This window comes from Mytilus trossulus, chromosome 3, assembly GCF_036588685.1.
Source record: "Mytilus trossulus isolate FHL-02 chromosome 3, PNRI_Mtr1.1.1.hap1, whole genome shotgun sequence".
NCBI lineage: Eukaryota > Metazoa > Mollusca > Bivalvia > Mytilida > Mytilidae > Mytilus > Mytilus trossulus.
This window is the reverse complement of record NC_086375.1, coordinates 82608243-82668299: the sequence shown is the minus strand read 5'-3', so window position 1 is coordinate 82668299 and position 60057 is coordinate 82608243. Positions and strand designations below refer to the sequence as shown.

Sequence of the window (60057 nt, the reverse complement as noted above, 5' to 3'; positions counted from 1 at the left end):
AATGTCCAGAACGGGATGACATCCTCCGTTATTGCTTGCAATGACAAATCTAGTTTCCACTGTTGTTGTGACATATACTCACCCATATGTTCCAATTTCGTTATGACATATAACCGAGAATATTTTCCACTGTTGTTGTGACATATACTCACTCATATGTTCCACTGTCGTTGTGGTGGATGATTACGCATTAGTTACATAATGAAAGTTAAATAGTGATATTATATAATTTACTGAATGTGTACCAGTTAAATTTCCAGAAAAGTATTACATACCAATTATTCTTAAAACGTATACCTAGTTTCCGGAACCATAGTATTGGAACTTTGAAAAATTAACGGAAACGCAATAATAAACACCTTAAAGGGTTCAAGATGGGTTTATTGTTTTGAAAACAAATTCTTTCGTAACGTAGATTAATAGGTGTATGCTGCAATCAAACTATGTTTGTTCGGTGCCCCACTTATCGTAAAATGATAAACACAAGCTTTCCAGCACTTGAACTGTAGATATATCTCATTCTTAACAGTGAAAATTGAAGGACGGTTAGTTTGACTTTCTTTAAAGCATAAGTACATGAGTTTATTGTATTGTTATCTCGTCTAGGACAACAATCATGTCATCAAAAGGTACGTACACTATATTAATTGTATTACCTTGTAATGTATCTATATTTTAAAAAACAATAATTATTCATTTTTGAACACTTTCAAATGAACCAACGTAAAATATTCCATATAAAAATAAGGAGATGTTGTATGATTGACAATGAAACAACTATCCATCAAGTTTTAAGAACAACAATAAAACCAAATTGCAGGGTAGCATACACCCTTCAAAAATAAAAAAAACACCTTATAAATTCTAAAAGACCCTGACATGACACAATGTGAAACAGTCCAAAAGAAAATAATAACAACGTCATGGTTTATGCTTATACAATAATACAAAAAAATGACAAGTGCATTAACAATGTAATAGCAAGCACTGGATAACAGGCTCCTGACTAATGACAAAAAAAAAAAAGTTAAATTCATGCGTCCGAAACGCTTCAGAGTTTCTGCATATTCCTATATGAGAAACGCCAACACCTAAACATAATAATTTAGATACCGAAGAATTATAAGACACGAAAACGTGAAGATCTCTATGACCAAAAGGGACGTCAAAATGCCATATTCGGTTAAGGTAAACTTTGCATGAGTTTCTTAATGATAATTTTAACACTTTTGAAAATAAATGTTATATGTTATTTAAATATCAGACATAGTAAAACATTTGAAAAAAAAACTCTGGTAAAACAGAATATTTTCCACGCTGCCTGATCTTTTGTTTAACTATTTAACATATATAATTATATGTAACTACAACTATGTAAAATGCTACCATTCGATTAGAAAGCTGATTAGGGGGGGGGGGGGCAGAAAGAAGTTAAAAAGATGACAATTTATTTTTTAAAAAAAGGCATGACCGAAAAGAGTAATAAATAAAAACATCAAAACTAAATACATGAATTTGGGATAGAAAAGTACCGTGACACGTCTTATAATAATGTGAGTTCACTCTCAAATATAAGAGGAAACAAACGACACAAAAGAAACACCACATTAAAATGTAACACGCACAGAAACGAACTATAATATAACAATGACCATATTCCTGACTTGGTACAGGATACTTTTTAAAAGAACAAAATGGTGGGTTGAAAAAAATCACCCTAGCTCCTTAAGATAACTATATTGATGAAAAATGTTGTGATACCTACAACTACAGTCTTGTATTTAGATATCAGAAGTATTCTACAAAATGGAGGAACAATACTGAATACAGAGGGGTACATGTGGGAGTTCGGTAGACGGGGATATCTTAAATATGGAGCATATACACCGGAAGTTGTTCTCGAACATCCCGATCTTGTGGAGAGTATGTACAGGGAATTTGTTCATGCAGGATCAGATGTTGTGCAAGCATTCACTGTAAGATATTATTCTTTATTGGGAATCATTTGATTATTTATAAAACAGATATCACCAACTTCATTGCGATTGTGTTCTGCGATACATTGTAACTTTCATCAGGAAATGTGGTTCGTGTTGTTTATTCTTTAGTTTTATATGTTGTGTCATGTGTACTATTGTTTGTCTGTTTGTCCTTTTCATTTAAGCTATGGCGTTGTCAGTTTATTTTACTGAGTTTGACCGTCCCTTTGGTATCTTTCGTCCCTCTTTTATGAGCCAAACTTTTGAGAATATAATGCTTAAAATAAGCACAAGTCTAAAATATAAATCAGTTCGCTACGTCACAGACAGAGAATGTTTAGAAAAAATATCATAAAGCTTACATCGTTTACTAGAAGTGTACTTTTTGATATTGAATACACAGACAGGGACTGTATAACAATGAGTTAATTGACTGTTAATTCAAGCTCTGAAGTACATCTATATTTTCTTAATTTAATTTTGCTAAAAAGTTTAAATTGGTATGCAAAAATTTTAGTACACAGAAACAATTTTCGCGGTGTTGTAAGGGTTATAGTGGTCCAAAATCAGAAAAATAGTTATAGAAATAAGACCATTTTAGAAATACAAAATCGCGTATGCCAGACTTTCAAATAGTTATAAAAACCGATACATGTCTACAATATTTCGAAATGTCTACTTGCCATTTTTGTGTTTTGAGGATTGTTGTATAGATGGAATACTTTTCGTCAAGTGATCCATGTTATTACCACTACAAGTTTTCCTAGCTACGTAAATTCATTCTTTTAACAGTATTTTGCACACCGGGAAAAGTTAAAGAGTGTTGGTAGAGAGGAAGATCTAGAAACATTGAACAGGACTGCTTTAAGACTTGCGAGAAAAGTTGCAGACGACACAGACAAAATAATGGCAGCTGGAATATGCAATACTGGAGTTTGGGATCCCGATAACGAATCTACAAAAACACTTGCAAGAAAAATGTTCAAGGTTATATTCGTTTTAGTTATGAAAAAACATTAATTATGATGATTTTAAACAATACCCTTTTCGTATTTTATACCACACGATTTGGATTTTCCTTAATTCAATACGGTATCTAAAAAAAAAAAGATACCACGTTTATTATGTTGTACACCAGATATGCGCATGACCTACAAAAAGACTCATCAGTGACGACCGAACTATAGGTTACTTGAAATGTTTGTCATACATATTGGTCAATAACTAATTATTTTATCCTATTCATTTCTCTGTAATAAATACTGAAATATGTATTTTGTACATAGCAAAGTATAATTTAATGAAATGAACGCAGCCAAAATTAATACTGTCTCTCCAGTGGCAAATATTATAATTTTATGCTTATTCAGCATGAAAATATACTGATATCGATACACTGTGCTGACACACTAAGTAAAACTGGAAAACATATCAGCATACTCTGCCTCATTATTCGGCAAGTTATTGTTTGATATAACATTATAATGTATGGTATAATTTATGGTCCTTTAATGTTTAATCAGACAACTCTCTAACATAGACCAAATGACTTAAAAATAAGCATGTATAGATCAATGTATGGCCTTCAATAATGTGCAACACCCACACTGCAAAGTCACAAATAAAATGCAACAAAACGACAAATGTAAAATACTTCAAACGAGGAAACTAACGGCCTGATTTTTGTAAAATAAATTGAACGGAACACAGATATCATGTACAACAATGAAGAACAACCACTGAAGTATAGGCTCATGACTAGGTACTGGCACATACAGCATGTGGCTGGGTTAAACATATTAACGGGCGCACAACCATCCCTTAACCTGGGACAGTTGTGTAATAATAAAGCATATGAACAAACTATAAAAATCAGTTGTAAAGGGCTTAAACTCATATGACGATTGCCTGACGCAGTATTTACAAATACCAATATACCAATATGTTACTGTGTTTTTTAGGTCCACCCTCACGGCCGAGCATTATACCTCACATGTACACAGCATGATACCATGAAACAACGTTTGAACTACGCCATGTACTAAGCGTGTCTGATTGCACTAAATAATTCCAATAAAATTTAGAAAGTATTATTTTCATTGAAATGCATGTATTAACTTTAAACTATTTTTTTTATGCTATATTTTTATTGGATGAATTTAAGACTACAAACTACAATTGTATAATGTTTTGTCCCATAGTATGTCAAAACTTGAATAGTGTCTTTACTAAACAACAGACCTGTTTGAACGGTATACACACCTGTTCGACTTAATATTTTGTTTTATTTTTTATATGTATTAGGAACAGGTAGAGTGGGCGGTTGAAGAAAAGGCCGACTATATCATTGGTGAAACCTACAATGATTCAGGGGAAGCCATGGCAGCGTTAGAAACAATAAAGGAATATGGGAAAGGTGAAATAAAATATGTTCATGTTAATTTGATTGTTTAAAGAGGTTTGAAAAACTATTACATTTAAATCAAATTCAAATTATAAAAAATATCCCACATGATTTTTCTGTTTAGTAAGTAGATTTTGATATTGTTTTTCAATATTTTATTTATACATATTAGATTTCAGTTATGCTTCAACAATACAAATGGATGATTTTCCTGTTTGAATTGTTTTACACTAGTAATTTTTTGGGCCCTTTATAGCAATGCTCCGTGTTGTAGATTGTACTTTGACATGCAATGGTTTGACTTTTACACAAATTGTGACTTGGATGGAGCGTTGTCTCATTGACACTTATACCACATCTTCTTATATCTATAATCACTTGACCATGTTTTATAGGTTTACCTGCGGTAATAACTATGGCTGCTTATTTCCCGGACACGACTGTAGATGATATACCATTCCCACAAGCTCTGAGAAAACTGGAAGAAGCAGGTGCTGCTGTTGTGGGTCTTAACTGCGCAAGAGGTCCAAAAACCATGTTACCTTTAATCAAAGAGATCAGAAAAGTTGTCAAGGTTAACTTAATATATATTCAAGAGACCAAACAATTCAAATGGTTCTATTTAGTTTGTTTTACTCTTATTGTCAGCATAAAAAACAAGTAAACACACTTGGTTACCAATCAAGGGCCCATACACATGTAAACACGAACTTTTATTAACTAGAAAAAAATTAAAAATGTAACCTGTTTTGAAGATTACAAAAAGATGTTCATTTAGATTAATACTCTAATACATTTGGCGAATTCTTTCTATGTTAATATTAAAACATACTGCATATATTCTGAAAATTTTACATGTTATTTTAAATAGGGTCCTATTGCTGCCATTCCTGTACCATTTCGTTGCACAGACGAATTCCGTACGTTCCAGTCACTTAAAGACCCAGAAACAGGTATGCAATATGTACAGTTAGACTTAAAATAATCCAACGTACAAATTTTAAAAGCTTCAAATTGTAAAATACTCCGGCTTGTATATTTTAAAAGCTTCAAATTGTAAAATACTCCGACTTGCATATGTGTTTAAGCTTGAAATTGTAAAATACTCCAACATACATATTTCTAATGGCATCAAATTTTAAACGCACTGTCACACATATGTGTTTTTGCTTCAAATTGTAAAATACTCCGACATACATATTTCTATTGGCATCAAATTATAAAATGCCCTGACATACATATTTCTATTGGAATCAAATTATAAAATACTCCGACATACATATTTCTATTGGCATCAAACTATTATTAATAAAATGTTCCGAAAAACATATTTCTATTGGCATCAAATTATAAAATGCCTTGAAAAATACCGTTCTGTTCGTGTACGTGATAACAATTGAAAAATAATCATTATCTGGGCGTGGGTGTTTTCATATTATATAAACGATCTAAATACGTTCACGACACTAACAAGTTGGGGAAAAAAACAAAGAAAAAACCCTACTATCATTAGATCAGATGACACTAGATGACACTGATATCATGTTGGCATAGATCTGTTCAACGTTTCATTTATTTTTGCTTTAGAAATGTTTCAACGGTAACAATAACAATATATATACCAATTCGTTTTTTTCAGGTAAACACCTTTACCCAAATAATTTAGAGAGCGTAAGATGTAATTCAGAGGACATACGGGAGTTTGCAGAAGAAGCCAAAAGAATTGGTGTTCAGTATATTGGTCTGTGTTGTGGAAATTGTTCAGCTTTATTCCGAGAGCTGGCTGAAAGTTACGACCGAAAACCACCAGCGTCTAAATATGCTCCTGATATATCACTTAGTAGTGTGTTTGGGGAACCATCTGGCAAGAAATATGGACGTGCTGACAAAATTAGGGCTTTTATGCTAAATTTGAAATATTAAATGGAATCGTCAAAAATCACGTCATAACATTGATTTTGTTTGAAATATGTAAGCAAACTTGATACACAATTCACAAACTTGTATTTCAATTATGTAAACAGAATAACAGAAGCGAATGCAGTATCAATAACCGTGAACTTCATCGTAAATGATCCAACAAGACAAAAGGGTACAATTGTGCACCCAGGCTATGACTTACCTTTGATGATTAAAATACATCTACTACATTTAGACAGATATTTAACATAATTGATTAATGGCGATGATGATTCGTCAGTAACCCTATATTGTAGTCTGTTTTATTTGGATGTTTTCTTTCCTGATTTGCTAGTTAAATATATATATGTTCATATAACCATATAGACAGATCTTTTAGCACAGAAAAATAACAGTATTCAAGGTCGATCAGAAACATGATAATCATTGTTTGCGTTTTATGAATGTTTGAATTACCAAATAAAGGTCAAAACATGACAGAATTATATCACAACATTCAAGATTTCTCAAAACGACAATAGTCAAATGCCAATGTTATTCCACTGTTATTTAAAAAGAGAGGCGAACGATATCAGAGGATCATTCAAACTCTTAATAAGTCGAAAATAGACTGATAACGTCATGGATAAAAAAGAAAAAAAACCCTAACAGACAAACAAAAGTAAAAAAAAAACACCAAATAGAAAACCGAGCAACACGAACCCCACCAAAAACGATGAACGAACAATTAAAAAAATCTTGCACGTCTATTTTGCCGATTTCACGAAACACAGTGAATAACGAACCTTTTTCACGCCTGCACGTGAAATAAAAATGGCAAATCAAAATGCACGAAAATAATTGTTTACCACCCTCTTTTAAATTTACTTCACATTTATGTTCAAATATTAGTTTAAGAGTAAACAATGAATAATCTGTCTCATTGATATGTTTTCAATCATTAATTTCAATTTCGAAGATGTTAAATAAATAAAAAAGGTGAAAGACTCCTAGAATGGTGTGATAAAAAAAACACCACTTAACGTTGAAAAAAGCGTAGCGTCATCGTGTTGGAAGCCATAAATCGATGAATTTCGCCCCTTTTTATGCCCCATTTATGGGCATAATGTTTTCTGGACTGTGCGTCCGTCTGTTCGTTCGTTTGTTCGTCCGTTCATCCGTTCGTCCCGCTTCAGGTTAAAGTTTTGGTTAAAGTTTTTGATGAAGTTGAAGTCCAATCAACTTGAAACTTAGTACACATGTTCCCTATGATATGATTTTTCTAATTTGAATCCCAAACTAGAGATCCCCCCCCCCCCCCATTTTCAAGGTCCACTGATGATAGAAAATGATAGTGTGGATGGTGGCATCCGTGTACTGGGGATACACTCTTCTTTTTACTAGATAACAGATTGGCTAATACACCAAAAACGTATTATTATCTTATATCAATCAAATCTATGTAAACAACATATCAATTTCTAAAAGATCTAATAATTCAAAATCCTGTTTTCCTAGTGGCAAACTAAATTTCTATTTTAATTGCTATCTAAAAATAGCAAATTGTTCTATCAACACTTTACTAATAATTCTGAATCACTTGGTTAAAAAAAGAATTCTTTTCAATATAAAAAAAAAATCCTTGGTATATATAAAATGACAGTGCAAGTAGAGTATTAAACATGTGCTTTTTAGTGAATTTGGTGGAATCACAATCTATTATTCATGGAATTCGATGTTTATGACAGTTTTTATTTATTAAGTACCCAATTTAGGCTAATACATATAGGACGATTAAGACTTAGACGAATTTGATTGACTCGTGTCTAATTTCGAAGATGATTCAGTCACCTGTAGTTGTCTTTTGATTATGTGAGGTTTGGTTACACACCTAAAGAATTGAAAACAGGCTTTAATGTCATATTCCATACTTGGTATAGGTACAGGTTTTTCCTGTTCCAAAAAAAAAGATAATGAATGAAACCTGGTTTTATTTTATAGCCAGCTTAACCTCTTACTTGTATGCCAGTCTCATAAGATAAGTAGAAATCTTTGTAAACGTCAAGTTAAAAGAGGTTCCATTGGAACAACTAAAATGGAGACACTATCGTGTCAACAACAAAATGATCACTAACAAACTCTAGACCAGGGATAAACATCATCACAATCACAACTTCGTTACATGGGGTACAATGAGTGCGTTGGTATTCAATATCTGAGGGGAGGTAATTTATGAAGTGCAAACGTACTTTAATGTGTTACACTAGAAGTTATTAAAGTCGAAAAGGAGTACACAATTCACGAGATAAAACGTTGATAAATCGACATCTAGATAGATTTGCCTTCACCCTTAGTACACAATGTCTTCTACAGGTAAGTACTAAATTATAAATATCTATTTATCTGCAAATTACAGATTAATACATGCGTGCCAAACTGCAACTTCAGCGAAAATATTAAGCTTGGCAAATAACTATTATTTCATCCGACACATGTTTACGTAGACTTGCTACAATTCCCTTTCTATTATTTCTCTCTTACTAATTTATATGTTTACTGATAAGTGCCAGCCTACTGATTGCCCTTCCTCCTGCAGATGTCAGTATAATTGTAATCTCCTAGTTATAGCAGTAAAACTATTAAAGGGGCAAAATTGAAAAAAAGAGAAAAAACATAATTAGGAAGGGACATGTAGCAAGTCTAATGTTTACGTTATCTTCAACTTCATGCTTGAATAAACAATGACTGAACAATTCACCAATAATAAGTTTCATAGGCCGGGTACAGAATATATATGAGAATACACTTAATTATTTCTTTAGCGAAAATAAACATCATATGCGTTTAGAATGACTAATTCGCATAAATAAATCACACGCATTTACAGAAAAGTTGTAAAACTAACACCAAACAATATGATGTAAAAAAAAGAAGACAAAAAGTCAAGTCCACATATTTAAAGCTCTACACTTAATTTAAGATTGACCAACAGCGTACTCGTGCAAATACATAGTGAATTTGTCACTTGAAATTCTTCTATTTGATAACAAATATTGTTTGATGACTAAATTCGTACTTTTTAAAAAAAATTGTATATCAAATTATTAATAAAATAGAAGTAGACATTTGGTTTAAATAATGATTAGTTTTTATACGCAGATATTACCCAACGGTTAAGAAATGGAGAGACAATTCTTGTTGCCGAAGGCTACATGTGGGAATTTGGTCGTAGAGGCTACCTCAAATATGGTGGATTCATACCGGAAGTTGTTTTAGAACATCCAGATTTAGTTGAGAGTATGCACGAAGAGTTTGTTCATGCTGGTACAGATGTAGTAGAGGCTTTTACGGTAAAAAAAATATTACACGCAATCTCTAAAATGTTAAAAGAAACACCAAAAAAACCCTTATAATTCAACTGCAAAATATTCTAACAATGTTTACTACATACTATTGATCTTGTACTGACAAGTTCATCTGACTAATCACGAGAAAGAAGCAAGAATAAAAATAAAAATACTATAGTGCATGAAACCCTAAATGTAACCAAACAGCCACGTGTCTGGCTTTAGCAATTCAAGAAAAAGAATCTCCATGTAATTTGACAAAGCACTGTTCAGGTTTGTGGCGAAAAAAAATAATGGATTGTCGGACGTAGCGCAGTAAGAGGGAAAGTTTCAGACTAAGATGGCATTAGATAACTATTCATTAAACAGCAAAGTACAAAGAGCAACTAATCATTAAACACCAAAGAACAAAGAAAACTATCTATTAAACAACCAAAAAAAAACAAAAAAACTACCCATTAAACACCAAAGAACAAAGAACGATTATTCATTAAATATCAAAGAACAACAAACCGACTATCTATTAAACACTAGAGAAAAAAGAACAACTATCCTTTAAAACCCAAAGAAAAAATATCCATAAAACACTGAAGAAAAAAGAACAACTATCCATAAAACACAAAAGGACAAAGAACAATTATCCATGAAACACAAAAGGACAAAGAACAATTATCCATGAAACACAAAAGAAACAAGAACTACTATCAATTAAACACAAAAGAACAAAGAACAAATATCCATTAAACACAAAAGAACAAAGAACAACTTTCAATTAAACACAAAAGAACAAAGAACAAATATCCATTAAACACAAAAGAACAAAGAACAACTTTCAATTAAACACAAAAGAACAAAGAACCAAAGAACAACTTTCAATTAAACACAAAAGAACAAAGAACAAATATCCATTAAACACAAAAGAACAAAGAACAACTTTCAATTAAACACAAAAGAACAAAGAACAAATATCTATAAAACACAAAAGGACAAAGAACAACTATCCGTTAAACACTAAAGAAAAAAAATATCCATTAAACACAAAAGATCAAAGAAAAACAGACTAACTATCCATTAAACACCAAAGAACAAAGAACAACAATCAATTAAACATTAAAGACCAAATATCCATAAAACACCAAAGAAAAAAGAACAACTATCCATAAAACACAAAAGAAACAATTAAAGAACATGTATCCATTAAATCAAAAAGTAAAAAGCTATAAACAATACTCATCTTGTTTCATAGTGTTTAAAAAATTGTAAAGACTACATCTTACAGCATTTAACATTTATGATATACTAATCAACAAAAGAAACGATACACGACTTTTAAATAAAATGTATCAAAAAGTATTAAATATAAAACAAAATGAGATACACTATTTTAATTTCCAATGTATGCACATGTGATAATGAAAATCAAAACTTGTCGGAAAGTATCTAAATTCCGTGTAAACGATCATAGAGTGCAAATTAGTTTTGCGGAAAGTTGAATAAAAAATCGACACATAATTTTCTAAGTACTGAAAAATATTCAAATTTTTAAAAAAATATTCAATATGCCTATCAAGTTATATTTATTGTGTAACTAATGGGCTGAAAGATTGTTTTTTTCATTTTTTGGGGTAAAAAAGTGTTTTTTGAAATCTAAAAAAATGCCAATTTTTTTTTTATTTTCGTCTCAAAGACAATGGTTTAGATGTGAAAACAACACACTGTAAATTTGGAATCTTTCGGATTAGTTTTAAGATTGTTACCGCTTTTTGAATATCACTTTACACATACTGTCTATGGTAAATCAGTTGATATTGTATACATTTTAACGATTTCTCGTGGGGCCGAACTTTTCTTAAAAAATAAACGAAGAAACTGTATGATTTTTAAAAACAAATTGATGGCAAACACTGTCTTTACCTTCAAATTAGAGGTTTGCATCATTAGTTGGGTTTACATAGCGTCGATGTTATGCACTTGTTGAATTCCCTTTTGAGCATTGGGTATTATTATATGCAATTTACATATTCCATATGTTTGCTTTACACATTTATGTCTCGTGTAATTGTTATTATCAACAATGTTTGTAGTGAAGTATGCGATTTATTCAAAGTTAAACAGTACACTGTTTATATTATTCAATTTACAAATAAAAATAAATGTTTTCAGTATTACGCCAACAGAGAGAAGCTTCGGTCTATAGGAAGGGAGGATGAACTTGAGAAACTGAACCGAACGGCTCTTAAAATAGCAAAAAAAGTGGCAGTCCGGCACAACAAACTAACGGCAGCAGGTCTTTGTAATACACCTTTATATGTTCCAGGCGATGATACATGTACTGCTAAAGTTAAAGAGATGTTCAAGGTGTGTATGCTTTGTAAAAATATGTCAATTATACTCGGTAATGAAGCACATACACACTATACTGTATATTTCTTTTGTAGAGATATGACATTTTTAATCGACAAAAAAAGCATGCACTATTATCATACCATGTATTTCATTTGATAGCGGTTTATATAAACACAGTTGTTTTACTTTCACTATATTGTTTTGAAAAAAAAGAGAAATTGAAGGAAAAATTCTTTTTAATTTAATGAAAGTTTCACTGCTGAAAAGGAATAGAAACAAATGAAAATACAAATAAAAACGGCAATGTTTTAGAATAACATACACCACCATGTCGTAAATAAAAAGTACCAAACTAAAGATTGAGCCACACAAACCTTATCGAATACTGGGTGTAAATTCAAATGATCCGCAAAGGTAAACTGTTTACATTTATTTGTAAGCAAAACACAATAAGTAAAGCGTATGTTACTTCCTTACAGGTTTACATTTGCTATTGTTTTTCATTCCAAACAATTTAATTGTATCATATCCCACATCACCAAGTCATGACAAACTATAGATTGAAATAAGCAATTAATTTCCCACATCACTAAGTCATGACAAACTATAGATTTTTATCAATTTCCCCATAGGCGACAAAGATAGCCTTTTTTGCAGATACAGACTTTAGAAAGTTGATTTTTTGAACGAAACCTTGCTAAAATTACAGAAAAAGTTATTCGGACAGTATTTTTATGTCAAAAAAATATAGGTTCGCGTTGCTTTTCTTTACGTATTTTGTACTCCCATGCCTATTAATTTTGCACTTAAAAAAAACGTGTCTCGTCCTAGCGTTGAAAAGACATCTTATTTCCGTTAGGGCTAAGGATAATATTTTTTTTTGGCCTATGATATAATGAAGATGATATAATGTAATAAAAAAATTATGGGAGCACATATCAACCAATCAGGATTAGCCATACTTTGAATTCTGAATACCATGTTATGTTCATAAAATGGCTGCGTCCATACAATCTAATGGTGTATTGTAACCTACAGTAACAACCACTCAATGATAGTTACTGCATATGTTTTTAGAGGTCTAGTTAGCGCATGATAACATACCATTGATCACAAATTAAGCTAATATTAAAATATCTTTATTTTTAAGATAAGTCTTTTCCAATATCTAGCAATTGGCCCACAGGCACTTGTTCTATCCATTGGAAGACCCGCTATCAACGTATATTTACGAGATACGTTGATAGTTGGTCTTCCAATGGACAGAAACAAGAGCCTGTGAATTTGCCGCTACATTTATGTTTCCTTAATATTGTCAGTAATTCATTTTTATCAAATATTAGATTAGAATAGAAGTACGATGCTCATTTATGTCTGTAGGAACAAATAAAATGGGCAACGGAAGAAAAAGTAGACTATATAATAGCAGAAACGTTCAATGATTTGGGAGAGGCATTGCTGGCTTTAGAATGCATCAAAGAATTTGGAAACGGTAGGAATATGAAAGTATTCTTCACAATTAAATGTCGTTTTTTCCCGGTAAGTTGATACATCATTGTTTTATTTGACTAGACACGGCTGCCTATTCATACATCACTCACATCCAAACGAATGTTCCACTTTATCAAGGGTGTTACTTTCTATACCCCATTTGGACGCATTCTCGTTAGCCTAAACCCCTACTATTATTTAAATGATATATACAACTAGTTGAAATCCTGACAAAGGAAGAAAAAATATGCTTTCTCAAATTTGCTGATTTAACAATGTTGTGCTGAGAACATAATTTTCACTTAAACAAAAAAAAAACCAAACACTTTCTTGGCACACTGCATGTATTCGAACATTATAATTATAGTTATGATTCCTATGACAAATTTGAGAGACAGTGTATTTACAGGTTTATCCGCTGTTATAACACTGACACCCTATGGACCAGATATTACCACAGATGATGTGCCAATACCTGAGGCTTGTAGACGTCTGGAGGAGGCTGGGGCTGCAGTTGTAGGTCTGAATTGTGGGAGGGGTCCTGAAACTATGCTACCTCTTCTCAGAGAAGTCAGGAAAGTTTGTAAGGTAACAACAGCCGTAATGAATCAATTTATAATATATTTGCAATGTACAAAATGAAATTTATTAATATGTATAAATTTATTGATCCGAAAGTATAAAGTAAAATCACAAAATTACTGAACTCCGAGGAGTGGAAATATATAGCAAAATGTACAATGTAGTACAGGTTTTACTCATTCATGAATATGCCAGTTGTTATCAAATAGTCTGTTTCTATGTTTGTTAACGTTTGTTTTGTGGCAGTTCTGTATTTCTGTTGTTTGTTTTTTCCTCTTATAGTTGATGTGTTTCCCTTAGTTTTAGTTTGTTACCCGAAATTGATGGCTATAAACACCGGTATACTACTATTGACTTTACCAAAAGGCTTTACGATGACCTATTGTTGTTAATTTCTGTGTCATGTGGTCTCTTGTGAAGAGTTGGTTCTTTTGCAATCAATATTTCAGCTGTATTCTTTTAAGTTATCATAATTTTCCAAAAGATGTAGTTATTTCTGAAAGTTAAGGAATGTTCTAAAATCTTATTCTCAATAATTACAGGGTCCAATAGCAGCATTACCAGTGGCTTTCCGTTGTACGGAGGATTGTAAGACTTTCCAGTCCATCAAAGATCCAAAAACAGGTACATAGTTCAACGTGTATTGTAATAATTACTGACCTGCAAAACGCGCTTTTATTACTGAATTGTCACCGACTTACTGCAGGCTAAAGGACAATAATCATATACAACTTTTTCTCTATTACGCAACAATAAGAAAAACACTTTTTCTTATATATCATGATCTTTTGAATATTTATGATATGATTATAAATATGATTAACGTAGTAACTCCGTGATTCTTTTTTCTTACAATACCCCATCCAACTTTAAATCTCAGCTGATGACAAAGATACACTATTTTAAACATAAACCATTAAACTTAAAACACAACAACTACTGTGATACATTAAATTGTTATATAGAGGGTTTATACGGTAAAATCATTTTGATATTCAAGACTATGCACGCCTATTCTAAATTCTAACAATATATACACTCCTATTATAAATTATAATCAACTATACACGTTTATATTTGATTCTAATCAACTATACACGCCTATTCTAAATTCTAATCAAATATAACCAAAGTCGTTTGAGTTATCTTTTATATAATAATATATATACATGTACATATAAAAGTCACATTTTGACACTTTTTGTTTTACATCTAGTTTATGGTGTTTTGCTTTTTTTCTCAGGTAACAAACATTTAATGTTTTTTTTTGTTTCTGTTTGAAGGTGAATACCTATACCCAGTTGACTTAGATAGTGTTAGATGTAATTCGTCTGACTTTGAGAAGTTTACAAAGGAAGCATTGGAGATAGGCGTAACATATCTTGGAATCTGCTGTGGAAACTGTGCCACCTATTTCCGTGCGATGGCCGAGGCTTGTGGAAAAACACCACCTAGTTCAAAATATACATATGAGTCTTCACTAAGTCATGTATTTGGGGCACCAGAAGGGCAAAAGTACACAAGAGCAGATAAAATCCGCGAATTTATGTTGGACATTAAGAAGAATTAAAAATTGCTTGTTTAAATTTAAAAAAAATGTTTAAAAGTAGTAAATTACTTTGTATGTGTTTGTCTATTCAATATCCCACTTAATACCGGTTTGTGCAAACACTTGTATGTTCTTTTATTTTTTCATCTACCATCAAAAGTTGGTTGTTTGTTTACTTTTGCATGATCTTGAGTTGTTGCATTACTTTTATGCTCTTGTATATCCCATAACAAACCAAATCCTAGATAATTTACTTACTTGTTGTTTGTTCAATTACTATTATGCCCTTGTTCATTTTAGATTCTATTCTATCTTTTGCTGTTTTTGTATTTCCCCAATCTCCAATGTATATCATGGATTGGTCATTTACCAAGCTGTATGTTATTTTCAATCCTATACATCATCATATCCTAGGTTGTTTAATTATTTGTATGTTCTTCTATGTTTATAGATTATTTATCTTTATACTTAAATCTCATTTCATAACCCACTAAATCGTACAAATTTCTCCCCAAAAATCATAGAGGAACAATCTAATATACATTGACTCGTTATAATATATCAACATTTGTGTGATTTAAGAATATGCGCCATCTAATTGACAATCGAGATGTTCTCTGCAGAATTTGGTAGGTCATAAACTTTTTGATCGACAATATTTTTGTTGAATTTGGAGGATTGGTATTTCAACAGACAGTCAGGTTTCAAGTGGATACTAATTTGGCATTCGTACTAGACGATTTGTTTTTTACTAGTATGAAGCAGAATTTATCCAGAACCCTCTAAAAGAAAAAAAAGAAAACAATCATCTTAGAAACATTTCGGCTGGTGTCACCATACTTGAGGGATTCTGCAGGAAATTGAATACAATGCCATTTAAATAAATAAATAATCACAGGTTCTTGATATAACACTATTGAAGACAATTTTGTGGTTGCATGGAACCTTTTTCATAATGGTACAAAGAGATTATGTTTTGTATATATTTCATCTGCAAAATCTGCTCGCACGAGTAACGATATTTAGTTTACATGCAGTGAAACATATCAACTATTGTGTAGTTTGTTTCCCAAATATTTGTTCTTGATATTATCTGGTGGTATTTTTTTTAAATTGCATTCACTTTGCATCCTCCAATATTGAGTTTTTAGTCTATCTACATTTTACTAAATAAAGTAGTATACCGCTGTTCGAAAGTCATATATCGATTGAGACAAAAACAAATCCGGGTTACAAACTAAAACCGAGGGAATTATCAGAGAAAAACAATGAAACAAGAGAAACAATGAAAAGATAAAAAAAAAAAAACGACAATACAACACACACAGAAATTAACTATTAGATAACAACTGTCATTTACTAAAACTAGTATTTTTATGGCGTTATATACAATTACTTGAGTGTACTGTATACATGCGCTTGATGACTTGTTTTGTTTTACTGTTCGTCCTTTAATTGTTATTTCACCGGTCGAGACCAAAGGGGAGGAAGGTTATACCAAGGCTTCTGACGTTAGTTTGTCTTACAGGTTGCACTTTGTAAATACCGCGCCTATTTCTGGCAGATATAGAATATTCATATATATATAGTTAATTTTCTTTACATACTTGTTCCCAGTTATGATCTCTATGTTACCACTGAGTATACATATGCATATTGTTTATATTCAAATCTGTGGTAATCCTACAGTTAAGGTTGGGGTAGTTAAGAAATTTAGTGTTAGTTTATACTCATAGAAGTTCGGAGTATCAACTTTGAAAATATGCTGCATAGCCCTACCTTTTGACCTTTGAAAAAAATAGTAGTGCGTATGAACTTTCCATTCTAAGATATGATTTTTTTCAAAACTTTTTAGTAAAAGTAGTACAGTTTTAGCCGTAAAAGGAGATTCTATGGGAAATTGCATTGTCAATATTTACAGAAATGCAACGTACTCTTGTTAATTTTATTTACATTACCCTACAACGATATGACATGGGATAGACACGAATTTTACCCCAGACCGTATGATTTTCAGATAAAGCTCAACGAGTCATTTATAAAAGCTGTAAGCAAATTTCTACCAAAACCTGAGACACAGCCTATTTACTGAATCTTGACCTTAAATAGATGAGGATTACACCTTATGTAACACGAACAGGTCATGGATAGGTACATTTATTCCGATAAATGAAAGATAACACGCTTTTATAAACGAAGTACACACTTTCACAGAATTTTAACTGCATGTCAATGTCTACTTCAGGTAAGAAATTTTTATATAAAATCAACCTTACACTTCGTGAAAAAAATTAATCGTTGCAACCAATGTATAGACAGAATATGCATAACATATGTACTTAAAGGAAAGGGCCTTCTAAGAACTGTAAGTGTTTCCCTTTGAAGTGTGTACTCACTCTATCTTAATGCAACTTTAACATGGAAGACATAGGTAATTAAATACAAATGCTCCAATGAAAACATTAAGATACAAAAGTGTAAAATAATACAGCAGATCACGAAGAAGACTTAAAAATTACAGATACATAAGTTTATCGCAGTTGTATAATGGATGTGGACGCATTGCATTTGCGCTGTGTCAATTATTGAAAAACACAGTATTTTATTTACGCCAAAAGGATATATTTCATTTGCGTCAAAATAAAATTCTGCTTTGATAACAAATAAGGTAAAATATAACAAAAATGTTTGAATAAAAGGCGTATCTTGAATACTATAAATAGTGTAGGGGATTTCCTCTGGATAAGTAAGTGAGCGCATATTCATCTCTCATACTGCGATTCACTGAAAGTTCTTTTATAGTGTTCACATCTATGAGATGATTGGATGGACCTTTGGAAACAAACATTAGAAGCATTATGTCTGTATGTTTTATGACCAGACATACAAGATATCTGATGTATTTAAAAACGCATATAAATCGTGTAGATGCATAAAAAAATGCAAAGCCAGAATTACAATAGATTTGCACAGTAATAGATTGCATGAAAACAACGCTTTAGACTAGCAGGAAGTACTATCTCAGCTATACAAACAATAATCAGGGTTATATGTTTTCAATTAGGTTTCGTTTTTAACGATAATCAAATCAAATCAAATCAAATATATTTTATTGTCAATTAAAGACGCCCATTACAGTCAGATTAATTACAAGTTAAATTTGGTACAAATGATTACAAAATGATTACAATTGTTTGAATACAATTAAATCAATGATTACAAGGAAGCTTTTATGATCCTACAATAAGAAGTTTTACAAATATCTAAATTATGCCTCTGTCTTTTTAAAGAAAATATATAAACTCACTAATTTTCTAATAGTTGTTTTCGAACAACATTTAAATTATTAATTAAATTGCTCACTTGATTAAAAATGTGACTATCTTCATTGGACATGAGCCAAATAAATGATAGAATGTGTTTTATTATGCGTTCTGAACTATGTTGTAACGTTACATTTCTTTAAAATCTCTGTTATATATTTATCTTATAATCATGCTATTTACCTGAATAATCTGCTTGATATATATTAATTCACTAGTTTCGTCATGTTGTAGGACATCACACCCCATATACCTATTATAATTTACAGATTTTATTCAGAGATTAAAGAATGGTGAAAACATACTCATCGCAGAAGGTTATCTTTTCGAATTTGGTCGAAGAGGATACCTGAAATATGGTGCTAATACACCGGAAGTAGTCGTCGAAAATCCAGAACTAGTTGAAGTGATGCACGAGGAGTTTGTTCATGCAGGATCCGATGTTGTTGAAGCTTTCACTGTAGGTTCAGCCATTTTGTTTTGCTTGTTTCTTTTTTTACTATCACCTATATCTGTTATCTTCCAATTGATACGATATTCCCGTGCTTGCATTTCCTATCACGATTTTCTTGATGGAGGGTTGCTGCTCACAAGGAAGCTATTAAACCAAGAGTTCCAAATGGTGAAGTTGAAATCATTCCTTCGTAAATTTTACGGACGCCATCACGAGTTGGTTGACCGTTATGGAATAACCGTTGCACAAATGATATCGGATATGTTCCTTACGCCGTAACTACAACCCCCTTCCCTTTCATGAATGTGACCGACCGAATAAGACTATTTACCGAATTTGTTATCGCATAAGCAACACTAAGGGTACCACATGTGGAGCAGGATCTGTTACCCCTCTGGAGCACCTGAGATCACCCCTAGTTTTTGGTGGGTTTGTGTTGTTTATTCTTTAGTTTTCTATGTTGTGTCATGTGTACTATTGTTTGTCTGTTTGTCTTTTTCATTTTTAGCCATGGCGTTGTCAGTTTATTTATAAGATTTATGAGTTCGACTGTCCCTTGGGTATCTTTCGTCCCTCTTCAATATAGCACATACCAAACTCCTTGTGAATGACTTATATTAAACTTAGTTTAGAGGATTTGAAAATCACAGTAAAGGAAAAGTAAAAATATCGGAAAAGCTATGCTGTATAATCGTATATTCTATATTAAATATCATAGCGTGAGAAATTTTCAACTGTCAAACTTCCGAAAAGATTTGTTTTGATTAAAATGCATCTGTTTATTGTCTTTAGATGTTAAAAATCTTACTTTGTTTAGTTCTAGACTTTTTCATACACCTTTGCTATCCATGCAACAAACATTGCGAGCACCTTTTATAATCATTAATTTAGCATTGATAAAAACAAATACATGTAATATGCTTAATATTGCAACAGTATTATGGTCACAGAGAAAAACTAAAAATAATAGGAAGAGAAGATGAATTGGAAAAGCTTAATAAAACTGCCCTACGGATAGCTAGGAAAGTAGCAAGAAAACACAATAAGCTGTTTGCATTTGGATTGTGTAATTCTACTGTGTTTGTACCGGGAGATGAAAAGGCTAATGCTAAAGTCAGAGATATGTTTAAGGTAAACTGATATGTTTAATATAAAAAAAAAATGCTTATATCTTTGCTACAAAATACCTTATATACCTTATTTAACTATATATGACAGTGGATAAGTATATATATTGACTGTAACGCTGAAAATGACTTAAAAAATATTGTTCAGTCTTCTTAGAGCTGCTAAAATCACAATGACCGTTTCAGATCAAAATTAATAACTATTTACCACAGTGAATATGAAAAATAATGACTGAAACGTTGAAAATTACTTAAAAATAATACTTTTCAGTCTGTTTAGAGTTAATTAGATCAAAATGATCGTTTCAAATCAAAACTGGTTTACTAGTGTAAATAATTAAATGGGCCACCTTCTCCTGATTTTTTTTAATAACCTAGTGCTAGTTATGAATATTTTTCATATTTAACATATGCATTTACAACAGGAACAAATAGAATGGGCCGTAGAGGAAGGTGTTGATTATATCATAGGAGAAACTTTCAATGCACTTGGTGAAGCAATGCTTGCATTGGAATGCATTAAAGAGTATGGAAAAGGTATTGTTAATAATCAAATAAAATAATCTTTCAGCAACTCGCGAAATATATAATCTATTTAGTATTTGGTACTGAATAAGAATGTGTCAAAATATACATTATTTTTAATCGAAGTCAAATTCTCTAGATGAACCGTAACATGATTTATCTTGCTGTATCTTCAAGCCTGTCGTATTAGTATGCTGTTACTGTCTTAAGAGTTTCAAGAACTATTTGAGGGTTAAAAGTGTTGTTTTTTTTAATTCGAAATAGGGAAACCAGCAGTTATAACAATCGCTGCATATTTCCCGGATATAACCACAGACGATGTACCTATACCAGAGGCATGCAGAATTCTAGAAGAAAACGGAGCGGCTGTTGTAGGCCTTAATTGTGCAAGAGGTCCGGAAACAATGCTTCCTTTACTAAGAGAAATACGAAAAACCTGTAAAGTAAGTAATCTGACACTTCATTAGCTACTGACATTCATTATATATAGTTAATATAATACGCTCTATGTGAGCTATTATATTTCTGTTGAACGATTCTTCTTCGTCTTCTTGTTCTTGTTCTTCTTTACCGTGAAGATACACGTAACTGTTGCTTCATTCATCCTGTCACCCCTTTCCATATTTAATGGATCAACATTTATCTGGGTCAACATAGTTTCATCATCAAATCAAATTCTGCCTAACATTGAGGAGTAACAAATCTAAAGTTTTATACAATAAATACAAACATCAGAAATATCTAAATTATTTTGAGAACAAATGAGACTTAAACGTTTCAAAACAATAAATGCATGCCAATTTAACAAATGATGACACAGCGTTCAGGTACAAGTAACATTTTGTTTTGTTTATAGTTGTACGCGTTACAGTTTATTCATGTTCCTTAGATATACGCGAAACTATTTGTTCTTGCAGCTAATCACAGGAGAAAATATTTCATCCCTTGCATTCATTTGAAATATCTAAGTCTAAAAAAACCCAATTGAGATGAAAACGTTTAAAAAACCAAGTGCATTCCAAAATCAAGTCCTTTAAGCAGCAGGGTAATGGGATGCTATCTATAATCTAATGGTCCTATCGACTGTGCTATGAATGTGTCGCCATAATGTAAAAATATTCAATTTCCAGGATGCTTTTCTAAATTTGTAGAGAGAAATCTGATGTCAGTTAGTTGTTATGATATTGTATGCACATCTGTCCTTCAAATGTTTAACCTTAAAAGTTTTATTACTGTACAACTTATTTAATTGGAGTTAAGTACATATTCTACCAAAGTGACTGTATTAAGTGTGAAACGATAATTATTCATTCCGAACAGTTAAATTTGAAAAATAAAAGGCGAGGCTTGCCATGATTTTATAAAAATGTTTAAAAGGATTAAACTGTCGTTGTTAAAAATCGAATTGCACGAAATTTATTGATAGAATTTGTTTCTCCAATGATTTCAAGAAGATATACTGGATTGTTTTCCTTTTTTTTCCGTATCTCTGAATAAAGATGTATTCGTTCTTTTTGACGTTTTCTGGAATGTTCGCCCTTGTCCATGACGTCACAATAGAAAATGTAGAGAAGAACAAGAAAATTTGACGTTATAATAAAATCTTGACCAATGAAGAACTGAGATCAAACGTATCACACGCTTATTTAATAAAAAATATGTACACGTCGGAAAATGATAAACGGGTAAGAATTAGAGAAGAAGATGTATCTTGTAGGAATTAAAAACCTGCTTTATTTGTTCAACTTTGTATTCCAAGCAGACGTGTTTATTGTGCATAGGGTATACAGATTATTTCACATACGTGATAAAACGGTAACGTGTATCGCTAGGGTACGTTAATAGATACATATTCTTAACTCTAGGGTATCATTATACTACTCTTCAAATGTATTAAAGGGTCCAATTGCTGCACTGCCGGTTCCATTCCGTTGTACTGATGAATACAGAACATTTCAGTCCCTGAAAGATCCAAAAACAGGTAAGACCATACAAAAAAAGAGGCGCGGTACATTTTTGTTGTATTTCTAAACTATTTACCTAATAATTTAATTTTGGATGTAACGCGTCTTCTGATTGGCTGACGCTGTTTTGTTTATCAGCCCATAGACAAAATTTTATCATGTGAGCGTGACTTCATCAACGTGTTTTCATGGTTTACTCCGGTTTAAAATGATATTAGTATTAAATTATAAGAAATGACTGTAATATTTTTTTCTGTCTATTCAAAATAACATAAAAAGAGTTTCACACTTAAAAATAACCCGCTACGCGTGTTATTCAGTGAACTACATTTTTTATGTTATTCCTTCATATACAAAAAAAAATTTACAGTCATTCCTTGAGGTGGCTCGGGACTATTCGACTGCGTATAATTTCACGCATAAATTAACATGCACACGAAAAGTTTGTGTAGTTAATTCACTATTATCTTTTTAAATATTTTGATTGATTTAAAACGTTAAGCCTCGGTCACACCTTAACGGAAAGCTCGAACGGACGCCTAACGGATAACTCTTTTTCAATCTGTTCATACCCGTTAGACGTCCGTTCTTATCTGCTAAACGTCCGTTGCAAGTCCGTTTAGCGTACGATTTTTCTGTCGACGTCCGTTCTGTCCGGTGAGCATGTTCTAAACTTTAAACGGACGTCCAATGGATAAAAAGTCCGTTGAACGTCCGAGGGGCGTCCGTTTTGTACGGTACTCCTCCGTTTCGTTTCCGTTTTGTATCCGTTAAGTGTCTGTTATATATCTGTTGAAGGTCTGTCAGATAAATTCACCAACGGACGTCTACTGGACGTTTAACAGATAAAACAGGATGTTGAACGAATGTGAAACGGTCTTGTATCGGACGTATAACGGATATAACGGATGATGAACGGATCTGAAACTTAAATTTTCACTCTTTGACTGTCGATGCTCCAGGTCTCTCTTCGTGTGCAGCTCTTGCGATTCTATCAGTTTTTATGTTAACATATAAAAAACTTTTTTATATTAGTAAATAACATGTTTCAATTCACAATGCTAGAAAATCCACAGATTGTGATTTAAAGAAGGAGTAATATTCAAATATATACACATAGGTGTTAAACAATTAATTAATACCCTCCCACCATTTTAACGATTTTGTAATCTTTTTCTTCCATGACCTCAGAAATACAGTTTATTAACATTCGTTGTTTTAGTGAATGGTCAGAAATACAGGACAGTGTCGTTGAACTGTCACAGTAAATTATATAGTTTTAATAGTCTGAGATTCACAGACCGTTCACAAACGATCATGCTTGAAAAAAAAATCAATGGCAGTGACGTCTTTAAGATTTTGAGGCCTATCTCAATTTCATTTAATTAGTTAGGGAGGCTTTTATATTTTTTAATCAGAAATTAGAATATATATGTAGGAATCAAATGTATGGCGGGTTCCAAATCTATGGCATATTCCTAATCTATGGTAAATGTGACGTTACAAACGCCAAACAACTCAAATCTATGGCAGATTTTTGTTTTCTCAAAGTCTATGGCAGATTTTTAAATTACGTCACATTAGAAAAACGCAATATTTCTTTTTTGCTGCAACAAACGATAACTTTTTTTTTGTTACCATCACGATTTTGTTTAACATTATGGAATGTTTATTTCACACAAAAAAAAGTCATGTTTATAGACATGTTACGTACATTTCCACTTGTTTAAGACAAGTCAATGGTCTTATATGTACTGCATTGTTTTCTATTTGCATAAAATTTTCCATTGACTTGGAAACAACAAAAATCCACCATAGATTAGGAAGTCACAAAACTTCCCATAGATTACGATTGTAAAAAATCTGCCTTAGATTTGGGATGGCATGACGTCACATTTGCCATAGATTACGAATCTGCCATAGATTAAGAACCCACCATAGATTTGAGTTCTACATATATAAAGCCGAGAATTAAACAATAGAGATAATACTTCAATAGCTACTGGTGTAATGGAAAGACCTTAAATGACTATGAACGATATTTGAACTATGAATTACATAATAATACTCCTATTATTTTTTGACAGTTTGCAATCACATTGATCTGGTACATTTATAGTATATGAGACACTACAAATTAATAATTTCTTAGTTGCTAGACATAGAAGGGAATATAATACGCTGTTATTGCTCTAAATTTCATTGGAATCGTTTCATATGAAAGTGAAAAGAAACAAATATGTATTGAGACTAGGAATTTTGTTAATGTATGCACCCTTAGCCATGTGAGTATATACACTGGTATTAAAGAGATAATGGTAACTGTAATTACGATTATCCCAATATGGCGACGGTAGATATAGGTGAAATCTTTACACTCATTTTTCTTACATGTAGCATGCTTTTGTCAATAGCTACTCAGCTGCAAGGTTTATCTATACCATTACATCATATTTGAATCGTAACAGTGCACTGGAATTGTCTAAGCGCTGTGAAAATAGCCGTTGAAAAATTCGGGATGATAATCGTAACTCTATGGTATTTTTCTTCTGGTATTAAAAATGTAAATGCCCAGTTTATCCCATATTCCAAAAGTGCAATCCTTTCAATTCATTGCTCAAAATGAAAGTCACGTATACCACATTTTCATATGTCATGTTGTTTGCCTCTTATAACAGGTTTATACTAAAATTCTGTGCGAAATGAACAAAAGTTTCCGTCAATAACTTTATTTATCGCTATTTTGTGCATTTTTCCTTAGATCTTTTTTTGTGATAATTTTCATATCATGCTTCTCGATTGAGATGGAAAAATTATTGCTAGAAACTAAGGAGGCCACGTGGCGTTGCTAACGAAATTGACATGAATCGAACGAAATTCACATGAAACTGACAACGTCGTCATAGGTAAAATAGCGATAAACAGATTATCATTGGTCATCTCAACTCGATTGATTTTCTCATTGAATTTCTCACTTTCGCTGTACCAGCTCAAGCGAGAAAATCATTCTCGTTGAGATGATCAACGATAATCTATAAAAACTGCATTATCGGATTTAGTGTTCATATCTGACCCCCCATATCTCCCTTTTCCTTATAATTCAATAAATTCAGCCGTCCATATTTTTCCCTTTAATTCACTTTTTTCTATTTTACACTGATATAATATTTGATTTAAAAATTAAGTTCAAATGTTTTAATCAAATTATACCCATGTATTTTAGGACGTTTCTTTAAACATTGCAATGGTTAAGGATCTAGAATAGTTACCAGTTTATTGTTACTATTGTTTATTGTCACTTTTTTTTTTTTTTTTTTTTACTTTTGTTTATTGTTACTTTTGTTTTTTTGTTTTTATTAGCCTTACCTATAGTCTAACGAAGCATTTAACAGACGAAAAAAAACCCCACAAATATGTATATTGATAAATTACATCAAAGGACATAACATGTAGATCATCACAGTCGGAACTGGTTTAATTACAAAGATTTTTATAGATTTTGAAACAAATATTTTGTGCATCAGAAAAATGCATGAAAATTAGGTAAGGCTAATTTTTGTTTTCATTTAATAGAAAAGTACTAATTATATGGCAAGCATGCAAATACAAAAATGTTCCTTGTTTAGTACCTTCAATATTTTTCTCTACAATATCTTCCATGCATATGTATGCAGCATACTTTTCATATACCGAGTATTTATGAATTTTTAATAAGTTTGTTTCTAATTTTGCGGAATACACATTATTATCTTCAATTATATAAAATACCTTTTCTTTTTAATAATACATCATAGCAGATTTTGGCTAAAAAATAGCACACATTTTCATCAGTGAATAAAAATTTGAATTTATCATCATCAGACAAATTAACAAAATCACAATTAAAAGAGCTAGCATGTCTAAATAAAATAGCTCGTAAATCTGCATATACTGGGCAATTAATTAACACATGTTTCTCATCTTCAATAATGTTATTTTTCTTACATTACTCATTAAAACATAATCTCTTGTCAACCATAATGCCTTCATATCGACCAGTTTCTATTCTCAGAGGTGCAACACCACATCTAAATTAAGCATATGCACTCTTATATTTTCCAGGCATATTAATACATAAATATTTGTCTCTATTAAAACATTGCTCAAACATTCTATACGTTCGCAATTTACTTCTTTCATTATACATTAAGTCAGAGTACCACTTCTCTTTATATCTACAAAAATTTTCAAGTTCAATTTGTTTAATTGTATTTTTATCAATAGAAAAATCAGTATTACATAAAAACTCCATATCCATTTCTCTAAATTTCACATTGACTCTATAATTCCAATTTTTAAATTTTCTATTACAGCATTTATTGCCCCATAAGAAAACCTGTTTATTAACTCTACAATGAGACATTTTAGTAAGTCTCGACCATAATCTAAAAATACATGTCCACTGAGATATAATACTGGGCATCCAACCCATATCTCCATATAAGGCTAAGTTTGGGGTGTATTTACCCACACCCATAAAAAATCTCATTCCTCTATTTTTTACAGCATTAATGCAAGAAAAATCCTAGTATGTAGCTGTTTTCATAAGAACTATTAATTATATATGCATAAACAGAAATGTCATAAGATGTTGGTACGTTTCGTAAATAATTCATCGCTATAATTTCATAATATGCTATCAGATTTACGTTTTTAGTGTCAATATCAATAAAACAGTTTCCAGTTACGATTATCTTTTTTATTTTTAGATACCATAATTACGATTATCTTTTTTCCGAGTTACGATTATCATCCCGAATTTTTTAACGGCTATTTTCACAGCGCTTAGACAATTCCAGTGCACCGTTACGATTCAAATATGATGAAATGGTATAGATAAACCTTGCAGCTGAGTAACTATTGACAAATACATGCTACATTTAAGAAAAACGAGTGTAAAGATTTTACCTATATCTACCGTCGCCATATTGGGATAATCGTAATTGTAGTTACTATTATCTCTTTAATACCAGTGATATATAAAACCTGAAATGCTATTTCATGCACGATGACAAATCTTAAAAGCAAATACATTTCTAACAAAAATGATAGACCTCTAAAATATTAACTTTATATACATAAAAAATGTGCAAAAAAAACATTACTGGAAACCAAAACCGAAAAATATACTCCTTCTACGAAAACCAAATAAATATCTGAAATTTATCGGCACATCATTATTTTAAATTTGTTATATGACAGTGTAGTGTATGTGATATTGTGTTATTTTTTTGCAGGTAAACATCTTTACTTAAATGATTTAGAGAGTGTCAGATGTAATTCTGTCGACATACGTCACTTTGCTCATGAGGCCAAACAGATAGGTGTGCAATACATTGGTTTATGCTGTGGTAACTTTGCCTCCTACTTTCGTGAACTAGCAGAGGTCTATGGCAGAACGCCCCCTGCATCCCATTATTCACCGGATATGTCTATGAACTCCGTTTTTGGGGATGAGGAAACTGGAGTAACTAATGCCCTAGCTGCTAAGATGAAGGAATTCACGCTAGGTATCAAGAAATAATTGGAAACCAAAGTGTTTCGTCGATTTTTTTTTTAGAAAAGAATGATTTATATTGGGTGTTCAAATATAACACTATCGACAATATTGATGATAAGAAAGTGAATCAATTGTCTGAAATTATGACACTAATTCATGGTTTTATGTTAAGGCTAACTAAGTTAACGTTCTTATATGTGTCGGTATACATCTTTAATAGTGGTGTTCTTTGTGAATAGTGCCTGATTAGATGTAACGTGACGTCGTCATCATGTAAAACGTCAATTTTGTATTTACGTTTTTCACTACCAACTAGATCGAAGATTGAGTAATAGATCAAAACAAAATTGTTTGACCATATGATTTTATTTTATTATTAAAACAGAAATTAAAGCACAAAACATGATTAGATATTTATCGACAAATACAATAACGTGTTTTCAGATTACATGTACTTTCTATATACAACCTTTCACTATTATGGCAAGAATTCAACCAGAAATTATTCAGAAAATAAAAGAGAAAACTACATTATCGGCCCTTTTGTGAGTTACACTAGTTCAGGAGCCAACGTTGTGTGAAAAAGTTACCAAAATGTATGACCAAGTTAATTGCTATTAAATATTTTTCCTGAATATATTTTTGATCACTTAGTTCTCCACTGACATGGGTGTACTGACACACTCACAAAATAAACTGTAATTACTATAGAAGAGGAGTTGGCCCACCCCATAGATTCTTAGCTTAAAACAAATAACAAAAACTAATACACAAAGAACCATTTTTTTTTTTTTTTTTTTTTTTTTTTTTTTTTTTTTTTTTAATTTTTTTTCTTAATTATAATTATGTTATAATCTTAAATGTCAATCATTGGAAGACGTGCGTTATTCATTCCATGTTTGAAATTACTAGACTGTTTATAATTGTCCTGAACTGTTCCTGTTGTTGTTTTATGAAATCTTCAATGAAGTACAGCAACTGATATTAAGTTCGAGACGGCATTTAACCGTATCATTGGACCCGAGCGCGACCATCGAGGTTCGGAGTACCATTGCACCTCATCATTGACATTGACAAAATTAGAGAACCCTTGTAAATGTGAAATGCGAAAGGAACAGGAGTAGTCTACCCTTGATAAAATTAGCGAAAGTTTTGCCTGAGTAAGACAAGAATCATAGGACGTAAGCGATTGAAGATGTTACCTTACATTAAGAGTAGCACATTTTAAATGGGGATTAACTGCTAGATACAAATATATATTTTGTTTTTGTTTTGTTCAGCCATTAATGAAAATGAAAGTTTAATAATGATATAATTATTCGCTTTTTGCACCCAGTTTAGTTCAATTTTGTCAGAATATTATATGAAATATTGGTGGTGAATTATTCACTTGTAAGAGATTCAACCTCACTGAATCTGTATTCTAATTGCACGTTAATCATCTTCATTTTTGTGTTTATGTTTATAGCATGCTATCTGACCTTCCGCCGTCTTCGAAGGTCATTTAGATAATTAATTGGATGCTTTAAGACAAAAACAAACCAAAAACATTGAAAGCTAATTTATTTATTATCGAGTAAAATTGAGAATGGAAATGTGGAATGTGTCAAAGAGACAACAACCCGACCATAGACAAAACAGCAGAAGGTCACCAACAGGTCTTCAATGTAGCGAGAAATTCCCGCACCCGAAGGCGTCCTTCAACTTGCTTCAGTACATGCATTGGTAAAAGTTTGTTTCAGACTTATTGTAATATACGTTTTAGTATATCATAAATCAAATTTTAAAAATGTGAGTCAAATCAGTGAACATGAAAGCGACAGATAATACCTATTTAAAGTCTCAATCTGCTTTTTATTTGATTAAGGAAATTCATGTGGTGCGGTAGCGATCCTTGAAATCCCATATTGAACTTGCTATACAATATACTAAATCATGACATTTAAAAAAGAAAAATCACAAAAAATACTGAATTCCGAGGAAAATTCAATCGGAAAGTCCCTAATCACATGGCAAAATCAAATGGCAAAAACATCAAACGAATGGACAACAACTGTCATATTCCTGACGCGGTATAAATGTAGAAAATGGTGGATTAAACCTGGTTGTATAGCGCTAAACCTTTCACTTGTACTGTACCCCAGTCTCACTAAATTCCGTTATATTCATAACAATGCGTGAACTAAACAGACATACTTATTAAAATAGTCAAAATATGGGTACAACAGTCATCTCTGTGTTATAATCTTAAAACAAACAATCATTTACCAGAAAGCACAACAGCATCTATCAAATAAAAAAACCTACATTCATTGATTCGCGCGTCTGACGTCAGAAAATGTAAACGTCGCATAGGAAAAAAAAGAGTGACATTTAAATCTTTCCATCTGACAACAGTCTTGTGAAATATTTCTTAAATACAAATACAAAAATGGCTTGTTTATTAACGTCATGATAACCATGTATAACATTTATATATATATATATAGCTTTCAAGTGATGTCATTCATTAATTAAATAGAAATATTTCGTTAGTTCAAAGATATACAAAAGCCCGATCAGATTCACAGAAAGTACATTTAATCGGCAAAAAAGTGATTAGATATGTCGTTATCAGACTCAAATCCAAGCAAATGACATTACTTAAGGTCACTTTATGTATTTTTTTTTTTGAAAAAAATTCTGTAATAAAATTGTATATGTGAAAGACCCGACTTTAAAAAAAGATGGCTTTACTTTATAAAAATCTAGATAAATAGTGCAAATATGCAATTGACGAAAGTAATGCGGGAGTGTTTGTGTTTTGTATTTTATATATCACGATTGCAATACATTTCTATTCAGTTCCTTTCTTGTTCTGAGTTGTACTTATGTACTTGTTTTACTTCAACATTGAAATCTTGTTAATTCAGATTAATTACCGTATACAGGATGACAAAAATAATAGAATACGAATAAAGAAATACATAATTTTTATTTTTTGATTCGGTTCAAATATAATTCAAACATAAGCTCTTGAGAGTTATTGTACCGAAAATAAATAACAAATACACAGCATTAAAACACAGAACATGCAGAAATATAAGCAGTAATTATTATTTCAAATGCATATAAAACACAATTTATTGATTCATTTATATATTTATTTATTAATCTATCATCAAATACCAGTGTATATTATGGTTGATATTTTTAAAAGTAAATGATTGTGTCCTGCACAGCTTCTTCTATTGACTGATTTGACTGTATCGAAATAGAATGTTGTAAAGAAGGACCACTTCTATACGAACCAATACTATGAGTATAACGATTTGAACTACACAAACTCATTGTACTTCTGCCAGAGAAACTTGTATATGAACCGATCGATCCATCACTTAGCCTGCCTTTAGAGAAAGACAAAGATCCATCGCTTAGTCTGCCTTTAGAGAAAGAGGATTTCTCATGCAGTTTTTGTCTTGTACCAAAACTAGTCGGACCTGTGATGTTCGAGAGAAACATTTCACATCTGTCGTCATACGGGTATCCATTGTAGACGGACAAGGTGTCAATTTCAAGATCTGTTTCAACGAAGGTGAAATCAGGTGTACAATACAACGGATCGTTTGTAGATAATATGCTTTGTCGACTTATAACTGAACAGTGCTCACTTGTTGGTGTTTTTGTAAGAGGTCTGTTTGAAATATCTTTAGATTTTGTTTTCTTAATGGATATATTTATGTCCTCTGGGACTATTTGTAGTTCTTGTGATTCTGGTATAGGTTCCAGAGATCGTGGTCTCTCTGTTGATATTTGTATTGCTTTCCAAAATAATAGTAATGATTTTCTATGTTTCTTTAGAAAAATTCCCAATGAGATCGGATTGAGAATAGGTAGAATAATCCAAGAATAATGGTATATAATTTTTTGATTGGTCAAGATGTAACTGTTAGTTAACCAATTACCAACGCATATATCCATTATTACAACATAGCTATATGGCAGTGCCATAAACACAATGTGATATAGAAGAGAGTAGATAGCTTGTTGAAGAAGTTTTCGTGTTACGCTTTGTTGAGATTTATGTATACTATTTGTTGTTTCCAAACATTGACCTATCCTATTTTGTCTTTTATAGACTACTTTTAAAGTATACAAAACAAGCAAAGTAGTGATAATCACAAAGCTTAGCATTGGTAGTCCAATTATGGCTACTTGCAAAGAGTATAATGTAGCATATCTTGAAAAATCTGGTATTTCTAATGTGATCATTAGTAGAAAGATACAGGAAGCAACTAAAACGATTGGAAACGGCAACCACTGTCGGATCTTTGATCTCATAACCTTTAGGTTGTTATTTGGAATTTCGATTTTCTTAAGGACGAAATATCGGGCAGTAGATAATGATAGTGACAGCCAGATGTATAGTCCACGGAACAGGAAATCAAATGGTTCTGTAAGAGTTAAAATTATATATTAAAGAGTGACATTTAGATAGTCGAATAACAATTATATTCCTGCGTTACTTTATATACCCGCTGTGAAGTTTTTCATATCTTAAATATTGTTGTTGTTAATTTATTACAAAACTACCAGAACTTTGTTTTAATACGACTAGTGGCATATCTATCCAGCCGGCTAGAAGTGTTAACTTACATGTTTATTTAAATGTTTCTTTTCTCTACGTTTACACTAACAAGGAAAATCTCAAAAATACTGAACTCCAAAGAAAATTGAATATGGAAGTCTTCAATCAAATGGCAAAATCAAATGTTACAGCTGTTATATTCTTGATTTGTTACAGGCATCCTTTTTATGTAGAAAATGGTGGATTGAACCTTAAGTTATGCTTTTTTGTTTCATTTTGCCCTTTGACACATCATGCATGCTCCAATGTTTCTGCAATTGGATGTTTCAACTCTGATATATTGATTTTAGACCATAAATACATTGAAAAAGAAGATAGTAATACAACAATAAAAAAATTCATATTGTGTCTTGTTGTGTCATGTGTACTATTGTTTGTCTGTTTGTCTTTTTCATTTTTAGCCATGGCGTTGTCATTTTATTTTAGATTTATGAGTTTGACTGTCCCTTTGGTATCTTTCGTCCCTCTTTCATATAAATATAGATGTAGTTAGTGTTTTAATCGTTTGAGGACAGTTTATTTTCTTTTTTAAGCACGAACATTTGTTTTTGTAACACTGAAAAAGGTCGGGTATACAATAAAGAAAAGAAAGATTACTTACCAAAAATAAAGTACCATTGTAGTGCTGTGTTATCATCTTCGCAAACCAGCACAAATATAAACTTTACAAGCGTAACCAACGCTTGGCCTATCTGTGTACTACAAGTCAGTAATAGTGTAACGTCAGTACGTTTGTCAGTACCCTTACGGGATATGTGGATAAAAGCTGCATTAAATATGACACCGATAACCTGTAGAATAACTGTCGTAATATATATAGATATATTGCTGATAGTAGTTGGAATTACAACGGATACGTTTGAAAAATTTGCCATGTCTGGTCGTCGTAAAACAAACATTGACTTTTATACCACCACTACCAATATGGTGCTAATTGAACAACGTGCCTTCTTGTTGTTAAGAAAAGTCTCTCATTTGCTAAAAGGTCATTTGTTTATATTGTTTATAATAATATAAGATATGAAATTTACAAAACTAATGTTCAGTGTAAGACAACTTGCAACTCTTGCTTTCACCATTTCTGATCGAATTTTGTTCAAACAAGTTTTATATTTATTGAAATATTTTTAAAAAGCCTTGAACTAACATCTGATACTTAAGTTAATATTTTCTCCAAATAAGATGTAGTATGATGGTCAATAGATCAACTATACACCAGAGATCAAAAGACGGAAATACAAACAATTACAGATCACTTTACGGCTTTCAACAAAACCCAAACCTTATAATGAGGGGTTGATTTGATTGATTCACGACTGTTTCTAGTGGTTGGAACTTTATCAATTTGATATTGTTTTTGTATTTATCTAAATATTGGTTAATCAAACTTTTAAAATTCTGAGGCTTGCAGAAGCGGTATTGATGATCTTGTGTTCTTTAAAAAAAGTATGACCCGGTTTGTAGTGCACATTGAATACTACACATCGGTTTTGTTACAAGACAAATGAGGCTTTGGCTTTTTATAGTTATGTCATAGGAAAAATAATTCTGTTCACTGGTGACCGATCATTGTATTTTGATCATACACAAAACAAGTACGATTATATAAATCGATTACCTTATAAAGATATTGCAAAGTATCAACAGCTCGATACAGTGCGCAGTCTTTAGAGCTCATTCGTTGTAGTTGCTCAGGCAAAGCACTTTATATGGTGACAATCATTTGATTTTTGTTTTCAAAATCAATATGTATAATCCTGAAAATTTGTATAGCTATCGTCAGTTAATTTAGGATTGTCACACGTATCTATAATACGTCACATTCAAAGCAAGAAACTTCTTAAATGTTAATGACAGAAAAGTAAATATCAAAAGTTGGCCTTTTATTCACCTTTAGTTTTTATAATGTTACAGATAATCCTAAACATGAGACCAAACAATTCATATTATGCTGTTGAAAGGTTCTTTATATTAAACATATCACACGTACCAAAACGTGAGTTAAAACGCGTGTCGTCATTGAGCTGTAATCATTTCCGGTAGGACACACAGTGGTAGGACACTAGTAATGTAGATACCAGAGAGACAGTCATACTCATAGATCGAAAATAAACTGACAACGCTATGACTAAAAAGAAAAAGACAAACAAACAGATAATAGAACACAAGACACAACATTAAAAGCTAGCCAGATGATTAATATGGATGATAATTTAACTGACCAATCGAAAACATCAATCGTATTTTATAATATATACAATGTATATCAAGTTAAATTATCATCCTCATCGACAGACACGTATATTTTATACGAAAGTTGTCACAATATATGGAAGATATTGTATTGTGTGACAATCCTAAATAAAGCCGACAAAGACAGTCGTTTCGAGACTTTCTAACCAGAAGTTATATTTTAGTATAGCCTATTTGGTAGCGGGAGCTCGGGTGCTCAAAGTACAGGTGAGCGGCGCATCAAAATTCACAGAGGTACTTGCGAAAAAAATGTTGAAGATTTCTTATCTCTGGGCTAAATGTGAGACGAAGCTACGGGTTACCCGATGGAGGAGTTTTTTGTAAAATTGATATATAAAAGTCAACGATCTTTCTTTTGGAGGCGTCGGATGTGAAATAAATATAATCAATCTATATTGATTTTCAAATAAAAATAAACTTGAATGAAACACAAACTAAAACACCGACACATATTTTTATTGTTCTGAAATGTGGACATTCGTGCATATCAAATATTTACAAATAAGACTGTGTATGTGTGCGTCCGATATTTTTTATTTTATACATTCAACTGCAATGTTTATCACTGCACTATTTTGATTTAAGTTTTCATTGATCCCATCGGTGCCATCGTTTATATCATTATCAATAAAACATAACCCTAGTGATTCTCTCCTCCTAATAGTCAGTCAAATGAGATCTATCATAGTTTCGTCATGATTTCTTTGATTAGAGAAAGGTCTGGCTTACATTTATAGTCCCTATAATAGCCGTTATTTTTGTTTACCACATTTAAACTGTACAAGATACACAGTATTTGCAGTTTTGCAGTTAACAATTCAAACTGCGGCTACTTCGTGCAATTTGAATGACCGTTAGCAATCTAGGTATGCACCTTTTGCTTCCAAGTCAACAATCGTTTGTATCAACAAACACACCGTGCTAAACCTGCTGATGGAAGAGTATGGCTTAGAAGAGAATTTAGCATTCAAGAGACAGTTTTGAAAAAAATGCGGAAAGTCATGACGAGGGTATCGATGGAGATTTTGGATAGTTGATGATTTCAATTTTTTCCAATATTTATGGAAAAGATTGTAAAGATTTTGTCAAATTTAAGATATTAAGTTAAAACAAATGAAACTCTTTTGTTGATCATTTTGATTATACTGTATAAGTTCGTATCGGCTGATCTTGTTAGCACGACAGGAACCTCCGTTATATCTAGGTCTGTAGCCCCAATTTTTAAGATGACTGAAACAATCTTCTTTCGTTTTGTCACAGTATCATTCGTGGAGAAAATCCGCTTTATTCCGATGGTCTATATGAGGGGAACGATCTTAGGGCATCGATTTAGATGATGACTCGCAATATCTACCAGTTAATTTATTTCCAACCTTTAATTGTTTAGTTACATATATTTTTTTTTATAAAAAATGTTGTACTCTATGCCAAGAATACACAATTAATGAATATTAAATTTTCCTTACAATTAATTTAACAAATAAAGGCAACAGTAGTATACCGCTGTTATACGAACCAATAATATGTCTAGACAAAGTATAGATATAAAATAATGAAGACTTACGTATACTTTACAAATCATGCACATGTGTATTCTGCTAGCGATTCATTTAAACTACATGTACTATTATATAGCCAGTTATCGCTTTTGTCGATTTCCTACTCTTGGAAAATATGTCGAAACCTACCAAAATTTATACATCAAGAAGTGTGCATGATTTTCGTTAAGAGACATTAGCATAGTTATATATAGAATATCGACAATGGATTAAAATATGATTTTATTTTTGTTTGAAACATTATAATATTGGAACTGTGAAGTTATATATTGTTTCGAGCAGTCAATTCTGTTTAATTTGTAAACCTATGCTCAATACATCGCTTATATATTATTTACATTCAATTCAGTAATTTAACCTCAATTGAAAACGTATTAATTTCTAGTAAACGTTCACATAGGTTGGGCATGTGCTTAGCATGTTGAGTTTTTCAAACGGTAATAATTTCAACATTGAAAATGTAAAACAAGGGAACTATATATATGAAGATGTGGTATGAGTACCAATAAAACAACTGCCTAGAATAAAAATTTCGTCAACGTATCAACCAACAAATCTGTTTTATACATGTAAAACTGAGACTTTTATATATATCTTGTCTTAGTCACGAACACAAAAAGACTTTAACAATCCACATTTCACGATTCCACATCCATGTTCGTTACTAATGTTCTACTGTGTGATTTTAACGATCGGCGTTCTCTGGCTGTTATCTTGATGTTTAATTAGACGGCATTTAGTCAAAACTACTCACGAAATGATGATACATATTAACGTGCTCATGCATTGTTATTGTATTGATTTGTCGACTCCTTGTGTTATTAATTCAACAATTCGGTATGTTATAAATCAAGTATGAGAGTTTGGTCCTAACTGATAAGCCTTTGACAGACAAAGGTCTTTGCAATTATGTATTTGTAATTCTCGATATATCTTTAAAACCCAATTGACGATTTCAAATAATATCCGTTTTTAGTAAAACCTTACATCTACGAACATTTGTGTCTTTCTAAAACTGTTAGACTGTCTAAGATTGTCAATTACTAATTTTTTGGAAGAATGATGATGTTCTGGAAATGAAGTTTGAAATTGTATTCAAATTTGCCAAAATTCATCATAATTTCTGTTTGATCGTCTTTTATTTATAATTAGAATTGGACACATACTAAAAAATATATCTATTTTAGAACTCACACATCAACCTGTCAATTGAAGAGAAGGTGTGAAACGGAAGTCTTACCTTTATTAATAATCATTCAAAAATAATATGACAATGACCTCAGCTTTCAACAAATAACAGTTAGGGTGATTCAGATTTTCAACCTCCATGATACACATGCTAGACATTTGAAATAATCCACTCCCAACTCAAGTGTTGTCATATTGTAGCATGTTTTTAAATTTACATATTTATAATTTAATATGGTAGTTGAATTAATGCTATATCTACCATTTATTCGGGACATGTGAAATAAAATTAATAACAAATTGCAGATCACACAATTTGTATTTTGTTTCTGTCAAAATACTTTCTGTCTTTTCTTGATTGCATTTTAGTTTTGATCTTCTGGGCATTCTAACGATAAGTAAATATTTTTGTTTGTTACAGTCAAACTTGAGTAAACCAGACCCTGAATAAACCGGTTTCCTGTCCATTCCGGCCGAAAATTAAAGTCCCATTTCCCCCCTTCAAATTCTTTGTTAAAATACCCTTTGTAAACCAGACCATGTGTATTCCAAATTCCGGTCTTATGATGCAGTCCCAATACTCTTAACTAAATAAGTTATTTCCTGTCAAAACCGGTTTGTCTAATTAATTTCAAATGATCGATATGCGTATTCTGGCGTATTAAATTATAAGCCTGGTACCTGGTACCTGGTACTATTATGACAGGTGCAAACCATGATAGTTGCAATGTAGCAGCTTCACCTGCATATGAGATTTTCCACCTTATTCGGCATTCAAGAACTTGCAGCTCCTACTCAGACTTTGTTGAATATCAACAGCGTCTGTGCAGAAAGTTAATGGACTACAAGTAGGTGAAAGACGTCATACACGTTAGAGGTTTAACTGGGTATAAACCAGGTTCAATCCACTATTTTCTACATGTGAAAATACCTGTACCAAGTCAGGAATATGACGGTTGTTATCCATGTTTGCGCTTTTGGTTTTTCATTTCAGATAATGTTTTTCCATTATGAACTTTCCTCGAAATTCGGGTTTTTTTTTTTTACTTTTTCTTGAGATACAAAAAGGTTCCTGTAATATTTCATTACCACATTTTAGTATTTTTTCATAGAAGCTGAATTACCAATATTATAGTTTTTTTTCTTTCAATCGTAAAAGCTGATTTTATTTAAAAAGTCGAGTTGAATTCATTTTTTTTTTTTAAAATAATAATATCTTTATTGCACTTTTCTTTGCTGTTGTAACAAATTACTCGACCTACAGCAGTTGGCCGAGTATCCCTGTGAATTAGTCACTGGATAACCAGGGAATTTATTCAGTGAATTCATATTTGTAGATACTTTGTTAGTTTTACAGTTCATGGTTATTACATACATTTTACAAATTTGAAGTTGAATTCATAACCATTTAGACATTGTCTACACGGAAGACAGAAGCAATTGTTAGGTAGAGATATTTTGAATTACTTTTGCCGAAGAAATTTTGAAAAGAACGAAAGAAAAAAGTAAAATCACAAAAATACTAAACTTAGAGGAAAATCAATTCGGAAAGTCCATAATCACCTGGCAAAATCAAATAACAAAACGCATAAAAAACGAATGGACAAGAACTGTCATATTCCTGATTTAGTACAGACATTTTCAAATGTAGAAAATGGCTGATTAAAATGTTTTTGTTTACTTTTTAGCAGTAAACATTATATGAGCGGACACTACATTTTTCGAGATAAAGTGTTAATCTACCTCATACAGAGAATAGATAAAATGTAATATGTCTCATGTCGTGTGAGTGGACTTAACAACATATACCATTTTTCAAGTGTCAGACATTTGCCATTTGGCTTATGTTCATTCGACATAGAGATGTTAAATCGTTAGACATTTGCAATATCTTATGCATACAAACAACTAGTTGTGATGTATTTATATCGTTTAAACATGTAAGGGTAAGAGTTCACATCCTAAAAATAAACTCAGATGTATAGTTGTCTCAAATCCTTATTTGTTATATTAGGCATAGTCGTTTGCAATGTTAAAATCTCACATATCTATTAGGAAGACAAAAAACGATTATTTTAGAGTTTGATTTCGTATCTTTTATGGGAGTTTCAATTGTAGGAAACTCTCATCAAACCAGCTTTTAAAAAAGTGGAATATCCTTAAAACATTGCAACATCAAACCCTCACCAATATCAATCAACCAAGTACTGGACAACATATTTCTTACTTCGATGAAGACAATGATGGGTTTAAGCGGTTTTTTTCCTAACCTGGTACCTTTTGTTGGCTATTATTCGTTTGTTTCTCTGTCCTATATTTCCTTCCATTCATTTATTGTAGCTCTGTTGTGTAATGTTGCATTTTTATGTTATAATTAACATTGGCATTACAGCGGGAGGTTTGATATGCCACAAAATCAAGTTCATTCCACCATTTTTTCATAAAATGCCCTGTACTAAGTCAGGAAAATAGCCATTGTTACATTTTGTATAGTTCGTTTCTGTGTGTGTTACATTTTGGTGTTGTGTTTCTGTTGTGTCGGAGTTCTGTTTTATTTGATACGTTTCCCTCAGTTTTAGTTTGAAACCCGGATTTGTGTTTTTCTCTATCGATTTATGAATTTCGAACAGCGGTATACTACTGTTGCCTTTATGTAATAGCTAGATAGAAGCTGAAAAAAAATTTGTCGACTCCTTGTGTTATTAATTCAACAATTCGGTATGTTATAAATCAAGTATGAGAATTTGGTCCTAACTGATAAGCCTTTGACAGACAAATGTCTTTGCAATTATGTATTTGTAATTCTCGATATATCTTTAAAACCCAATTGACGATTTCAAATAATATCGTTTAATTTATTTTTTTAGTTAAACCTTACATCTACGAACATTTGTGTCTTTCTAAAACTGTTAGACTGTCTAAGATTGTCAATTACTAATTTTTTGGAAGAATGATGATGTTCTGGAAATGAAGTTTGAAATTGTATTCAAATTTGCTAAAATTCATCATAATTTCTGTTTGATCGTCTTTTATTTATAATTAGAATTGGACACATACTAAAAAATATATCTATTTTAGAACTCACACATCAACCTGTCAATTGAAGAGAAGGTGTGAAACGGAAGTCTTACCTTTATTAATAATCATTCAAAAATAATATGACAATGACCTCAGCTTTCAACAAATAACAGATAGGGTGATTCAGATTTTCAACCTCCATGATACACATGCTAGACATTTGAAATAATCCACTCCCAACTCAAGTGTTGTCATATTGTAGCATGTTTTTAAATTTACATATTAATAATTTAATATGGTAGTTGAATTAATGCTATATCTACCATTTATTTGGGACATGTGAAATAAAATTAATAACAAATTGCAGATCACACAATTTGTATTTTGTTTCTGTCAAAATACTTTCTGTCTTTTCTTGATTGCATTTTAGTTTTGGTCTTTTGGGCATTCTAACGATAAGTAAATATTTTTGTTTGTTACAGTCAAACTTGAGTAAACCAGACCCTGAATAAACCGGTTTCCTGTCCATTCCGGCCGAAAATTAAAGTCCCATTTTCCCCCTTCAAATTCTTTGTTAAAATACCCTTTGTAAACCAGACCATGTGTATTCCAATTTCCGGTCTTATGGTGCAGTCCCAATACTCTTAACTAAATAAGTTATTTCCTGTCAAACCGGTTTGTCTAATTAATTTCAAATGATCGATATGCGTATTCTATCGTATTAAATTATAAGCCTGGTACCTGGTACCTGGTACTATTATGACAGGTGCAAACCATGATAGTTGCAATGTAGCAGCTTCACCTGCATATGAGATTTTCCACCTTATTCGGCATTCAAGAACTTGCAGCTCCTACTCAGACTTTGTTGAATATCAACAGCGTCTGTGCAGAAAGTTAATGGACCACAAGTAGGTGAAAGACGTCATACACGTTAGAGGTTTTACTAGGAATAAACCAGGTTCAATCCACTATTTTCTACATGTGAAAATACCTGTACCAAGTCAGGAATATGACGGTTGTTATCCATGTTTGCGCCTTTGGTTTTTCATTTCAGATAATGTTTTTCCATTATGAACTTTCCTCGAAATTCGGGTTGGTTTTTTTTTACTTTTTCTTGAGATACAAAAAGGTTCCTGTAATATTTCATTACCACATTTTAGTATTTTTTCATAAAAGCTTAATTACCAATATTTTTCTTTCAATCGTAAAAGCTTATTTTATTTAAAAAGTCGAGTTGAATTCATTTTTTTTTTTTTTTTTTTGAATAATATCTTTATTGCACTTTTCTTTGCTGTTGTAACAAATTACTCGACCTACAGCAGTTGGCCGAGTATCCATGTGAATTAGTCACTGGATAACCATGGAATTTATTCAGTGAATTCATATTTGTAGATACTTTGTTAGTTTTACAGTTCATGATTATTACATACATTTTACAAATTTGAAGTTGAATTCATAACCATTTAGACATTGTCTACACGGAAGACAGAAGCAATTGTAAGGTAGAGATATTTTGAATTACTTTTGCCGAAGAAATTTTGAAAAGAACGAAAGAAAAAGTAAAATCACAAAAATACTAAACTTAGAGGAAAATCAATTCGGAAAGTCCATAATCACATGGCAAAATCAAATAACAAAACGCATAAAAAAACGAATGGACAAGAACTGTCATATTCCTGATTTGGTACAGACATTTTCAAATGTAGAAAATGGTGGATTAAAATGTTTTTGTTTACTTTTTAGCAGTACACATTATATGACCGGACACTACATTTTTCGGGATAAAGTGATAATCTACCTCATACAGAGAATAGATAAAATGTAATATGTCTCATGTCGTGTGAGTGGACTTAACAACATATACCATTTTTCAAGTGTCAGACATTTGCCATTTGGCTTATGTGCATTCCACATAGAGATGTTAAATCGTTAGACATTTGCAATATCTTAAGCATACAAACAACTAGTTGTGTTGTATTTATATCGTTTCAAACATGTAAGGGTAAAAGTTCACATCCTAAATATAAACTCAGATGCATAGTTGTCTCAAAAGAAATAATCTAACATATCCTTATTTGTTATATTAGGCATAAGTAATAGTCGTTTGCAATGTTAAAATCTCACAGATCGATTAGGAAGACAAAAAACGATAATATTAGTGTTTGATTTCGTATCTTTTATATTTCCTTCCATTTATTTATTGTAGCTCTGTCGTGTAATGTTGCATTTTTATGTTATAATTAACATTGCCATTAAAGCGGAAGGTTTGATATGCCACAAAATCAAGTTCATTCCACCATTTTTTCATAAAATGCCCTGTACTAAGTCAGGAAAATAGCCATTGTTACATAATGCATAGTTCGTTTCTGTGTGTGTTACATTTGGTGTTGTGTTTTTGTTGTGTCGGAGTTCTGTTTTATTTGATACGTTTCCCTCAGTTTTAGTTTGAAACCCGGATTTGTGTTTTTCTCTATCGATTAATGAATTTCGAACAGCGGTATACTACTAGTGCCTTTATGTAAAAGCTAGATAGAAGCTGAATAAAACTAACGTATGAAACAAAGGACATCTACCAGTTCGATGACATTCTTAACAATAGAATCGTTCATCTCTATTGCTTCTTTATATGTGTTGCAAACTACATTATTGTTTTCTTTTTAAATTAAAAAATAAAAAATATTGATAATGCTAAGCCATGAACTTGAAGTCCGTGAAAAAATATGATATCATCATGCATTTCTTTACTTTTTTTCTTGATATGAATAAAAGAAATGTACGATGTTAATTAACAATAAAACCACAATGATTTTTTTTTCATTTAGAATGCAATGCATATTTCAAAAATGATGGGTATATTTAACTGTAACAATTTAAGTTTACTCATTAAAAGAAAAAAACTAAACTTTTTTTTTAGGAATTTCTTGTGGTTTTCAAGGTGAATGTAGTCATTCAACACTTAAGTCTCTCTAACAAAAATGTAAGTCTGATAACATTATATACGATTAAGAAATGTAGTTCGGTTCATCATTCTGTGATGTTCAAAATCGACAAAGTTTATCATCTGTCGGTTCGCAAATATATCACGGTATCGGTAATATGATCGACTTTAACTGAACTATAATATATCATAGTTCGCTATACATAAGACTTAGTTTACATATAATTTTGTTTTGTTGATCTTTGTCTGTGTACGTAAATATATAATGAAGATGTAGAATCATGGGATGGATTAACTGTATTGTTATCTATGTTACCTTATGAAAACAAAAAAATCAATATTATATTATGTTTCTGTTAACTGTTTTTTTAAAGTGAGAATGTATTCTTTTTTTCATATTGATAAAGGAATCTTTCCTCACACAAAACAGTTATTACGTATAATTTGTTTAAAAGATTTCAAATCGGCGATTGCGTACTAACATTTGTTACATATGTTTGACATAGAAAATGTTGTACATTCAACAAAACGATGTTTCTAGCATTGGTAGTATACATACTGGTGCCATCTTGGACATTGATACATAAATCTACAAAGGACTACAAGCGGAAACACACAATCCAGTTCTACATCTCAGTTAAACTGGATTGAAAGAAATTCAAGCTCCTTACAAGTCCGGATTTTTCTAGATTGTTTTACCTCGAGCACTTCCAACATCTTTTACAGTATCTGTTTTGCCTTTTGCCTTTTTTTTTACAATAGAGATATTTAGCTAGTTTAATATTATTCACAGATTTCAAAACGGCTTTGGAAAATGAAGATATAATTCTGGTTGTGGAGGGATATGTTTGAGAATTCGGACGAAAGGGCTATCTTAAGATAGAACCTTTTATACCCGAACTTGTATTAGATTCGATAATAAGTCTCATTCGGTGATGTCAGAATCGAGAAAAAAAGACGGGGATGTAGTTACAATAATTCAAACATATTCGTGATCATCTGTGCATCATACATACAAAATTGGTCAACCATCTCTACGTATCTTCCATGAAACTTCTGAAGGGATGTCAACAAATTTACTACTCGAAACCATTGGTTCAATGTGGTTCAATTCTTTCTTTGTAAACAGCTACCCTCTATAAAGTTAATGGTACAGTCTTGCCTATCGTATCAATTGGGATATATATACTCTTTATACAGGCGTGACTAGCATGTAGCGTCATGAAAACTGAAAGTTCACACTTAGGAAGGTGAAATTATATCAAGAACTTTTGTCGTAAAATTATATTGATATCAACTGACATTCCTAGTCAAGTTCTTGCTGTTAGTCAAAATGTGAGACACTGTATTTGTAGTATTTTTAACTAATATTTCGATTGGAAAGATACGTTTAAGATAAAACATCAATGTTATCGTATGCATAATTAGTAAGAGACTCTAATTATTGAAATGTGAAATGAAAGCTACATGCATCACTGTCTTTTTTTGTCTTTAAAAGCTCTAGTATGAGTTATTCTGAGTATCAATAAATGAACAAGTCTGCAAGAATGTGGACACAGTTGTTTCCCATCAGAATGCGATTAAAAAAAAGCAGGTGTAGATGTAAACATTCAAAATCTATTATTTATGTAAAAAGTGTTGTATGACAAACACAGTAAAAGACGACTAAAATTGTACTTCAATAAATAGTGCACTTTGATTTATTGATGTTGTTGAAGAAAATGAAAGTACTTAAAGATCATAAACAAATTACCAAAACATACAACCTCGTATATGGTATTTAAGAAGGCAATTCTATAAAGGAATGCTACAAATATGACATGTACAGTAACGTTACAGTTATAGGAAATTATAATTTGAATAAAAGTAAGTAAGCTTTTGCTTCCTACCGTAATTACACTGACAGCTTACTTCCCTGATATATCAACAGATAGTTTCCCAATACCAAAGGCCTGTAGACGTTTAGAAGAACAAGGCGCTGCAGATGAATGGCTGAGCTGCGGTAGAGGTCATAGAACAATGGTCGAAATCATTTAAACAGTAGGCAAAGTTCTCTAATCTATTGTAATAATCAATTTCCAAGAGAGGAAATTGAAATCATCCCTTCAAAAAATATTACGAAAGCCATCACGAGTTGACTGACCGTTATGAATAAATAAAAGTAACAGTAGTATACCGCTATTCGAAAGTCCCAAATCGATTGAGAGATAACAAATCCAGGTTACAAACTAAAACTGAGGTAAACACAGCAACTATAAGAAATATGCATCCCACAGATGATGGTTGAATTGTTCTGATTATTTTTTTCCTCGCATATGACCTACCGAATTAGACTTATCCCTTGGTTTGTACATATTTGAGAAACACGACAGCTGACACATGTGTAGCTTACCCTTTATATTGATTTTTTTTTGGGGGGGGGGTGGGGGAGTGGGTGGGGGGGGGGGGGGGGGTAATTGTTTTTTTTGTTCTGCCTTTGCATGTCAGTTCGACTTTTACAAATGCATTTGATTATACTTTGTTATCTGTTGCTTCTTGTTTTCAATGCAAACTTGCATTAAATCATACAACATCTTCACCAACTCGGACTTGCTTCATCATTGATGAATATTTTTTGTCTAGCTATATAGTAAAGTGAATGAACATCTGATAATTTCCTAAAATAACAAACGTATGCAATTTTTCAGAATGCCTGTGTCGTTTGCACTGACGAAAATTGATATGAAACTTTGGTAAAGTTATATTCATAAATTTACTATCTGCAATTGTTGAACAAACTAATCTTTCGACCTAATAATAAAATTACCGAACTTTTTAATTTTTATTCTTCATCTTCGTTTTTTTGTTTTTATATATTCGAACAGTATTTAGCGTAACTAGTTTGCGTCGCTGAATTCTATGATTTCTCCTTTCAACAAAAGTTTGGTTTGCAGTGCTCAGAAAACAAAAAAATAACATTTTTTTATCAGGGTCTGATTTCTGCTTTAACTGTTTCCTTCAGAACGAGCGATAAATGTAAAACATTTCAATCTCTTAAAGACCAAGAAACTGGTATGTATGGTTTAACTTTCTTTCAAATCTATCAAATAAATTGCACAAATCGCAATTTGTTTCCGAGATCAAATATACATTAAATGATATATGGAACTGGAGAAAAGAGAAACACTAACTCAAAATGATTTTGTAAGCTCATGCTCACATTCGTTTATTTTGATTTTAATTTTTTGGTGCAGTATAATACTAATGTTTTCTGGCAATGTTGATTATAATTTTAGTAACTCTATCAAACAGTTGATAGGATTAAATAAAAACAACCATTATAGCGAAAACTTTTAATTTATTTTATGATACTTTATGAACATTTCTTGTATATCCATTCATTTCATTGCACACGCAGCATTTGTTATTTGTTAAATATGACAAACCTTGTATAAGACCCTCACACCGATAGCAACATGCAGGCATTAACACCCGCTACGGCGACTTAATTTCTACATCATTTCCATCGTTTTGTGGTTAAAAAAATACTGTCTTGCCTGGACTTATTTTTTTATCACCCGTTTCTGCCGAGGTTTACCGATTCTTATTTCTACATTATTTCCGTCGTTTTGAGTTTATAGAAAAATGTCTTGATTTATGACTTTATTTCTTTATTACCCGCGACTTTGTCTTTTCCTTCGAGTGGTAATCTACTCTAACACCTTCTCCCAAAGGCAGTGTGTATACAACATCTTATTTTTTGTTGTTGTGTTTTACAGAACCACCATCATAGTTAGTTTGACCGTTATTGAATAATAGTATATATGTCTTTCCTAGATAACAAAAATGTGTTGCATATGTCGTATCCACAAACATTGTTTTTTTTCTAAATCATTATAAACACTATCTGCATGATATGGACAGTACGTTGGGTACTAATAGTAGCTTTAAACCCGTCACAGCTGCCATTTTTCGTGTTGCTCAATTTTAATATTATTTGTTTTATTTGTATTTTGCCTTTGAAACATGTTTCAATTTTCCCCCGTTTGTTTTGGATGCTTGTTTGGCATTTCAAACTTCTCTCATATGTGAACAAAAAATTTGACTTCACCTGATAATATTAAACAAACAGTCACTTATCTAAAATTTAAATAGAGTTAGTTCTCTTTAGATGACAATGTAAATCATTAAGGTATAAAGTATCAAGTTAAGTCTGTCTTTAACGCATTCAAAAAACAACCCATTTATATGTTATAATCATCTTTAAAAAACAATTGCTATTGAAATCTCAAATGAGATGGTGAATGTGAATAGACATTAAAGTGTTAAACACATCAAATTTCAAAAACCGTAAGTAACAAACAAAAGAACAAAAAGGAGCGACAGCGGTTGCACAGACGGGGTATGCATGAAAATCGCATTAAAAGGTAAAATTTCTTACAGATGACTTTGGCTTCTACATGAAAACATGTTACTAGCAATTGGAATTTTTCGAAACTAACAACAAAGTTTGAAGCATAAAGCATCTTCTTCTCTTATTAATACCTGTCATGAAAATCCTTATATGCCTTAGTTGTTTAACATTAGGGTACCCAAATTGCATTTATTTTGATGGTTTTTTAACCTACATTTATTTATGCTTCAGACAAAAGTTTTCCTTATTTCCTTATTTGAAGATGTATCATTACTTACTTCATGGTTTCGCCAATTTAATTTTGAATCCATATGGAATCATAAAATAATCTATTTAAACTGACCTCCAAACCTCCAATGATTATGTAATAAGGAGTACCCAATATGCATCCATGCTTAAATTCGCATTGTCAGAAGTCGAATAACAGAGCATTTGTTTATTTTCTTCAAATAATTTGAACAATTGGATAGTAAGTAATCCGTGCTTAATATTCATTTTTTAAGAAAGGAATACTTGTAACATATAGTATTTGCCCATTTTAAAAAGATGGCGTTTTGATGACGTCGCATGGCGACGTTTCCGTACATTTTGCTTTTTCAGTAAACACTTATTATGTGGATTTGTTGATAAATACTGTGAATGTGTATATCTAAATATTTTTACCTATGTTGAAAGACGTGCATAGTATTAAATCATAAAATACAAATTGTTTAGTCTCTTGTGAGATTTCCACTGATATTTTTGCTAAATAGGTGCAATTTGGGTACTCGGTGCAATGTGGGTACCGTGACATTAAAATGCTACCTCTTTTGTCTATTAATGAAATGAACCTCGAAATATTATCGTCATTTTTTTTCTCAGTCGGATTTATACTATTGATTTATCATTGCTTATAAAGAATAAATTAAACAATTACTAATTTCTTGTTTCAATTATCAATTACAATCAATTTATAGAAAACCTACATTTATACAAGTAGGATGTATAAATAGCCACATATATTTTTTTTACGCTGAATAACATGATTCATGACCGGATATCACTTCCTGGACTTAAAATTAAAATGTGTATTTGATGACAGAGTATACAGGGGGAACTACCCTCTGTTAACCTTGGTATAATGACAGTTTTAAGATAAATGTTTCTTTTGTATAAAATGTGTAATATGATTTAACATTTATTACAAAATGAATACGCTGTCACTGCAGTAATTTTAAATTTCTTTACATTAAAGGCTGCAATTATTGACAATTAAACACAAACATTTAGATCTTTGCATTACTTTTTGAAATAATTTTGAATATGGAGAAAATACAATCAACTATTTTAAAATGGTATTGATATATCTCTATGAAAGAGGTTTTGAAAGTTTTTTTTAAATCTGAGTATAAGCTGAAAATTTAATAGACCATAACAAAACTTTCAATATAAGCTTTGTTTATTTACTTTGCTTTAATTTTACAGTTATTCAAGTCTTACATAGTTGTTTTTTGATAATATGAGTTTTTAATTAATCTCACGTGAAATTCACGTAAAAAAATTCTCGTGAGATTTAAATCAAACGAGCGTATATATGAAACTCAAACGAAATTTGCAAGGTTTTGAAAAGTTTCTTAATTCTACATTTCTTATAATTGAAATCTTCAACCGAGTTCCTGAAGGTATTAACGGCTGTCAATTGATTAAAAAGTCAAAGAATATGCAGACCAACGTAGGAGATATATACAATTGGAATAAAATGGCTCCCATATGAGCAGAGGGTGATAAAGTGCGTCCGTAGTTTACGTTTCTAACACATATCCAACTGGATGAGTCAGAATTTAAAAAAATTGAAAAGGGGCGGCAATAAAGCAAACATTGATATAAGGATATACGAAAATTACACAGAAGTTATCAACTTTAGGTCACCGTTTGGCCTTCAACAATGAGAATATCATATACTGCATAATCAGATATAAAAGGCCCCAAAATGACCAATGTAAACCAAACGAGAAAACTAACGATCTAAACCCCTAGTTTTTGGTGGGGTTCGTGTTGTTTATTCTTTATTTTTCTATGTTTTGTCATGTGTGCTATTGTTTGTCTGTTTGTCTTGGCGTTGTCATTTTTTTTTTTAGATTTATGAGTTTGACTGTCCCTTTGGTATCTTTCGTCCGTCTTTTATGTACAAAAAATAAACGAAAAATAAATATGTAACCCATCCACCGAATTCCAGGCTCCTGGCTTTGGACAGGCATATATATACATAATGTGGCGAGGTTGAACATGTAAGCAGGATCCCAAAACACCCTAAACCTAGGACAGTGATGCGATGAAATAGTACACTATAAGAACAAACTACTAGTATATAAATCAGTTAAAAAAGGCTTAACTCATCAGGTAAATACAAATAGAAGTACTTCTAACGAAAACACAAAGTGAATCACTATATTCGCTGTGTTAGACCTACATTTAAGGCTATGAAATAAGGACTCTCGAGTTAGACCGGTATTCAATGAGACGGTGCATTAAGAATAATGCTGTACAAGTCCAAAGTAGACAATGCCTTTTGATTTGTTGTTGAATACTAGTAAAGTGTAAGACTTGAACAAAAGAATTGGTTTAGGTAACACTTGAAGTCAAAGTATATTTGTTTTTTTTTATAATCAACTAGTAATTGGTTATATAATCCTTTACAAAAAACTGAAAAAGAAAGTAAAATAGTATACAGAAGTGACGGCTCCATTTCATCTCCCACTATGGATTTTCATTTAATGGGTTTATGATGTATTTTAAAAGATCAGGTACATATATAAATAGCTATTCGTATTTTCCAAAAGTGTGTCCTTGGATTATATCTGGGTCGGAAATGAAATTATAGTGTTTACAATCTCAAAATATTTTATTGCACTTTAAAAAGCGAATTTAAGCACTGACAGAAAACTGCGTACATACCAACTGAACTCCTTATTTATAAAAAAAAAACCCACATGAACTTAAGATGCTAAGATGCAGTTATAAACAAAGTTAATGAAAGTCATATGTTTTGGTGTAATTTAGAATTGATGTTATAAAAAGTTATGTAACTCAGTAGAGGATTTCCCACAAAACTGAAGAAGTGGACATCAAAATAAACTCATCATAGATACCAGGACTAAATTTTGAATATACGCCAGACGCGCGTTTCGTCTACAAAAGACTCATCAGTGATGCTCGAATCCAAAAAAGTTAAAAAGGCCAAATAAAGTACGAAGTTGAAGAGCATTGAGGACCAAAATTCCTAAAAGTTTTGCCAAATCCAGCTAAAGTAATCTATGCCCGAGGTAGAAAAGCCTTAGTATTTCAAACATTCTAAATTTTGTAAACATATAATTTATAAATATAACCATATCAATGATAATTTTAATGCAACAACGTTTGTAACGTTCCTTTTGATTGGATAACGTCACTTTCTTACATGCATTAATTGACAATTGATACTATGGGACGTACGCGCAAGCGCAGACGGCATTTGACAGATTTTAAATACATGTTTTAACTTTGTTTTCTGTCAGTTTCATAAGAAAGGAGATAACAATATTGTATTTTAAGCTCCGACGGCATCAATTGGGGATTTGATGGTCGCAAATACCCGTTGACTGTTTCCGCTAACGCGTCGCCAGTAAACTTTATTTGCGACCATCAAATCTCCAATTGATGCCGTCGGAGCCTAAAATACAATACAGTTATCTCCTAATTCATGTCAGCACAAAAAATGCTGACTACTGGGATTGTGATACCCTCTAGGAAATAAATCTTCACCAGCAGTGGCATCGACCCAGTGGTAGTAAATAAACTCATCATAGATACCAGGACTAAATTTGTATATACGCCAGACGCGCGTTTCGAAAAAGACAGCAATACATTACAAATGTTACATCCAGAGGTAAACTATCCGTCTTCAACACCAAATAACAAACATAACAGCACAATAAAAGACCATACTGGTTGTGCATAATTTTGTAATATTCATCTGTTTTTATTAAAAAAGCTGTAGTTTTGTTCTAATTCTTAAAACGAAGATAAAAATGCGAGTTATACAGCCATCGCACGGTCGATACTTAATATGCCCGGGGCGACTTCCTCTATATCATTTTTGTCATAGAAAATTAAATTGGTCTAGTCCTTTAATGCAATATGCAAATCTTAATAATTGATGTGTAGGACTGTCCGTATTAATATAGAAAAATATATGTTTATGGTGAGTCTTATGTAGACAAAACGCGGGTCCGGCGTGTTAAATTATAATCCTGGTACCTTTGATAACTATTATCCTATTTACAACTGTATTTTCTTAAAACAAATATGATATATTTGTTTGACCTTTTTCTTCTACTTATATATAAGGGATAATAGCACAGAAAGTAGGGGAGATAACTGAGATAAAGTAATTTTCATCACCGAAAGTGTGATGAATTTACCTTTTTCAATATATAGCAAGACGTGTCTGTTTCTGATTTCAAATGTTTGGCTTTGAGCGTTCCTGATGAAGTTAAATCCAGAAAAGCGCTTCGGACGCTAGAAATAATTAAACTGGTGTTTTCAAAAACAAATTGTGAACTAATTAATGTCATTTTTATTACGTGGTTAAACATCTATTTCGTCTGTCTGCTAAGTACCGATACCGAATATGACTGTTTGACAGTGTGTATTTGCGTGTGTGCACATGTGTGCTGTGTTTCTGTAACGTAGTGTTGTCATTACAACTATATGAATTTTTCACATTGCAATAAAGCGGAAGGTTGTGCTAGCCATTAGGCTATGTCCCACCCACCATTAATTCTTAAAATTGTCAATGTACCAAGTCAGGAATATGGCAGTTGTTATCAAATATTTCGTTTCTATGTATGTTGGCGTTTGTTTTTGTTAGACTTTAGTGTTGATCAGTGTTCTTGTTGATCCTTTGTTTTCCTCTTATACTTAATAGTTGATGTGTTTTCTCTAAATTGATTGATGACTTTTGAACATCGGTAAACTACTGTTGTCTTTACTTATAAGAGCTATCTTTTCACATTTTATTTTACATTCTATGGAGTAGTTTTTTTGTTTTTTCTTCATCACACAAAATTGGATTTGCCTCGCATAATATATACTCATTATGACATTCTGTAGCGTAAAAAAAGTCCGGCGACCCATACTAACAAATAATTAGATTTGGGAAAAATGTATGATAGAAACTATATTTTGACAACTTAGTAAATTATTCCATGGATTTGACAATATATCATAAATTCATCAAGATGCCAGGATTATCATCTTATTCCGTCAAGATTTTTTAAACAAATATACTCATGAACAGTGTTTCCGATTAAAATTAGCAAATGAATAACTATATTATCAACGGAAAACGACAGGAGACGAGGAAGGCAACCTGCAACAAAACCAACAGAAATTTAAAGTACAGAATATACAGTCTTAGTTCATCGTTGCCACTTTCAGTTGTTCAGAAGAGCAATATCCTTTAGAGTACAATCAGTAATAATATTCAATTAAATCTGTTTTGTTGAAATTCTAAACCATAATGTCAACAAGTTAGTGTCGGAGATCAAAATACTTTTAAACCATTTTCATTTCTATATAATTGGGTTCATTTACAACTTTATTCAGGGCCACGTACGACTAATATGACTAATATATTATACTATATCAAGATAAGAAGATATTATATTTCGGGTTAAAACAATGGTAAGAAAGACGAGTTGCCAAGAGATTGAAATCAAACCTGAAAACATATACTTATCATCATGACAATTTAATATCTTGTCTAACAGTGTAATTGACTAATGATTTGTATTACATTATTCAACTTAATTTAGTACACGACAAACAAACAGTGTAAGGAGATTGTTGGAAACCTACAAGGAAGCGGCTAGAAAATGTATTTTCCTTCTGCATATCAAACCAAGCAATTTTTGTCTAAAATAAAGCAATTTATTGTATTACTAGAAAAATACCATTTCCTCTTACAGATTTGAGGACGGTAACTTTGATGATTTTTGTTTAATCATTTTATGATTGCGAAACTAGGAAATTTTGTAAACACAATAATTTTGGCAAGACACCGGTAATTCCCGGTCAAAGAAATGAAATATCATACACAACATGACATTGGTTGGTTAAAATACAATAGGAATAGGATAGGAAGTTGGAAATCAATTTAAAGATGATGGTTTTGAAAATATTCTACAGGATCGCCAAGGATTCCTAAAACTTGATTTCAATCCCATTGTGGTCAGTTTACCAGTTGTTCCTTTTCGCTAACCATTGTGATAAAGTCTGTGAGACGATACTCAAATGTACTTTTATCAAACAGATAATTGAAAAACCGGATAGGTGCATGCAATAACAAACTAACGTCTTTTTACCCCGACCTAGGAATGTAAATCTCCCTGTGATTTAAGTTCTAGATATTGACTTTCCTTCAAACAAATTAAAATACGAATTTTGCACGTTCTAAGCTAGTGAAAAACTATTCATATTAAAAATGATAATCATTGAGAAAACTGCTTTGAAATAGCTATTACTGAATATCCAAGTCACGATAGTTATGCGTTTACCAAATGGTATATATCATCACTAGCTTTTGGAAAATATCTCTAAAAAGTCATTCGCGCTTTCGTGCAATAGCATAAGTAACTTTCTCCTATCGTATTGTTTAAGTTTTTTTTCAGTCAAGTACAAAGGATTGCTTTACATTTCGCGTTGCATTTGATTTGCCACTAGACGTTAAAAAACATTATTCATCCTTATCATACTAACAAAATAGTTGATATGGAGTATAAATTTAGTTTTCAACAACAAAATGTTGTTTTTTTAGTTAATTGTTGTTTGCTTTTTGTCCAGTGGCAAATATTTTTGCATATTAATGACAACAAAAAAATGAGTAATACATACTTTATGTAGTGTATGCACTGTATCTGAATGAAGGGTGGGGAATTTGGAATGCGTATGGGAAATAATGGTATGTAAGAACAAAATAGACCTTTCACGTAAGCAAAGGTTTTACTAACGGGAAACGTGCACGTTTGACTATATTTCCATCCTAGTTCAAATTTTGAACAAATACATCTGGGAACAGTATAGCAATATACATGTTCCTGAATACATCAAGTAGAAAAGAAACATTCCAAAAAGTCATTAACTTAAGGATAGGAGTTAAAATTTAATTAAAACAAAGATGATACGTTGGTCAAGAGTACCTGTTTAGATGTTTTGAATTGCTAGATTTATAATTTTTCGACGTTTTAAGGAAGCTTGCTATCTTATTATCTTGTAGTCATTTTTTGAAACATTTTATAAGTTAGATGTATTAAATATTAAATTACAATCTGTTAATGTAAAAATCAAATCAAAATGTTATTCACAAGCCAGTATGCAACAATCTGTTTCATCCCAATATGGATGTTAGATTCTACAATGTGGCCGATGCAACATAATTTGACCAATATTTATAGATTATCGTTGATCATCTCAACGAGATTGATTTTCTCGCTTGAGCTGGTACAGCGAAAGTGAGAAAAGCAATCGAGTTGAGATGACCAATGATAATCTATTTATCGCTATTTTACCTATGACGACGTTGTCAATTTCATCATGTTCATGTCAATTTCGCTAGCAACGTCACGTGGCCTCCTTAGTTTCTAGTGATAATTATTCCATCTCAAGCGAGTAGCATGATATGAAAAATATCACAAAAAAAGATCAAACGAAAAATGCACAAAATAGCGATAATTATAAATATTAGAGATAAAATGTCATTGTACTTATCAAATTAATTTTTTTGTATACGAACGTCCTAGATGTAGTATTTTTATTCGATCTTTGTTTTTCGACATATGAGTTGAACGTACCTAAGTAACTCTTCGCCTCTCTTTTACCTTTTTATATAACCGGTGTTTCTAGATTGTAAACCCCTTGTCTAGTGATGGATAGTACATGCATTGTGCGTGTTCAATTTTAAAGGAAAATAATGTCAACACTGAAAGTGATACAAAGGCATCATAAGATAAAAACGATGATTATTATATTCTTAATTTATACTATGAAATTGAACAGACATACAAAAATTTAAATGCACGAGTCTGATATCTATTTATATCTATCTTTATGTTTATAACGCTTATATGGCATTAGGCGGTCTTTGGTGTCAAATACTAAAACAAACACCAAACAAAGCTACATATTATCGAGCCCATGCTCGGTACATTGGTCATTTTGACTTTTTATAATTTGAATAAATCTTTTACATTGTTATTAATCACATATAAGAATTTGAGTCAAATAGATGAACATGAATTTGACAGGTAGTGCCATCTTTACGGATTATTTTGTAATAAAAAAGACGAGGCTATAATGATTGCTGTATAATCGCTGAATACGTTGTCGATTACGATGTCTTAGTAACTACTGTGTTAGAATATCAGGAGATAATAACCTAACGATTGATGTGTTGTTATACAAGGAGATGATACCTGAAGGATTTCTGTGTAACACCTGAATACAAGAGACGATGGATAAAAAAAATTTCTGCAAGATCTAAATACTAGATGGGGATGCCTTAAAGACTTCTGTGTAATATAGAGAGGCGTTGCATTAATTTCATTAATTTGAAAGAAAATACAATGAAGTTATTGTTATAAAATTGAGAATGGAAATGGGGAATGTGTCAAAGAGACAACAACCCGACCGTAGAAAAAAACCCAGCAGGAGGTCACCAACAGGTCTTCAATGTAGCAAAAAAATTGCTTATAAGAAACTAACTTATAAGATAAAGTTTATATGTATTTTTATAATTAGTATATTGGTTGTATAAACACTTTCAACAAGCTGAAAATGGAAGTGAAATTTCTACAAAGATCAGAGTTAAATTTGATCCCCCACTGTGAAATTGAATCCAATATTTTTGACACGTATATAAAAGATCAAGAAAGAGGTGTATATAAAAATATAAACTTATAAACGTATTTTCCGAAAGTACGTCCTTCACTTTTAAAATGATTAATCTAGGTCGGAAAGGATATAGTGTTTACAGCCCAAAGATACAGTTAAATCTGGCTTAACGTACACACAGGTTCAGCGGTTACCTGTCTCTACGGGTAACTTTCAGACCGTCCCAAACGTTTTCTCTATATATTTTGACTATTTTCAGCGATCAACGGTCATTTGAATATTTAAACTATCAATATATACATTGCAAAGTCAAAAAGATAACCGAATCATTTGCAACCGCAAACGCGCAATAGCATGGGCCTTATGAATTCCTCATGTTTCACTTTTGATTAATAATGGTATCATCGACTAATTTCTCATCGATATCAACTAGACACTTACCAAAAAGAAATATAACGGGCAATATAGCAGTTATCGTAGTATCAAATGAACTTATCATAGATACCAGCATTGAAATTTTATAGACTCGTCAGTGACGCTCGAATAAAAAAATGTCAAAAAGGCCAAATACATTTCGCAGTTGAAAAGCATTGAGGACCACAAATTCCTAAAAGTTTACCAAATAAAGCTAAGGTAATCTATTCCTTGGGTAGAAAAGCCTTAGTACTTAAAAATTTATAAGTTTTGTAAACAGTTTATGTATAATTATGAAAATATCAATGATAACACAGTGTTGACTACTTGGCTAGTCATACCCTCGGAGAATTAAAACTCCACCAGCAGTGCTTGATCCATTGACTTTTGCTCAAAAGCATTAGCCTTTAGAGTATAATCAATTTTAGAGTTTGCTGAAATGTATTCTATAGAAAATTTTAAATCAAATGTCAACAAGTAAACGCCGAGAACAAAATAATTAAAGACCCTGTCTCATTGTGTTTATACTTGAAAGGTTTATTTAAAACTTAATTCAGGACCATATATGACTAATATTACTAAAATAGTATACTATATCAAGATAAATAGATATTTGATATCGGGTAAAACAATGGCATTGGATTATGAACTCAGAAGAGTTGCCAGGAGATCATTAGATTGAAATATATCTCAAAAATATTATGATTATCATGATGACTCCTTTACAATATCTTGTCTAACACCATAAAAGACTATGAAATATATTGTATTATTAAACTAGCATAAACACTCGTCGAATAATCAGCAGGTCAGGCAAGTGCTGGCAATACAAAACAAGGAAGCAACAAACCAGTCATTTTCGGTCTCAAATTGAAGCTACAACATTCATGCATTAAAAGAAGAAAGTTACATGCGTCATTTGCAGTATTAGTCTGTATCGACAAGTTATTAATTTTGAGTTCTAATAATTTAAGAGTGTTACTTTGGTGAATACATTTGTTTATGATAGCAACTCATATATTTTGTAACAAAATGTTTTGATTTTTGTAGACACTTTGGATAGTTCCTTTTCCCTGAATTAAAATAGCATAACATCACTGTCGAATTGATAGGAAGTTTGTTATCCAATTGCAGCTAATAAGCTGTATGCATTTGAAATTATTCTTTCAGATCGACATGGATTCTAAAAAAAAAATCTCCTCAAATTTTTGGAATCTTATAACTTAATGAAAACACTACAATTGTATCAATTTATTATTTTATTTATTTCGCATATAACACATATATCTACAAATGTTCCTCGTCGGAATATGTTACAGATATGTAGTTAAACATTTGAGCAACAATTCATTTGAATTCATACTGTAAAAGCATTATTATAATACAATAGTCTACGACAACCAATTGAGTACAAATCGTTTTAGCTTGTTTTTCACTTTAAACCCGCACGTGTCCCTGTATTTTGTTAGCAGAATGTATTTAACAACAACAATCTGCTTATTCAAGACTATGCGTTTCTGTTCGTACAAGATAAGGATGTGTATTCAAAAACGTTTTCTACCACAGGTCCACCACCCCCTCCTAATCATATGGTCGTCCCCTTATGTAAAAAAACGTGATACCCACAATTTAAACATCGTTTATCACAATCTACAATGTTCAACATTGACTAGTTCCATCAGAGATCAAAATGAAGTATAGATAATTACAACATATTATCAAATGATGTCCTTATTTTTTTAAATGAGGACATCTTTATATATATATATAATTTGTATATGGCACAAGTGAACACAATATCATAAGATTATCACAGATATAACGTTTATACTGGCACATAGAGCAAATGCTTCCTTGCTGATATAAGACGTAAATGAACAATGTTAAATATCTACAGAACATTACGTTTTTGTACACGTATATTATTTCAATAACAAAGCATATTTACATTTGTACAGCTATTTCGATGATGTGATTTCGTATATCACAAATATCATTTTTCATGCTCCAATTCGATGCATAATGAAAGATCTTTGTGTCATTTTAACCTTAGTTTCGAACGTCTAGATGACCAAACGACTTTATTTTGAATATCTCTCGAGAAGATAGAAAGGAGTAGGGGCATTAAGGCCTAATTTTGGCCCAAGAAAATAAAATGTTTAATAACTATTTCAAATTGGCACATAATGTTTAGAAATGCATAGGGTCAAGAAATATAAATAAAAAAACAT

The 60057-nt window shown here is 31.6% G+C and overlaps 2 protein-coding genes across 2 annotated transcripts; both read left to right on the top strand.

The window, feature by feature from the left end:
• The first annotated feature begins 477 nt into the window (after nucleotides 1-477).
• On the top strand, nucleotides 478-15674 carry LOC134711081 (uncharacterized). The gene is made up of 13 exons (XM_063571513.1): nucleotides 478-629; nucleotides 1786-1976; nucleotides 2772-2966; nucleotides 4284-4395; nucleotides 4779-4957; nucleotides 5255-5336; nucleotides 6023-6304; nucleotides 9442-9632; nucleotides 11793-11987; nucleotides 13356-13467; nucleotides 13876-14054; nucleotides 14591-14672; nucleotides 15332-15674. Exons 1-13 carry the CDS (start codon nucleotides 617-619, stop codon nucleotides 15616-15618), a joined length of 2100 nt encoding a protein of 699 aa, XP_063427583.1. The 5' UTR covers nucleotides 478-616; the 3' UTR covers nucleotides 15619-15674.
• A 1975-nt stretch (nucleotides 15675-17649) lies between these two features.
• On the top strand, nucleotides 17650-29164 carry LOC134712632 (betaine--homocysteine S-methyltransferase 1-like). The gene is made up of 7 exons (XM_063574367.1): nucleotides 17650-17842; nucleotides 19190-19380; nucleotides 20311-20505; nucleotides 20927-21038; nucleotides 21291-21469; nucleotides 22926-23007; nucleotides 28267-29164. Exons 1-7 carry the CDS (start codon nucleotides 17824-17826, stop codon nucleotides 28551-28553), a joined length of 1065 nt encoding a protein of 354 aa, XP_063430437.1. The 5' UTR covers nucleotides 17650-17823; the 3' UTR covers nucleotides 28554-29164.
• Nucleotides 29165-60057: the final 30893 nt, after the last annotated feature.

Coding starts and splice junctions, on each gene's coding strand:
- LOC134712632 (XM_063574367.1), top strand. Junction 21,039..21,290: donor CATTAAAGAGTATGGAAAAG/GTATTGTTAATA, acceptor AATTCGAAATAG/GGAAACCAGCAGTTATAACA. Junction 23,008..28,266: donor CCTGAAAGATCCAAAAACAG/GTAAGACCATAC, acceptor ATTTTTTTGCAG/GTAAACATCTTTACTTAAAT.
- LOC134711081 (XM_063571513.1), top strand. Junction 1,977..2,771: donor ATGTTGTGCAAGCATTCACT/GTAAGATATTAT, acceptor TTCTTTTAACAG/TATTTTGCACACCGGGAAAA. Junction 6,305..9,441: donor TATGCTAAATTTGAAATATT/AAATGGAATCGT, acceptor TTTTATACGCAG/ATATTACCCAACGGTTAAGA.